The 54,409-nt window shown below is 42.2% G+C and overlaps 3 protein-coding genes across 3 annotated transcripts; 2 read left to right on the top strand and 1 right to left on the bottom strand.

The window, feature by feature from the left end:
• The first annotated feature begins 1,436 nt into the window (after positions 1-1,436).
• On the top strand, positions 1,437-14,663 carry LOC119654950 (chitinase domain-containing protein 1). The gene is made up of 5 exons (XM_038060610.1): positions 1,437-1,809; positions 13,079-13,256; positions 13,651-13,854; positions 13,917-14,316; positions 14,375-14,663. The coding sequence occupies exons 1-5, from the start codon at positions 1,543-1,545 to the stop codon at positions 14,514-14,516; spliced, it is 1,191 nt and encodes a 396-aa protein (XP_037916538.1). The 5' UTR covers positions 1,437-1,542; the 3' UTR covers positions 14,517-14,663.
• A 3,727-nt stretch (positions 14,664-18,390) lies between these two features.
• On the top strand, positions 18,391-19,033 carry LOC119646738 (U6 snRNA-associated Sm-like protein LSm7). Its single transcript, XM_038047316.1, has 2 exons — positions 18,391-18,525; positions 18,591-19,033. Exons 1-2 carry the CDS (start codon positions 18,508-18,510, stop codon positions 18,921-18,923), a joined length of 351 nt encoding a protein of 116 aa, XP_037903244.1. The 5' UTR covers positions 18,391-18,507; the 3' UTR covers positions 18,924-19,033.
• Positions 18,935-53,999, bottom strand: LOC119646737 (chitin deacetylase 1). The gene is made up of 6 exons (XM_038047315.1): positions 53,710-53,999; positions 38,249-38,497; positions 37,779-37,915; positions 27,184-27,518; positions 26,603-27,125; positions 18,935-19,357 (listed from the first exon to the last, which is right to left on the bottom strand). Exons 1-6 carry the CDS (start codon positions 53,885-53,887, stop codon positions 19,079-19,081), a joined length of 1,701 nt encoding a protein of 566 aa, XP_037903243.1. The 5' UTR covers positions 53,888-53,999; the 3' UTR covers positions 18,935-19,078.
• Positions 54,000-54,409: the final 410 nt, after the last annotated feature.

Genomic DNA, 54,409 nt, shown 5'->3' with positions numbered 1-54,409 from the left:
AATCCTGTAAAAAAACTTTGAAAGTAGACTCTTTGTTCGCGATAATGAATAGCTGAATATATGGAAGGAGCACTTCACCATGGTTCTCAATCTCAAACAAGACGAGGCCCCTCGGCTTGGTGGTCACTCTGCGGAATTTTTCATAGCCGCTTCGACCATGCGACCAGCTGCGTCTTCCATTCATCCATAAATTCTGGGAATCTGAGATCTTTTCCAATAAGGGGAAGAAGAGAATGATCGTCAAAATTCCGAAAAGGAAGCCGGACAATTGTATTTCCGACACCGCAAGCATATTAGCTAAGATTATTCTGGAATGCAATAAAGAACATCTGGAAAACTTGAGTCCAGATATCCGCTTCATCCGCTTTTCATTGATTTCGAGAAGCCGTTGGACAGCGTGAACAGGTAGTATATCTGAAGTGCCGTATCCAGGGGACATCGCGAAGACCCTCGCAACTTTGTTGAGTGTTAACTATGCCTTGCAATGAAACCCATTTTCCCAGAGCGGTTGGCGCATAAGTCGCCCTAGAATCACATGGCACAGAACAGTAGTAGAGAAGACAATGTCTAAGGAAAAACTTGGTCGGCGTACGGACCAGATACCCATGGACGTGTTGATGAGAAGTTTGAAGTGGCAGCAGATAGATCACAAGTTAAGGAAGGAGTCTATTCTATTGCGAGTTATGCCATATAATGAAACCTTCTATCTCAGAATGGCCGACGAATGGGTCGTCCTAGAACTATGTGGCGTGTGTGGGAGAGGAGAGAACCCTAAGACAGCAGTATTTCTCGTAGGAAATACTTCCGAACTTTAAATTATGAAAAATCTCGTAAATAGTATCAGAACCTGCATTTTCGAAATTGATAAGCTGCTCTGAAAAGTCTGTCTGCTCTGTGTGTCCGGATAGCTGAGTGGTTAGAGTACAAGGCTGTCGTACGGAAGGTCGCGGTTCAAATCTCACTGGCGGGATTTGTCTCGTGATTTCACGTCAGATACCAATCGACTCAGCTGTGAATGAGTACTAAAAGGTTAAAACAGGCAAACTAAAGGCGGTCCTATAATTATGAAACGCACTATATAATCAACAAAGTTATATTAGGTTAAAACTGCACTCTTGTGTGAATTTACTGCACCCGAAAATATAAAACATATCATGTATACATCCATTAAACTCTACCATTTATAGCAGAATTTCCAAGTTCGCTCGTTTTTAGTATCCATTGACCTCGCGATTGGAATTGAATTATTGGACTGTATCATGGTGTCCATAGGAAATAATAGACAATGCTCATCGATAAAAGGTGAAATTGCAGCTAATACCAGTATTCAGCGGCTTCACAACTTAACTGATATCCACCGGAAGTCCGTCACTGCAATTGTAATATCCCGCACCAGATGTCTACTAAATCGATAAAAAGAAAACTGAATTTCTCCGTACTTTCAGCTGTTTTTGACATCAACTTGTAAATATTTACGTGTCTTTTGTGAAATTTTTGTAATTTTTGCCGGCTTTTTCACTGATTTCATTTTTTACTTCTGAAATGCACAAGAAGGTCATCTCCATATTTCTTACTGTGCTGATTCTCAGCATCCTAGTCAGTGGCACTCTTTCCCCAAGTGACAAACATAAAAATAAAAAGAAAAAAGAATTGAATGAACGGAAAGGACCAGTTGATAAAAGTGTTTTCGATCGTGGCCTTGTAGAAGATGAACCGTCCCCAACAGATATCTTAGTTGAAAATGGAGCTTATTTTAAGGATACAAGTAAACGAGTCTTTCAAGGAACCAGTTTGGGGTATATTACACCAGTAAGTAATGGTACAAAAGTTCAAAAAGATGCACAATATGTCCAGTAAACATTAAAAACTCTAGCTAATGTATAGAACGATCGTAACAACAATTTCCTAGAACTCCTTGCTAAGCTCTTTCTGACCGTATCCTAAATACTATAAGTTTGCTTGTTATGAAGTCTATGCACTATGCCTATGATTCAGAACCGTTGCCTATGACAAGTAGCGGATTGTAAGCAGAGGGTGGAGCTCCTCAATTTACCATTGGTGCAATAGGTCTTATTTCTACAATGTATTCCATGGACGGCGTCAGGACGTAAGCAAGTTAGTCCGCACACAACGAACAAAACAAATACGTGTCTGCACGCTAAATGTTGGTACCTTAACTGGAAAGACCGAGGAACTCGCAAGAGCCCTTCGGAAAAGGTGCATTGACATCTGCGCTCTGCAAGAAACCCGATGGTCTGGTTCCAAAAGCTGCGACATTGAACGCGAACGCGGTAAAAATGGCTACAAACTTCTCTATTTTGGTAACCCACACACTCAATATGGTGTTGGCATTGCCATCTCAGAGGGTTTCCGTGATGCCATTAAAGAAGTCGAACGATTTGATGATCGGCTGATGAAGCTCACCATTATATCAGCTGATCGCACTATTCACTTCTTCACCGCGTATGCACCACAGACAGGCCGACCTGATGCCGAGAAAGATGCCTTCTGGCAACTTCTCGATGAAAAGACTTGTCACGTGCCTGCTGACGATTACATAATCATTGCCGGCGACCTTAATGGTCATGTGGGTGAAAAGGCAGACGGTAACAGGTGCCATGGGGGAAAGGGGTTCGGAGCGCGCAACGAACGTGGTGAGCGTATAATCGATTTTGCGGACACCCATGACCTTGTACTTATGAATACATGGTTCATCAAACGATTGTCTCATCTTCCCACATTTTATAGTGGGAACAATAAAACGCAAATCGACTATATTCTCATAAGACGCCAACATTTTACCACTGTCACTGATTGCAAAGTCGTTCCCTATGAGACCATCGCACCTCAACATCGGCCGTTGATTGCTGTCCTGCGAATTAAGCCACCGATAAAACGGCGTGAGGAACGCAATGGCCCGCCGCGCATTAAATGGTGGCGATTTGGTGAGAAGAACGAAGAAACGGTCTCACTCATACGATTGCCAACCATTACGAATGTGGAAGAATCATGGAACCAAATGAAAGACACGATCCACAAAGCGGCCTCTGCAACCCTCGGGGTCACCAAGCCGGGTAAGCGGTACATCAACCGAGATACTTGGCTTTGGAATGATGATGTTGAAATGAAGGTCCGTGAAAAGAAACGCCTCTACCACAAATTTCTCGACGATAAAACGCCTGCTAATTGGCAAATTTATAAGAATGCCAACCGGGAAGCAAAGAAAGCGGTCGCTGTCACCCGAGCGAACCATTTCAAAAATCTTTACGATAAACTGGACACTCGGGATGGCGAGAGAGATCTGTACCGACTTGCTAAAAGCCGTGATGAACGCACACAGGATATCGAACACTTCTGTTGTGTTAATGACAAGAACGGTACTTTGCTTACTGATCGTCGAGCCGCGACGGATAGATGGCGAGAATACTTCGAGCAAATTTCAACTGAAGAATTTGCTCATCCTCCACTTCCACAATCATTGCTGACATTTGGAGCAGTTCCACCAGTCAGCGCAACTGAAGTCGAGGAGGCAATAAAACAAATGAAATCGGGGAAAGCAACAGGACCTGACGACATCGCAGCTGAGCTCTGGAAAGCAAAGAGCTGGGACCCAACACCGTGGCTGAGTGAATTCTTTAACCGGGTTATTCAGGAAGGAAGAACACCATCTGACTGGCAAGAAAGTACCACTGTTCCAATATGGAAAAAGAAAGGTAGTCCAGCAGAATGTTCAAATTACCGTCCGATCCGGTTACTTTCCCATACCATGAAGATTTTTGAACGCATTCTTGACAACCGTATTCGCGAAATCGTTGAAATAACCGTGAATCAAGCCGGATTTGTCAAGAACTGCGGAACTACTGACGCAATACACGCTGCGCGGTTACTCATGGAGAAACACCGTGAGAAGCATCGCCCTCTTTACATTGCCTTTCTGGATCTAGAGAAAGCGTTTGACCGTGTACCACACGAACTCATCTGGTATGCTTTACGACAACACTTCGTGCCAGAAGAACTCGTGCGCTGGGTTCAATTGCTCTACCACGATCCGAAAAGTAAAGTTCGAAGTATGGCGGGTGTATCAAAACCGCTTCGTGTCTCTGTTGGAGTTCATCAAGGAAGTGCCCTCTCACCACTCCTCTTTGTCCTTGTTATGGACACCGTCACACGGGATATCCAACGTCCAGCGCCCTACACACTGCTTTATGCAGATGATGTTTTCCTAGCATCTGATAGCAAAAATGATCTCGAGCAACTTGTTCAAAAATGGAATGATCGCCTCATGCAACACGGTCTCAGATTGAATTTAAACAAAACTGAATTTTTGACGACCGATCCCCATGAAACAGGCACAATCACTGTCAGCGGCAGTGATCTGCCCAGATCTGAGCGATTTAAATACCTCGGGTCAACGCTATCAGCCAATGGAGAACTGCGTTATGAAATTGCTTCACGCATTAACGCAACCTGGATGAAGTGGCGTTCCACAACTGGTGTCCTTTGTGATCGACGTATCAACGAACGTCTCAAATCTAAAATTTACCGCAATGTTGTCCGTCCAGTCGCTCTCTATGGTTCTGAGTGTTGGCCGACCATAAAAGACAATGAACGGCGTCTCGCGGTAATGGAGACGAAGATGCTACGTTGGACTAGTGGCGTCACACGTTTAGATCACATCCGAAATGAGGATATCCGCGATCGTTATGGGGTTGCACCGATCGTGGAAAAGTTGCGAGAGAGGCGTCTTCGATGGTATGGTCACGCAATTCGTGCAAACGAGAATTCACTTGCAAAGATTGGTCTGAACATCGAAGTCGATGGTAAACGACCAAAAGGCAGACCTAAGCAACGGTGGCTTGATACGCTGGATGGGGATTTGAAAGCCTCGAGATTGCACCCAGATCAGGCATTCGGTAGAGCCAAATGGCGAAGCCGATCACGACGAGCCGACCCCGCTTGTGAACGGGACAAAGGCTGAAGAAAAAGAAGAAAGAAGAAGATTCCGAAAATACATTTTAGTAATATTCGAGAATGTTTAACGCTCGATTTCCTTGCGAAGACAAAGGCCCGCCAACCATATAGTTTTAAAAATATTCCTTTTCACATATCGTCTTTGAACACAAACACACTCTCATTAATATCATCATCATTAACGGCGCAACAACCGGTATCCAGTCTAGGCCTGCCTTAATAAGGCGCTCCAGACATCGCGGTTTTGCGCCGAGGTCCACCAATTCGATATCCCTAAAATCTGTCCTGACCTACGCCATCGCTCCATCTTAGGCAGGGTCTGCCTCGTCTTCTTTTTCTACCATAGATATTGCCCTTATAGACTTTCCGGGTGGGATCATCCTCATCCATACGGATTAAGTGACCCGCCCACCGTAACCTATTTAGCCGGATTTTATCCACAACCGGACGGTTATGGTATCACTCATAGATTTCGTCATTGTGTAGGCTACGGAATCGTCCATCCTCATGTAGGGGGCCAAAAATTCTTCGGGGGATTCTTCTCTCGAACGCGGCCAAGAGTTCGCAATTCTTCTTGCTAAGAACCCAAGTCTCCAAGGAATACATGAGGACTGACAAGATCATAGTCTTGCACAGTAAGAGCTTTGACCCTATGGTGAGTCGTTTCGAGCGGAACAGTTTTTGTAAGCTGTAGGCTCTTGTCGTAGCCCTTTTTTGATGTCGAAGGGTCTTGAGAGTGATCCTGCTGCTTTTATCTGGCCTCACACATTGGTCAGGGTCAGCCTAGTCAGTCTTATCAATTTCGTCGGGATACCGAATTCTCTCATGACCGTATACAGTTTTACCCTGGCTATGCTATCATAGGCGGCTTTAAAGTGGATGAATAGATGGTGCAACTGATGTCCATATTCCAACAGTTTTCCATCGCTTTCCGCAGAGAGAAAATCTGATCCGTTGCTGATTTGCCTGGAGTGAAGCCTCTTTGTTATGGGTCAATGAATTGTCTGGGCGTATGGGGCTATCCGGGCTAGCAAGATAGCGGAGAGTATCTTATAGATAGTACTCAGCAACGTGATACCTCTATAATTGCTGCACTGTGTAATATCTCCCTTTTTATGTATGAAACAGATAATGCCTCGTTGCCAATCGTCAGGCATTGATTCGCCGTCCCATACCTTGAGCACAAGCATCGGCTCCTGGCGACTTGTAATTTTTAAGCCGATGAATTGCACGGACTGTTTCGCCTATACTTGATGGTGGCAGTATTTGTCCATCGTCTTCAGTTGGCGGGGCCTCCAACTCGCCGATGTTCTGGTTGTTCAGTAGCTCATCAAAGTGCTCAACCCATCGCTCCAATATGCCTATTCTGCCGGAAATCAGATTTCCCCCTTTGTCTCGGCAGGATGAGCATCGAGGTGTATAAGGCTTCATCCCGCTGACTTGTTGGTGCGGCTGGTCCCTGTACTTTTCCAGTTCACAGACTTGTTGGTTCTCCCCGGCTTCCTTTTTCCGTCTGTAAAGTCGCTTCTCTGCTCGACGTAGTTCGTGATAAATCTCTGCGCGTGTCCGCGTTCTTTGAGAATACAACATTACTCGGTATGCAGCATTCTTCCGTTCCGTTGCTAGCTTACATTCATCAAGCCGTTCCGACTTTTTTGCGGCTGGGGTCAAGTATAATATCTTTGTGGCCGTATCAATGATAACGTTCTTCAGGTGGTTGTGAAGATCATTTGTTGATGCTTCATCTCCAGAACCTCTGTTGACTGCGGTTATTGCGGCATCCATTTCCCTCTTTAAGTTGTCGCGGAGGGCTGTGTTGTGGATGGCTTCAGTATTCACTCTCACCTGATTGTCAGAGGGGATTGTAGGTGGTGTCGTAATTCGAGCTCGGAGCACCATGCTAACGAGATAGTGGTCCGAGTCTATATTGGCCCCCCTATATGTTCTGACATTCATCAAGGCTAAGAGGTGGCGGCGTTCAATCAGCACGTGATCAATTTAATTGAAAGTGGTCCCGTCTGGAAAGGCCCACTTATGTTTGTAAACCGCTTTCCGCGCAAACCAGGTACTTCCAACAACAATTTCGTGTAATACTGCTAACTGAATAATGCGCAATCCGTTATCATTGGTATCCCTATGTAAGCTATGGAAGCCGACGTATCGCCTGAATACGGGCTCCGCCCCTATTTGACTGTTGAAATCTCCAAGTATGATTTTGATATTATACTTGGGACAGACTTCGAAGGTCCGCTCAACTGCCTCGTAGAAGGTATCCTTCTCCGACTCTGCAGTCTCCTCTGTAGGGGCGTGAACGTTTATGAGGCTTATATTCATTTCATTTTCATTTATCTATACTACACAAATTGATAGGGAATTGACTATCATTGCCCTGAAAACAGCGTGCCCATAACAGATAGCCAAGGGTTAATTGTTCCCTTTTATTCAAACCCATACATGGGGATTTAAAAGCCTCAAGATTGCATCCTGATCAGGCATTTGGCAGAGCAAAATGGTGAAACCGAGCACGACGAGCCGACCCCGCTTGTGAACGGGGCAAAGGCTGAAGATAAAGAAAATACATAACTTGACAAGAAATTATGAAAGAAAACCTCAACTGGCCTAATCAGAACCATTCGTTTTTGTTGGTTGAATAAGTCGTGCATCAGCATCTACTTCAAGATGGCGAATTGAGAGAAAAAGTGTTTCCCGTATTTTGCAGCACTTGATTTTATCCAATCAAAGACAACGAAATCATAGCCCGAAATAAAAATAAGTCGGAATACCGGAAGCTGGGCTGACATATATGATCAACTTATTTAAGGAACCATCCTCTACTCCCATCCCAAATTTTATGTCAATCGGTCTTGACTGAAACAATTCGGAGGTTGACAGCTTCAATGACTGGACTATGGCCATTGATGTTTATAAAAAGAGAGAAGAAAAAAATGTTGGGTACTTTTTTTGTGTTTGTCGAGGTGCAGTTTCTTCGCTTTCCACGAGCTTTCGGTCAAATTTCTTTCTCTTGGAATTGTTCAATCTTATATTCGCTCCGGTCAAGTAGTTGGAATATTACTTAACTTTACTTCTTCCCCTTCTTCCTTCCATTCAGTTTCTCACGCAGTGTCTACCAACATATATTTGTGTAAAAAGTGTTATTATTTTGGTACAAAATTTGATACTGTACAGTGCTGCTGTAGTTTCGAAGAGTACTAATCAAGCCCTTTCATTCAGTACCCCACATGGCCAAGAAAACAATGTACACCCCACTTCCACATGTATGGGGAGCCGTCCTTAAACTCAACATAAAATGGCGCCACTTGCTACATGTAAAAGGATTCACAGGCCACATGTTCTCACTAAATTTTGTGACAATAGCTTCAACTGTTTCGAATAAATCGGGTGTGACATACGAAGAGACAGACATTGAATGGATTCTAACAAGGTTTTGTTTCACACAAAACCTTATAAAGTGGATTAACGCAATGCAAGTAATACCGGTACATCATTCCAAGGGAATTTGTGAAGTCTTTCAGTGTCGAATAGGTAGCTATCTAACGGATTCCTACCATGCTTTTTTATGCTAAAGGCATAAATAAATAGGGGAGTAAATTTGCGGTGTTTTCGGTAAAACGTAAATCATCGTTTCGAAAGCTACTCATGGGTACTTATTAAATTTTGTGCTAAACATATACCCTGGCCTAGAAGATGACGCCAAGAACGTACTCATAATTTGCGCATAATTATCAACATCTACTTCTAACTTATACATAAGCGGGACATCCAACATCCATGGCATTATACTGCTCTATGCATCTTTTCCTAGCGTCTCACAACAAAGCTGATCTCAGGTAACTTTTTCAAAAGTGAGATGATGGTTCATGCGACACGCCCTGTGGCTGAATCTGAATAAATTGCATGAGGAGAAACAATAGACCGTACCATTGTGGCGGGGGTATTTCGAATTTTGTTAATTCGATTGACAGTGGCCACCATCGGTGTTCTCCACCGCAGCGCAGACCATTGGCTGCAAGTTCGATCGCCCAACGACAAACCTGCCAGCAAGTGATCCAGCTTAGCTGACTCACTTACCGACAGGTGTTTGATTAACTAGGTCTTCAACAGTGTATAAGAGGTCGATTTCACAATGTCGGCTACCAGGAGGATGGACTCCTCATCCAGACCTACAATCGCGTGGTTAAATTTGGTTGCGTCCGTCGTTATTCCAGACATGTGGAACTGCGCCTCCAAATGGACGAACCACAGTTCCGGATTCCGTCGCCAAAATGGAGGGACGCGGACAGCGAGGGCGGTCACATGATTGTCAAAGGCCATAACTAAAGCTAAGTTAACGACGCGAGTCTTGTCGAAGACGCGGCTGTACCGGATTCTAATAAGGCCCTGCACTAACTACGGCAGACTGTACCCACAAATGCCCGCACGAGCGAATTGCAGATACCAACAACGCACTCCGAAGCGGATGCGTAGACTAAAGTGAAAAGAACTCGCCACAAAAGCGAAACTCCAACCGAAACAAATTTCGAATGATGTTAACCCCGCTGCGCCACATCGTCATGGACTCGCCTCAATGTTTGATCAACGGCACTTGGTATTTGACGTCCTAACGTTTTCCAAAAGAAGATCGAAAAGAGTATAAATTTTGGTTAGTCGAATAATAAGATACGGCAGTCCAACCTTTGACAAGCCATTCAACGTACTCTTTCGATGATCATAATCTCGCGTAACAGTTTTTTCCGATGTTAATGGCTTTTGAGTGAGATGAAAAGCAATCGGTTTTGCATGCCTAGACATCCAAAAACATAATGTATGATAAATAAGACATTAAAAAAGTTAATTTCATTGGCCATTGCAAAATATTTCTAACTGTACCCATCGTGACTCCCAACTTCTAAGACTTGTTAGCAGAATCTACGACGTGAGGACGCCATTTTGAACAAATATTTTTAAACAATACGGACAAACAGACGGTCCTGTAGCTCGGTTGAGTTCCTCGGTGATTCGGTGGCTTTTGAAACTTGATCATAACAGAATAATAGTGCTAGAGGGATATCGTCGGTTTCATCAAATTCTGGGCTGTTCAGTAAATTGTTTCAGTAGTTTTTAATTGTAGTCGAAGACAAACTGTTTCAAGCATTTGCTATAAGGCAGACGGCTTCATAAATAGTAAACTCTAGTTTGACAACTTTTTTAACAAGCTGTTGCGATTGTTCAATTTAACCAACCGGATGGCATTTTGATCCATTAGTTGAACTAAAAGTGTAACATTCCCAGGCACAAAAATGGCCATATTTTCCCGTCGCTAGTCTTTTTGACAAATTCATTAGCTGACGAATAACTAGGTGCCAACACTGCCTTTCCAGGCAGATTTCGAGTTACCAAAAGCACTTCAACCTTTAATTCAAAGAGTTCTGAGGAAAGGTACATAAAAATTTCTCATTTTACAATACCAACCTGTGGCACAAGATCATTATGAAACCAATTTTTAAAAATGTTGCTACTCATCCAGACACTCTTGGCTGAAGAATAGCATACAGGCGGCCAAACTTTGTTAGCGAAGGAACGCAGTTTTGCGGCTTTTCCAATAATGAGAGGTTTTATTTTTTTCATTCCGGAGGCATTCACACACAACAAAACAGTCAATTCCTCCTTAAATAATCTGCGGCCTCGTGCACTAATTTCTGCACAATGTACATATATTTTGTTAGGCAGCATCTTTGAGAGGAAGCCAGTTTCGTCTACGTTAAAAATAGCGTCGAGAGAAAGTTGGTAGGTACAAATGACCTAACCGAGACGATCTTTAAACGGTTCGACTAATCCCACTTTTGCAGAAAGTTTTTCCCCGGATATTTGTAAAAGTCGTACTCCATATTTTTTTTTTTTTAATTTTGAAAACCAACCGTTGCTAATAAGTAGCATTTTTCCCGTTTAGAAGCGGGGTCGGCTCGTCGTGATCGATTTCGCCATTTGGCTCTATCAAATACTTGATCTGGATGCAATCTCGAGGCTTTTAAATCCCCATCCAGCGTATCAAGCCACCGTTGTTTCAGCCTGCCTTTTGTTCGTTTACCATCGACTTCGATGTTCAGTCCAATCTTCTCGTTAGCGCGAATTGCGTGACAATACCATCGAAGATGCCTCTCTCGCAATTTTTATCACGATCGGTATAACGATCGCGGACATCCTCATTTCGGATATGATCAAAACGTGCCACGCCACTATTCCAACGCAACATCTTCGTCTCCATTACCGCAGATCGCCCATAAAGCTTCTTGGCATCTCTTGCGCTTTAGCTTTCAGAACCATAGAGTTCACTGTTGCGCCGCGCTCATGTGCTCCAATTTCCATTCATTTTTGGAAACTCTCCGCTCTTTAAGGTGAATTTGTTCTTCACGCTGGCTTTTACCGTTTCAGCCAAAACGTTATCCCTCTGGGATTTGATAGTACATTTTGTTGACTTAGATAACCCGTATTTGTCAGAAAAAATTTTTACAGGTGCTCCATTCTTACACTCATCTAAAATTTTTACTTTATTTTCTAACGAAATTCGTTTCCGTTTAGCACTCATTTTGACACATGATATAAAACATCAAAGAACCACAACCAACTACCTTGCGGAATTAAACACGCGAAACTTTGTATTACAAGGAAAAAGTCCATGCACTAAAACTCAAAAAAAAAGAGTAAGTGACCAAACACGATTTTACGATGTTCGCTAAATTGAATGCCAAAAAAGGCATTCATTACATAGAAGTGTCAATGAACATAATTTGCCATTCGTTACATTGGAAATAAGTTAGCAGTTCGTTACATTGAATGTCTACTGTATATCGGACCAATGCTAACAACCAATGGTGAACGGTGCTATCAAATCGCTTCACCCATCAGCGCACCTTTCTCCCGTTCTACCATCGGCCTTTTTGGTGATCGACGCATCAACGAACGTCTCAGATCCGAAATCCACCGCAGTGCCGTGCGCCCTATTATCCTTTATAGTTCTGAGTACTGACCAACTACCAAGGTCAATGAACAACATCTTCATGTAGCGGACATGAAGATGCTTCATTGGATCACTGGGGTAGCACGCCATGATCCGAAAGGAGGACAATAATCGTAATTCATTGTCAAGCTCCAGAGAACCCGCATTCCTGAAGTCTCTTTTATCTGAAATGTAATATCTCTCAAAAGACCAGGAAAAGCTTTGCTATTAAATTCTTCTATCTTTCCATTCTCTTGCATCTTTTTATATTTTTTTTAATTGGAAAAATAACTGTAAGAGAGATTCCCTTTAGCTTGAACATCACCCCAACTATCTTTTCCGACTTGTTCAGCCTCGAATCTAGGACAATGGAAAATCACTTGTTCTGACTCTACTCACTACATTAAAGAACATCTCGAAAGCTTAATCGACAGAGAGCAGGCTGGTTTTTGCTCCGAATCGTCCTACATTGGCCCCATCAACACCCAACGGATCAGTTTGGAATAGTTGGTGGGCTTTAGATCCTTGCTGCACCTGCTCTGCATCGATTTCGATGAAGCTTTCGATAGCATGAACGAGCTGTGGAGTGCTCTACGCGGCAGGGGCATTCCGGAGAAAGTGGCAAATATTATCAGAGCGACATATGATGTCACATGCTGCACCGAGATAAAATCTGAAAGGATTTTGAGGTTCAAAGCGAAGTCCGCCAAGGTTGCATTTTGTCACCGATATCATTTCTTCTTGTTATCGGTGGCGTTCTTCATATTATCTTGTCCGGAGGACGTGGAGTAGTTCAATGGACGATGACATCTTTCCTCAAACACCTCCACTATGTTGATGACATCTATTTGTTCTCCCACTCAGTCATGGACCTTGGCCAAATAGTTCTGGATTGTTGCATTCGAATGTACAAACAGTTCTCTTTACTCACACTGCCTAACTACTGTGATTCCCCTTCAAGCCTCGTCCATATTTTTTGCGCATATACATATGACTATAATTAAATGGTTTGTAATGGCTACCTTTAACCAGCGGTTCGAAAACTCTTTATTGCAAACTTTATAATTTTTTAAACCATTTAACAGTTGATTGTATTTTTCATCTATATTTCAGTGGAACAACCACGGATACGACATTGCGAAAATGTTTGCCAAAAAATTCGATCTAATTTCACCCGTCTGGCTACAGATTCTTCGAAAAGGTGACAATAAGTACGAACTGGCGGGAACGCATGATATTGACTCAGGCTGGATTAAAGATGTCCGGAAAGCTGGTCATAAAAATATACAAAGTAAGTTGAAATTAACCGAAAATCCATGTGACGCGCTATACTCACATGGGGACCACATCTGCATAGAAGGAACCACAGAGCAAACTAAATGTCAGGAAGAGAATTATCACAATTTTCTTCAGCCTTTGTCCCGTTCACAAGCGGGGTCGACTAATTATCACAGCTCGGCATGACGTAGAATTATGTTTAGAATAGGACTCTGAACTGGATAAGCAAAAAAAAGAGTCGTCGACGGGTGGATTGTTGGTTGTGCATATGCCCGTAATTAGCGACCATGAATTTCATTTATATCATTTTCACTTCCACCACTTTTCGAATCGTGATTTCTTTTACGTTGACCAATCAATGAAACAGTTATGATTATTCATTATTCCTTCTTATTTTATATTTACAGTTGTTCCTCGAATTATATTCGACAAGTTCACAGATCAGGACTACACTAAACTTCTATCCCACGATAGCGAACAACGGGCAGTTCAGTCTTTAATCGTGAAATCCTGTAAAAAGTTCAAATTCGATGGTATTGTCTTAGAAATTTGGCCACAACTTGCACTTCGGGTTGATGACAACATCTTGTATAATCTTGTGATTGGAATAGGTGAGTATCACTTTCACTATCCTCATGAAATCAAAAACTGAGTCAATTTCCACCTTCAACAGCCACTGCCTTAAAAGAGAAGGATTTAAAATTAATCCTGGTTGTACCGCCACTTCGCAAAGAAACCCACGACCTGTTCAGCCCGAAGCATTTCGAAGCTCTTCAAGAGCACGTCTATGCATTCTCCTTAATGACCTACGACTTTTCGAGTGTACAGCGCCCAGGCGCAAATGCACCCCTTCACTGGATGAAGAGAACTGTTGAACACATTGTTCCGATAACTGCCAGCAATTTTGAAGTCAAACGCAAGAAGATCTTATTGGGATTGAACATGTATGGAAATGATTACACACCAGACGGTGGTGGCCCAATAATTGGTCATCAGTTCTTAGAACTTTTGAAACATGCGAAGCAGAGATTGCGTCACGATGAACTCGATGCAGAAAATTTCTTTGAAGTCAAGTAAGTTTATTTGAAAAGGGTTACTTTCTTCTTATTTAGTAATTGTCCATTTTGTCAGAACTCCATCTGGTCGTCACTATGTTTTCTATCCCACACTATATTCAATTAATGAACGGTTGAATCTGGCACGGCAGCTTGGAGTTGGTGTCTCACTGTGGGAACTAGGGCAAGGCTTAGATTACTTCTACGATTTGTTTTAGAATTCTTGTAGTGTTTACAAATATAAATTAAACGTTTTGAATGCGTGTAAATTGATTTAGGAAATTACATGTTGACTTTTCATTAACGCTGTGAGCAATTTGTAGTAAAATATAATAGAAAATAAAGAAAATACAATATTTGTACAACATGGCTTTTTCCAGTTGAGTTGTTTTGAAGGGGGGTGCAAAATGTACAAGTGAATCACGCTTCTACGACTGCCATCACAAACTTCTATAGGTTTGCGTCCACACCGTACACAGTATACTAAAATCCTCTGATAAACCCAGATCGGTCTTAAACAGACAACTTATTTCCAAAGTAAAACAAGAAAGTTCCCTTAAGCATAAAAGCACAACACAACTACTGCGCTGTTGGGCTTCTTGCTAATAATGCGAGAAATATTGATAAAGACTCCACCCTTCAATAAAAAAAACAATCGCATTGTGGCAAAAAATCTAGAAAGTAAGAAAATAGACGCTTAAACGATTACAATGATAAAAAGAACGATTCTTCACCTGCCGACCAGTCGACTCAGCTGTGAATGAGTACCTAAGTGAAATCAGGGTAATAATTTCGGGCGAGCGCAATGTTGACCACATTGCCTCCTACAGTGTATTGTCTTGAGTGAAGTGCTCTAACACACTTCAAGGCCCTGGTCCAATTGGATTGTTGTGCCAACGATTATGATTATTATTATTCACACATCTAAGGAATATGTCATCAAAGCACTGATATATACGAGTATATATGGTTGCCTCTATGTAAACCATACCTCGGTTCCTGGCAATATGCTGCGGCTCCCCCACAATTTTCCGAAAAGTTTGCAGTTTGCCTGCTCCGTTCTGCATCGCGTATTTCTTAGTTGAACCACTCCCCGCCCATCCTAGGATAGCTTTTCCATTGTATGGCATGCCCCGCGGTGGGGTTGTCGTCCTTTCTCAATGTATGGCCTATCGACTGCCATTTCCCCATTCTGATTCACATATCCACGAGTATTTGGCCCATATGCCGCTGAAATTCCCCATTTGCTATTTTCTTAGGCGCATCATCCTGATGACACGGGCAGACAAGAATTTATGAAAGCTTAATGTTTACGAGTAGCAAAGAGAAGAGAGGGCGAAATTAATGAGTAACATCAAATTTAGTGCCGCCGTCTGCAAAAATAATGTCTTAAAGGACTCGGCCCTCGACTTAGAGGGCAGAGCTATTTCAAAAACCTAAGAAATTGGCGAAATTAACTGAAGTTGTGTGACCTTTTGGGCCATCATGTATCACTCTGATAATAGCTACTAGTTTTTCCGGAATGCCAGAATAGTTCGAAAAGGGTATATGTCATATCATCCAGAGGAAGTGGAACTACACCAGGTGTTATTCGATTAAACTGCTCAACATTCTGGATTAGAAACTTACCTTTCACAGTACTTACAGAACCATCAAATTTTTGTGCTGTGGTATATGGTAAAAATCATCACTTTTGCTGCAGCTTCTGCTTTCCTCACCGTTGCAATGATGGAATTTCTTTTGTGACAGCATACGGTCCGTGGTATTTCTCGTATTTTTTTCAGTAAGTCGCGCAGTGATAAATAAAGCTCTTAACTCATCATGTTCATCGATATATCTCTACGTTCAGTCATGTATGTCTTTTGATGTCCTTACGGGTCGTGGCCAACAGCTACACTTACCCATCACCATCATCATCAACGGCGCAATAACCGGTATCCGATCTAGGCCTGCCTTAATAAGGAACTCCAGACATCCCGGTTTTGCGCCGAGGTCCACCAATTCGATATCCCTAAAAGCTCTCTGGCGTCCTGACCTACCCCATCGCTCCATCTTAGGCAGGGTCTGCCTCGTCTTCTTTTTCTATCATAGATATAGCCCTTATAGACTTTCCGGGTGGGATCATCCTCAATCATACGGATTAAGTGACCCGCTCACCGTAACCTATTGAGCCTGATTTTATCCACAACCGGACGGTCATGGTATCGCTCATAGATTTCGTCATTGTGTAGGCTACGGAATCGTCCATCCTCATGTAGGGGGCCAAAAATTCTTCGGAGGATTCTTCTCTCGAACGCGGCCAAGAGTTCGCAATTTTTCTTGCTAAGGACCCAAGTTTCCGAGGAATACATGAGGACTGACAAGATCATAGTCTTGTACAGTAAGAGCTTTGACCCTATGGTGAGACGTTTCGAGCGGAACAGTTTCTGTAAGCTGAAATAGGCTCTGTTGGCTGACAACAACCGTGCGCGGATTTCATCATCGTAGCTGTTATCGGTTGTGATTTTCGACCCTAGATAGAACAAATTATCAACGGTGTCAAAGTTGTATTCTCCTAGCCTTACTCTTCTTCGTGTTTGACCAGTGCGGTTTGATGTTGTTGGTTGATTCGTCTTTGGTGCTGACGTTGCCACCATATATTTTGTCTTGCCTTCATTGATGTGCAGCCCAAGATTTCGCGCCAATCGCCGCCTGCTCGATCTGGATGAAGGCAGTTTGTACGTCTCGGGTGGTTCTTCCCATGATGTCGATATAGTCAGCATAGGCATGTAGTTGGGTGGACGACCAAGAATATGCTTTAGGGTCGTGCTAGTTAACAAGCTTCGAAATACTAGAGCATTCACCTTAGTCGACGCGGCAGGGCGAGCCACGTTGAAGCATCAGGGCGTAAACAAACTACTCCGAACCACACAAATCCCTGTCTGTGCATTAAATTTAGGTACGCTCACTGATAACACAGAGGAACTCGCAAGAGCTGGAAGACTTTTGATTTCTTTACCGAAGACGCACCATAGTTAAATAGACGTCGGATCGATACCGAAAAATTCCCATTCAGTGCTATCGCATACGCAATCAGAGTAACGAGCGTATCGTCGATTTTCCTCCTCTTCACTTTATATTTTATAAAAGAAAACATTAAGTCACAATTTGATTATATCCTCATAAATTGCCGCCATCTTCGCACCGCCATTGACAGTAAAATCATTCGCTAAGAGAGCAAGCTACCTCAAAATCGGGCGTTGATTGCTGGCCTGCGAATCAAGCCACCGTTGAAACAACGCAAACGCCAGACGCGACATGAATTAAATTGAAGCGATTTCACGAAAAGAGAGAGGAAATTGTCTTATTCAAGCGACTGCTGCCCTAATGGGCGTCGAAACGTCAAAAAAAAACGAAAAAAAATCAGACCAAAAGTACCACCCTCAAAGTGACCTATGCAATCCTCGGGATCATCAAGCCTCTTAAATGATTGGAATGACAAAGTCCAAATTAAGGTCCGTCAGAATAAACGCCTCTATCATAAGTTTTTTATCTTAACAGGAAAGCAAAACAAGTCGGGAAAAAAGACGCTTCCGGTATGAAAGGTTTTGTGTATTTCTTCTCTTTGATATTTGGCGGATACTGGCGCAACAATCCATATTGGATCAGGGCCTTGAAGTGTGTTAGAGCATTTCATTCAAGACCACAACGGTACACTGTAGTACGCAATGTGGCCGTCAGCGTGCTCGCCCGAGATTATTACCCTGATTCAGGCACTCATTCATAGCTGAGTCAATTGATATCCGACATCCAGCCACGATAGCAAATCCTTCTGGCACCAGTGATATTTGCACCGCGACCTTCCGCTACGATATTTCAGCGCTCTAACCATTTGAGGCACCCGGACACTTCTAGAAAATGTACATCTCCTAAAACTACATATACTGCAGAGTAGCATAGCTACATTGAAGCTAAGGGCGTTCATAATTCGCTGCCACTGCACTGTACATACATAAGCAATCAAATGATCGAAATTAAGATGTTTCGAATTTGTTTTGCCGCCAATCGACTTTCCTGCGCATCAAATGTAATCCACTGTACGAAACCCATTCATGACTTTGACATTTTGGAATCTCACCACCCTGTGCCAAACATAACCTAAAAGCAATAACACGATTGCTGTCGATTTGTTTACCGCCTAATTTTCGTAAATATTCACTACTTTTCGGAATGTCAGAGAAACCAAAGGTGAGTTGCACAAAAACGACATCGACTGTCAGATCAATTCAATATAAAATTTGTTCCATCAACAGGGGTCAGGTGGTGGCGGAGGAGGTGGCGACAACAAGGAGAAGCGTCGCAAAGAATCCATCCTCGATCTCTCAAAGTACCTCGAAAAGACAATCCGCGTGAAATTCGCTGGCGGTCGAGAAGCGGCTGGTGTCCTTAAAGGATATGATCCTTTGTTAAACTTGGTTTTGGATAACACAGTCGAATATCTACGCGACCCAGACGAACCTTTTAAACTGGCGGAGGAAACTCGCAGCTTGGGGCTGGTTGTGTGTCGCGGCACCTCCGTCGTTCTGATCTGCCCCCAAGACGGTATGGAATCCATACAGAACCCTTTCATTGCCCAGGACAATTGAAACACGGAATAGTTTGTCAATGAACACTTGTAAAAATGTTTTATTATTTTTCTAAAATAACATTAACGCTTAGGAAATAAGGCAATAAATAGTAAGAATTTCCGAAGGAAGCATTTCTTAATTAATAAGTCTCGTATGGAAGCTGGTCCTGGCTCCTAGTCCAGACCAAACTCATTTCGAATCCACGGATATTGCGCTGGGCACTCGTTGCAAGTAAAGAAGTAGCGATCCTGCTGGAGAACGCGACTGTGGAGTCTGCAACTGTTTGGCAGGCTGCATGCCACCTCTCGTGGCTCTAAGGGCCTGGGTTTGCATAACCAAGGCTCGAATTGTCCTATTTGATTGGATGGAACTGGGTGGCGCATCCACTGGATCGCTTGCCAATTAGTTACGAGGTACACGTCCGGAAGCCTTTGTAGGTCATCGAGGAATTTCTGAAATTATAAAATGGAAAGCAAATATTAATCGACGACTTTCGACGAATTTTCGGATCCCTTTTTTATCAAGCCTTGATATCTAGTGGCGGCGTTTAGGAGTTGATTCTGCTACCCCTCTGGAGGAAAAGGGTAAAATCCCATTCTACCTAAAAGCAGGATACGCCTGACAGCAATAATACTATTGATGGGAATGTGGACTTCGTAAGTGGCGTCAATATCGGGTATGAGAAAGACAGTCCATAGCATACAAATGTGTAATACACCGAACCCGGGATTTAGTAAATAGATTAACTTTGAAATTATCTTTCAACCATATCATTTCGGCGGCGTTTAGCGCTCAGTGGCATACCCTCCCTACTTTTCCCCAGTTACTGCCCTATACTGAGGATCCAGATTATACAAGTTATATCATCATCAACAGCGCAATAACCGGTATCCGGTCTAGGCCACCCTTAATAAAGAACTCCAGACATCCCGGTTTTGCGCCGAGGTCCGCCAATTCGGTATCCTTAAAAGCTGTCTGGCGTCCTGACCTACGCCATCGCTCCATTTTAGGCAGGGTCTGCCTCGTCTTCTTTTCCTACCATAGATATTGCCCTTATAGACTTTTCGGGCTGGATCATCTTCATCCATGCGGATTAAATGATCCGCCCACTGTAACCTACCGCCATGGTATCGCTCATAGATTTCGTCGTTATGTAGGCTACGGAATCGTCCATCCTCATGTAGAGGGCCAAAAATTCTTAGGAGAATTCTTCTCTCGAACGCGGCCAAGAGATCGCAATTTTTCTTGCTAAGAACCCAAGTCTCCGAGGAATACATGAGGACTGGCAAGACCATTATCTTGTACAGTAAGAGCTTTTACCCTATGGTGAGACGTTTGGAGCGGAACAGTTTTTGTAAGCTGAAATAGGCTCTGTTGGCTGCCAACAATTGTGCGCGGATTTCATCATCGTAGCTGTTATTGGTTGTGATTCTCGATCCTAGATAGGAGAAATTATGAACGGTCTCAAAGATGTATTCTCCTATCTTTATTCTTCCCGTTTGACCAGTGCGGTTTGATGTTGTTAGTTGGTTGGTTTTTGGTGCTGACATTGCCACCATATACTTTGTCTTGCCTTCATTGATGTGCAGCCCAAGATCTCGCGCCGCCTGCTCGATCTGGGTAGATACTTCAAAAACGGAAAATGAAATTTTTTTTAACGTCATGAACTTCAGAAAGATTTCTAAAGAGGCTAAGACAACTTGATATTAATGGTAGCTGGTAAATGACTCTTGTCTAGGTTCTAATAAGAAAAGAATCCACTTTCGCTGTTTTCTGGCAACTTTCCGCGAAGAGTTTTCAGGGTTTAGAAGATTAAAGAGCTGGTTCGGAAAAATTGCTCTGTTCTATGGTCCAATAATTGATTTTTCGTGATTAATACATAAACTTATCAAAAATAGAATAGTGTAAGTTCGGTCAAAAATTATTTTCGCCCTTATTTGCTTATTTGAACCCTAAATAAGAAAATTGTTAGACATCTTGAAGGTCCCTTCATCAGTGCATATGAGAAGATAGCTATGACTCGACAAACTTAGGATATGAATTTGATATTCATTTTCGCCCTTCTTACTCCTTCCCCAGACTCGTAGCGGTCGGGACGACAATTTTCCTTTGCATAGTAGAAGTTGTAGTGGCCGCGGCTCACCGCGAGATTCTTTTTTAATTTTTTTAAAATAGGTCCATGGTAAACTTTCCTTTATTTCACTAAAAATGAAGGGTTTGAATTGTGTTTTTTTTTGCAGGAATTTCGCGCCTCACTGAATGTCTCAGGTAGAAGGAACAATGATCAAGGATGTTATCCGTCGTGGATCCAGATTGAGCTCGCGTGTGCATGCATCGGCAAAAACACATGAATTTTGGTTTAATGGCACGCGAGTGATCGAAGCGCTCAATAGTCATTACAAAATTTTGCAGGGAACTGATTGCATTAAAACTTGCCGTCAACTCATTTAAAATGTTTTTCTCGTGCATAGCGCTGTGGATACTATTTCCTTCTATTAACATTCTTTGCGCACATTCTATGTCTTCGTGGGCTCTAGAGAAAACTAAACACTTAGTCTTTCCGAACACCGTCATTCCTTGCATGAAAGTATCTGCCATTTTTGTGAGCTTAACAGGGCCATGGAGAGAAAATCCAGGATCGTGATAAAAATGCCAGGGCCAGGGATGAAAATTGTACAGTGCTCCTAATATCTTTTTTTCATTGACATTTTTACTCCGAACCAAGGGTTTCAAACTCATATACCCGCTCGACGATAGTGAACGATAACCGTAGCCTTGTCGTAGTAAATGCGTATACTGTGTCGGAATAATGCTGATAACTACCGCAAGACACGCTCTTCTGGTGTGTGGCTTTCTGATAATATTGCACTGCGGGACTCTAGTTCAGGCTATATATCGCAAACAATGTCCCTTAAATATGCCATGGTACATCAACCACATCATCGCCAGTTTGTCGGAAAAGTTTACACTCCTCTGCTATTGTTCTGCTTCATGGGTTTTTAGAGCTACTTTGCCCGTAAACCGTTGGAGATTGAATCTGGCCAGAGTAGACAGACAAGATGGCGAAACAAGTGTTAACAAAGGCTTGGAGCCTTCGAATGACATTGGCAGTAACTATCCATGTGCTGCTCCAATATAACAGCACAGAGAGAAAATTGGCACGGAGCAACCTCAACTTAATATTGATGTTGAGGTATCTGCATATCCAGATTCTAGGCAAAACAGCGAAGGCGAATTAGAGCAGTTAATGCGTCGGGCACCATCAATATCCTTGTCAGTAGCTGTTAAGATAGGCAAATTAAGCAACGCCCGCAATGTTCTGCCTGTTAATGCACATAAAAAGACTCTAATCCAGGTTTAAGAGCATCACAATCGTGTAGTATTACAATAATAATAATCGTTGGCACAACAATCCATATTGGATCAGGGCCTTGAAGTGTGTTAGAGCACTTCATTCAAGACCGTAACGGTACACTACAGTATACATAGGAGGCAATGTGGTCAGCATTGCGCTCGCCCGAGATTATTACCCTGATTTGACTCAGGTACTCATTCACAGCTGAGTCGACTGGTATCCGACGTCAAATCACGATACAAATCCCTCTGCCACCAGCGAGATTTGAACCGCGACCTCCGTACGACAGCCTTGTGCTCTAACCACTCAGCTATCCGGACACAGTATTACAAAACACTCAAATTTATGAGGAGACTTCCTAAGAGCAACTATTCACAGTTCAGGAGAAGCTTTCTGAAGGTAACATTGATGTATAGGTGATCTGAATCCTGTATGTAACAAAATTGATGCTGACATCGGCCTCAAAGGGGACCATAATCTAATGGTAATTTACTTTTGCTTGTGTGTCCCTACTGTGTCTACCAATAGAGGAGGGAATCAAGTGTCAAGCTTTCTTCCTGGGCCAGCGATACAAACTGAACAACCCACCCGAAAATATTGATGCGCACTGAACTGCCATCAAAAGTTCCAAAAAGGCGCTACAAGACCTGACTAACTGGGAAAACGTAAAGCTAAGAGTCTCTCTCTGACTACGAGCAAAGGTAGGTGCAGCGTAACGTACGCCGTGACAAAACAAATTCTACCTTAGTCAAGAAAATAGAAACTGCCTTAAATAGTAGTAAATTTGCCACCATATACGCCATCACGAAATAGCTCACTCTTGACCGTCAGCCTTTCAATGTTCCTGTGAGGGACATTAACAGCAGATTTCTGATCCACGATGATCTGCAACTGGAAGTTGCACCCCTTATGGATAATATGGCAAGCCACGTAATGCGCGGATAAGGTTTGCTCCTTCACATAGCAGCGAAATCATCTCGACGATCAACGCGTTCAAGCGGAGCAAAACCGCCAGCTTTAACAGTCTCCTTGCGGAAATATTCCTTACAGCCCCTGCTCTTCCTGTAGAGTTGCTACTTTCACTTATACGTAAATTCCGCGATGCTGAGATCTTTCTCAATGAGTGGGAGAAGTGGGTGATCGTTAAAAAAGGCAAAAAAGAAGAAAGGCAACCATTTCGAGTGCAACAATTGGAAGGGTGTTTGCGTACTCTCTGCCTCTACAGAGATAATATTTAAAATATTCCTGGAATGTGTCAAAGAACACCTCGAAAGCTTAATCGGGTCATCCCGTGTGAAGGACGTTTTTTTCGCTTTTCTTAGAAATTTTTTTGTGAAGAACTGGATAAAGATACAAATACGAATTTTTCACTATGGATTTATTAATATCTTGAGCGTGCGTAGTAATTATAGTAAAATTTCCAGCCCGATCGCATACTTCGTTATTAAAATATAGAGCAATTTATACACCCATCTCCAAAAGAAAGTGTTTTTCTGCTGCCAAGTAAACGGCATTTGTATGTACAAACTTAACTACAGTGCGCAAACTAGGATTATTAAAACATATTAAAAGTTAAATTTTTGGTGCCGTGTCAAACTTTTTTTTTCGTGAATTTTGGTGTTTTTTCACGGCTTCTTCAATGAATAAAAAAAACTACTCAATGAATCGCAATTATCCTAATTTGCGGACCGTAGAAGTATGTTCTGAATAAGTCTTGAAAATTTCAAAGAATTTCGTTGGATAGACTTTGGGCTATGGTGGCAGCCAATTTTCAACATGCGGTTCCGAGAAAAACGCATTTAAAAAGTAAAATGCGATTTTTAGCGATAAAACCTAAACTGACCGTTAATTTGCTATACCTAATCCATAAACCTTAGGTTTCTTCAAGAAACACATATAGACGGTCATGGTATCATTTATAGATTTCGTCGTTATGTAGGTTACGGAATCGTCCATCCTCATGTAGGGGGCCAAAAATTCTTCGGAGGATTCTTCTCTCGAACGCGGCCAAGAGTTCACAATTCTTCTTGCTAAGAACCCAAGTTTCCGAGGAATACATAAGGACTGGCAAGATCATAGTCTTGTACAGTAAGAGCTTTGACCCTATGGTGAGACGTTTCTAGTGGAACAGTTTTTGTAACCTGAAATCGGCTCTGTTGGATGCCAACAACCGTGCACAGATTTCATCATCGTAGCTGTTATCGGTTATGATAAAAAAAAGCTCCGTAAAAAATCAGAAATTGAGCGGAAGTTGGTAGAAATAAGCAAATTACCGGGCCAAATTGCAAAAACAATGCGGAAAATCATCCTAGGGGATGTTATTTACGTACCTGAGTACATTTAAAGAAACACGTCGGAAGCCGGAAGCCCGGCGCTCCAGGTATGAAACGTATTGTCGATCTTTTATCTAATGGTATTTGGGTACATGATGGTCCCATAGCTCGTAGTGTATATACGTTGAATATGCCCAATATTCAGTTCGATGTGACACTGACATTTTATCTCTTAGGGAGTACCAATTTGACACAAAAGAGACAACTTTGACCTGTTATGACTTTGAACTGCTATAAGCAGTATGCTCCCTCATAATAACGCCTATATTAATGCACGGGTCTAGGATAAATTGAGGAAGGGTGCGCCGGAAATTTTAAAAATATATTAATATAATATTATTAGCTTTATTTGAGCAAATATCGGTATAAAGAGTATTTCGGGGTCTAAGTGTCATACAGGGACATCGTCATGATTTTTTTAAAATGTTTCTAGTGGATAGTTTCTGAGAATGGCCCCTTAATTTAAGTGACCCTTTTATGACCACCTAACTCTCCTCGCAATCGGCCCCAAAACTGTAAAGTACTAAATAAGACCTTTCATTTGGTACTCCACGTGACTATATTTGGCGAAAAAAAATTACACTCTCCATAATTGTGTAACTTACTGCATGCGCGGGCATTCACAGTTGCTACCTTTCCACCAAATTTCATGCCAATAGGTGTAACGGTTCCTGAGAAAAAGCGTCTGATAGACAGATAGAATTTAATAAGGTTTTGTTTTCGGCAACCTTAGAAACGGTGTAAATTTCACTTCGAACAATTTTATTGTAAGGATTCTGACGCGGGGTTAACCCCAGTTGTGACTGAAAAAAATCGATTGTCGCTTTTTTTCAATATAACTGTCCATGAAATAAAATTGACTGAGATATAATCGTTGAAGTAGAAGAATCCATATCGTAAACGACCTGAAGATGAAACCTTAAGCGCGTTTTTCTACAAATGACATGTTTGAAACCGGTGACCAAAATCACTCTTAAACTACTAATATGTAGTGTTTAATAGTTCGAATTTTTGTTTCGATGAAAAAAATAGCTCAAAAACGACCAAGTTCGGAAAGCCCACATATCATGTAAAAGATAATTCAAGAATGACAAAACTGTTGTGAAACACCTCTCTCAAATCAATTTTTTTTAAAAAGGCGCATATATAGCCTTCTCTCCCCATCTCACGAACTATGGCCAATTTAGCGGCATTTCCAACCCCTCCGACTTTATCTTTCATCAAACGGCTCCACAAATTCACAGGGAAATACTGTCAAGATTAATATGGAACGATGAAAATAATGTCAAATGCCACGAAATATCGAAATCTCAATACACTATCGCTGACTACAGCTCCCGATAGAACCACATCTTCCATATATACCTATCTCAACAATTTTTTTCTGCTGATATGCTGGACCTGCTCTCTCCTAACATTGATGACGTTATCTACGTTCTACGAAATGCTCCTTAAACTCTTTATGTATGTAGAAATCAGTCCCCCTGGATTGGTTCTCAAAAGGAAAAAGTATCTCGCTGACTGCAGCAACTCGAACCCAATATCACTGATAAACATATTGGCGAAATCCCCATGGTCAAGGATCGGTTCTACAGATGCATAGAAGTTTTGGATTTCTGCTAAGCTGAACCTATTGACATAAGAAGTACGATTAAACGAGCTTCTGCCCAGGGGGTTGAGGGGGTTGTACATATCACCAGAAACGCAGAAAAAGTTACATGTATCAGCCATGTCCTTCGATATCCAGAACGTCTTAGTTTCTGACCTGGAAATTCTGATAAATGTTTTCCGACAATCTGCAACAAAAGGTCAATGCCTGAATATTGTTAAATTCCACACTATAAGATTTACCAAAAGCAAAAACCTGACTGACAAGAAAAATCGAATAGTTACCTAAATTTTAAATCTAAATATAAAATTTATGAGATTGAAGAGAATTTTCATTGGAAATCAGTATCAAAAAGTAGTTCATTGGAAATCAGTATCAAAAAGTAGTAGTTGGGACTTACCAAAAACACATTCAGATACTCTGTTTTCTTGAACCATGTCGAATGGAAATACAGTCCAAATGGCGCCCTGTTACTGGAATAATGCCTTTTAAAATTATGAGTCAGCATTTTGTAAACATCATCAGGACTCAGATGAGGTGGACAACTATCTACCATTCCGCAATGGAAATCCCCGGCTTCTAATTGATTCATAACCATCTCCCACACTCCTGGGTAGCTTCGCGATGGGCATAGTTGCTTCGTTCCAGTGCAGGTGTGAGGCATTTTGTAATCCATGGTATATGGCCAAAGTGGTGGGTTAGAGAACGGTGCTACCATGGATGAATCATAGACGAATCCAAACTCTTTCATCATCAAGAATTGCCGATTCCACCCTACACGCAGAAAAGGTACTCGCATGCCTCGAATCTCTTCCATTCGGACGTTACCAAATTTGTTGATGATATTCGCTTGTCCAACCATTTCATCGAACCAATCCTCGATGGTTGCGTTCCTTGACCACCAGTCTTCAGGGCCACGGTGCCTGTAATGTCAAATTTATTCGTAAATGGTTACTGAAGAAAATTCGAAACAAATCTTACGTAACTGAATGAACTGCAATTTCATGACCATCATTCCAAAGCTTCTGAACGTACTGATAATTCGTGTATTGATGAGAAATGAAGAATGTTGCTCTGATCGGGCATCCATTTGGATTCTTTCGGTTTGGAGTGAAGAGCACGTTACTGAAAAGCTCCCAATTATCGAAATTAATGGCATCGTCGAATGTTAGTATAACCATTTGAGGGACCTGACTGGGTTCCATTCGCCCAGGGATTTGAGTGCCATCCTTCGAACAGAAACAATCGGGAAGAGAGCATGATGATGGGTCGCAAGCGTCTGCAGCATTTGGGTCATTATCCACGTCGCACCAACCCTTAAATATAAACATAAAATTAATATTTGGTTTAGCCAACGTTTATACCGGTTTATGGTATGTTGTTCCTAAATACAAATCGCTACATGATTTAACAGTTTTCTCTCCTGAACATTCATTTAGGCGATATGATTTCTTTAATAGTTTCAGAGGTTATGAGTAAATCTGTTGGCTTGATATCTGGCGCACACATAGTACATCTATATTTTTCTTATTATTAATTATAGTCCAGTCGAATTTATACCAAGATGCAGATCACAACCAACAGTCTAATCACGAAAGTGGTAGCAAAATTGTTTTGCAGCAGATAGGTTGGGGACTTGCATCAGCAGAATATAAGCGTGAAGGACCTAGTCTTGTAGACTATTCTTTAGGAAAGTGAAAGTAAAGTGACAATAATCTGTGAACCTATTACAACCACCGCAGATTGGAGGAGTGGTCTGGGTTGGAAATGAAACTAGCATACATAAGGAGTTTATATATCTGCAGCCGTTGTGTCCATTCTGATCAACTATTAATAAGGGATGTTGGGTAAGCTGGTTTCCCTTGTTAGAAGTTAAATTCAACAAAGTTATGTTACGAGGCAACCCTAACTAGGTTATACTGACAATCCGTTTTCCACAATATTATCTAAGTGAGTCTACATTAGTAAATCAAATTCAATAAGTCATTCCGGTCAAGAAACAACACCAAGGTCTTTTTCGAAAATTCATTAATAAGCCAAGAGCAAAGTAGCCATCGGACCAATTAAGTCCTGCCCACGTAACGGCCCAATGGGGAGAGGCGCAAGTACTCCAGCCCCAAGTAAAGACCGCCTTTTGTCCTGAAGATCAATTTTTTGCCATATAATTTCAACAAATCCAAAATTATCATCACATTAACGAAAACCACCTTTAGCTTCATATTTCTTCTACCCCAGGTATATAACCAGCATATGATGCTTTTGTGGGGGCTGATACCACCCAGGTAGCAGATCTTTATCCATAATGATAATGAGCGTATAGTCCCCCGTCTTCGATATACTTCGTGACTTCAACTGCTGGCAAATCAATAAGCCTTCAACGATTAAAGATTACGCTCCAGAAAAGAGGTTCCAATACGAACCTTTAAAGAACTCCAACCGTAACAGTGTACTTATTCGGTCCTTCATCAGTCTCGCACTATAGGAGTCTCTCCGATAAGCTCCGTTCCGATATCCAACAACATCAGTCTCCTCGACGAAGTAATCCAACTCAGCCCGCCCTTCTCCAGCATTTCTGCTTTGGTATTTACAACACAGGTCGAATAGGATATGCTGAGATGCTTTTGAGATTTCAGTAGTAAAATCAGTTTCTGTATTCCCATTGGTCATGAGCACTCCTTTCACAATGTGCCTTTATAGACTTTCCGGGTGGAATCATCCGCATCCATACGGATTGGATGACCCGCCCACCGCAGCCTGTTGAGCCGGATTTTACCCACAACCAGACAGTCGTAGTATCGCTCATAGATTTCGTCGTTATGTAGGCTGCGGAATCGTCCATCTTCATGTTGGGGGCCAAAAATTCTTCGGAGGACTCTTTTCTCGAACTTCACCAAGAGTTCACAGATTTTTGTAGTCTCCTATTTTTATTCTTCCCGTTTGACCAGTGCGATTCGATGTTGTTCAATGTTTTGGTTTTGGCGCTCACGTTGCCACCATGTACTTCGCCTTACCTTCATTAATGTGTAGCTCAAGATCTCGATCCGCCTGCTCGATCTGAATGAAGATAGACTGTACGTTCTTCCCATGATGGCAACATCGTCAGCGTAGGCCAGTTAGTGGTGGGTCGACTTGAAAAGGATGGTGCCTGTCGCATTTACATCTGCATCGCGAATCCCTCCATCCTGCTGACTTGTTAATAAAACTTCAGCGCCTGGTGCGGTTGCTCCCTATACTTTTCGAGTTCACAGACTTGTTGGTTCTCCCAGGCTTCCTTTTTCCGTCTGTGAAGTCGCTTCTCCGCTCGGCAGAGTGGTAAGTCCTTGCGCGTGCCTGTGTTCTTTGAGAATGCAACATTACTCGGTATGTAGCATTCCGTTCCGTTGCTAGCGTATATTCAGCGTTGAACAGGCCGTTCCGACTTTTCTTGCGGCTGGCGCCAAGTATCCTTGTGGCCATATCAATGATAATGTTCTTCAGGTGATTGTAAAGATCATTTGTTGATGCTTCATCTCCAGAACATCTGTTAGCTGCAGTTATTGCGGCATCCATTTCCCCCTTATAAGTGTTATGGGGGGCTGTATTGTGAATGGCTTCAGTATTCACTCTCACCTGATTGTCAGAGCGGATGGTAGGTGGTGTCGTAATTCGAGCTCGGAGCACTATGCCAACGAGATGGTGATCCGAGTCTATATTGGCCCCTATATGTTCTTACATTCATCAAGGCTGAAAGGTGGTGGCGACGTTCGATTCGATTGAAAGTGGTTCCATCTGGAGAGGCCCCCATAAGTTTGTGGACCGCTTTCCGCGAAAACCAATTGCTTCCAGCTCCGGGCTCCGCCTGTACTTCAATATTGAAATCTCGAAGTATGATTTTGATATTATACTTGGGACAAGCTTCGAAGGTCCGCTCAACTGCCTCGTAGAAGGTGTCCTTCTCCTTCATTTAAGATAATATCGGGTGAAGCAGTGTACATCATTGCAGTAATAATCCCTCTAAATCTTCCAGCGATTAAGGGCCACTATTTTACAAGAAATAGAAAACAAATCCATCTGATATAAGAGCGGACTTCGAATTTAAAAAAGGTATCCCATGTATTGATTAGTGGGTTAAACGAAGCACGGAGAAGTAAACAAGAATTCCTTATGGGATTGTAATATTGTAATTTTGCCAGGTATTTGCATCACTTTGATTTGAATGTGCATTTTGACTGTTCTAAATTCTCTGTTGGGCAGGATTCATGGAAGAAAGGTGGAGAGTGATGAATGCCATAAACAGTGACACAGAACTCTGCAGTTTAATCAAAGAGACATTTGAGTCAAATCAGAAATAAACCGCGGTAAAAGTTACCGTCCCGACGATACGAATGGGACTTCAATAATGGGAGCTGCACGCTGGTTTAAACCACAATCCTCTTCACGAAATAAAACTTCACACTGGTGTTGCGGAGATAAAGCTAGGTGAACAGTGTGGGTGGTGGCAACAGTCAATGCCAAAGGATTTCCATTTCCCCGGAGTCAGTTATTTATTGAATAGTATATGCACCCTTCCCCTTCTTCTTTTTCTTTAGCCTTTGTTCCGTTCACAAGTGGGGTCGGCTCATCGTGATCGGTTTCGCAATTTGACCCTATCAAATGCCTGTTCTGGAGGCAATCGCAAGGCTTTTAAATCCCCATCCAGCCTATCAAGTCACTGTTGTTTCAGCCGGCCTTTTGGTCGCTTACCACGTGTTTCTACGATCGGTGCAACCTCATATCGATCGCGGATATTCTCATTTCGGATGTGATCAAAACGTGCCACGCCACTAGTCCACTACTTCACCGCTAGTCGGCCAACACTCAGAACCATAGAGAGCGACAGGACGGACGACGTTGCGGTAAATTTTAGATTTGAGACGTTCATTGATAGTTCCATCAAAAAGAACACTAATTGATCCAGGTTGCGTTATTGCGTGAAGCAATTTCATAAAGCAGTACTCCATTGGCTGATAGCATTCATCCGAGATATTTAAATCGCTCAGTTCTGGGCAGATCACTACCGCTCTCAGTGTTATTCAAATTCAATCTAAGACCATGTTGCATGAGGCGATCATTCTATTTTTGAACAAGTCGCTCGAGATCATTTTTGCTATTAGACGCTAGGAAAACATTATCTGCATAAAACAGTGTATAAGGCGCTGGACGTTAGATCTTCCATGTAACAGTGTTCATAACAAGAACAAAGAGAGGTGGTGAGAGGGCGCTTCGCTGGTGAATACCAACAGAGACACGAAGCGGTTCTGATACACCCGCCACACTTCGAACTTTTCGGATCGTAGTAGAGCAATTGAAACCAGTTCTTCTGATATTATCTTGTAGAGCATACCAGATGAGTTCGTGTGGCACACGGTCAAACGCTTTCTCTAGATCCAGAAATGCAATGTAAAGAGGGCGATGCTTCTCACGATGTTTCTCCATGAGTAACCGTGTGTCAGTAGTTCCGTAGATCTTGGCAAAATCGGCTTGATTCACGGTTATTTCAACGAGCACATGGAAAAACCATTTGCAAACTAATACGATTTTTACATTATAGACTCTCCTTTATTACCCATATTACCATCTTAGGAAGTTTTTACACAACGATCTGTTTTCCATTGATATCGAGGGAGAAATAAAGTTGGCGATTCAGTATGATAAAGTCCATTTTCCTAGCAACATCGAAAAAGGGGTCATATTAGCTAAGTTGTAGCTAGCACCAAAAAGAGATGCGCCGCCAGTATTATTTCAACTCGTTATATATGGTTGTCATTATCCCTAAATGGGACGATGCACGTTAACCATACCGCCATTCGCCGAAATGCGTTTCAGGTCCCTTCTGGTCTTCTCTTTTTCTAGGACATTTGCCGATCACCCTGGCATAGCCAACAATGGAATTGTCACCCTTTCTTAAAATGTAACCTATTCACTGCCACTTCCGCTTATCAACACATTTGGCGCGGAACAATATCTGCATTTTTAGATTTTATACAGAAGAGCGAAGGGGAATCTGGTGCTATTGATGCGTCGAGCAAAATCGAATTCAATGGCCCTACCAACCGAGCGATGTTACTAAGGTAGGCACCATCAATACTCTGCCCATTAATTTAAATGGAAAGAGGGTCAGTCAGAGTGAGAATCTTGGTTTTGTTCGTAATTATCTTTATTCCGGCTCTGTTTACCTCCTTGTCCAAATACAAAGTCATTTGGCGAAGGTGCATGGGTCGGGGTGATAGCTCTCCTTCGAGCAAGCTTTCGAGATGTTCCTTGATGCGTACCTTGAAGCGTGTTAACCACTTTATTCAAGACCGTAGCAGTACATTACAGTAGGTACACTGTAGAGTTGACTCAAATGCTTATTCACAACTGAATCATACCTGATATGATATACCACGATACAAATCCCTCTACCACCAGTGAGATTTGAACTCCGACCTTTCACTATGAAATCCAAGCGAACAAATGATCTTTGCGGACACACCCAGGATAATTTTAGCTATTATTCTTCCGACAGTAGACAGGGTGCTCTTTTTCGAAATATTAATTATCCCTTTCTTCATTGGGAAAAACATATTTACGAATATGTAGAAGCAGCAACTCTGCAGGAATTTAAGAAACAACAATGCAGAGTCCTGCATTGAGACCGGCAAGTAGTCTGTATCCACATGCTATGTTGTCTAGCCATTTCATTCATAAAAAGTGAAACTTCATCAATTTATATGAGCTCCTTCCGCCTCTTGAACAGCTAATCGCCGTGAATGAGGAGCATACCGTTAGCATCACTCACAAGCACACCGAAAAAATTGCGACCACCTACAAGTTCTTTCATAATGCGGTGCCAGAGCGCAATCCACTGCAAGAGAGAAAGGAGTATTCCTCGGAATCCCAACACTTTACTTCCTTTAAGCCCAAAATACCCTACACCCCTCAAATTCTCGCAGAAGTCGGAGCAAGGGAGCATTATGCGCCTCTGTTGTCAAGAAGTGTCGCGCATTCCAGAACTCAATCGTAGACCGGAAGCAAAAAGTGGCAGCTGAAAAATGAATCCATTTCTGCGACGGAGTATTCGCTTCTGAAGCATAATAAGATGGATAAATTCTTCTTCTTCTTTTTTAGTCGCCCCTTGCGAAGTAGGGAATACTTCAAGCATATTCTCAAGCCCCAGCTCAAAAGGGGGAGGGGCATGAACTTTTCAACTTAATAGTAGATACGTTAGTTCAAGAGACCCTACGACGCCTGGGTATCACACAGCCATTCAGGCACCGTCTCCTTTTTCAAACAAGCTTGGACCTCGTTCTCTTTCAAACAAGCTTGGAACTATCAATAGCGGATTTGTTAGGGAGGTTCCTTTAGTGGAATTACAACATCGCATCTGACGTGTTTTAGTATACGATAAAACATATTTGGCTCAAAACATTACTAACCCCAACGAAAGGAGACTGAAGAATTAACGCCCCCGATAAATTTTCGTCAGATTTCAGTCTAGGAGTTTGGGGTTTCAATTCAACATGATCAACATATTCATTCTCAAAGCCTAAAAATAAAAGATTTAATCAAAGCTCTAGTTCTACCCGTCGCAATTCTAAGACAAAGTTGCCCATACCATTAATTAATTCTATTTTTCAATGTTCGGTAAAAAGGATGAGCTTATTGTAGATAAAGTGATTGCGAAAGGGAGCTTTTGATATTGTTTTCAAAATCTCGGATAACATGGTGACTTGATTGCGAACGCAGTCTCCTGACAGCGACTGTGATTACTTTGCGTTTGGGAGATAAATCACGATCGCAGTCACGGTCGAGGTGTGCTCTCCCGCAAATGGCGTTCGGGTTGTCGCACCCCGGGGCTCTCAGAGGCTCCGACATTTTGCTGGTACTACCGTAAATTCGGAGCTCAACGGACTAAATGTATCGCCAAATGCAATTGCAAAACGCGCCAGTACAGTAATTACAAATTATAGTTTCGAATGATGCACGCTCTGTGGATAAAATAAATTGCAAAAGAAGTACAAGTGCGAATGCAATTTTTCTCATTCTATTGGGCAGTCTTAAAAGTTTTGCAACCAAATGTATGGGTGGATCAACCATTCGATGGTCTACTCACTTAATGATTATGTGCTTGGATAATTGACATTAACGGCAGCAGCGATACGACACATGAAAGGAGAACGTGCTTGGATATACAAATAACTACGTATCAACGAGCATCAGTCTCATATGCTTCACACGAGTGTTATCCACATTGGATGCAATTTCAACGCAAAAAACTAAGCTCGCTGAGTGTCTCGGCGGCGACTACCCGAAGCGCAGGTTGTCTTACAATTTTCGACTCTTTGAGCAGATGTTGCTTTCAGGTCGACACAGGCGCGGAGGTGTCGGTTCTCCCCGTACCTCGCCCAGATACTTTAATACCGCAAAACTTGTGACTGGCTGCCGCGAACTCCTCTCCCATCCGCACTTACGGCCACAGACAGATGGAAGTGAGTCCTGGTTTGTGCCGAACGTTTTCGTGGCGATTCCTTTTGGCAGACATTACCAACCCCATATTGGGTGCATATTCCTTGTGTCACTATGGGCTGTTGGTAGATTTACAGAATAAAGTTTTGATAGATCCCGCAGCCTCTTTAAAGTCATCAGGAAAACTTCCTGATGTGCAAGCAACATTTTTTCCATTGTTTTCGAGGATATTGCCGACCATCGCATTCGCGCACTCCTTCGAAAATATCGCAACATCACTACTGAAAGAAGTTTCTCCCAACCGGTTAAGCACAATGTGCAGCACCACATCAACACCGCCGGCTTCCCAATCTTCTCAAAGGTGCGCTGTTGGTCATCTCCACTCTATTTGGTTCCTAAGTCAATGCTGACAATTCCCTACTGGGACCCAATTCCACTCATCCATGGCTTTGCGCAAACTGTCGTGTTTTCACGACTAGGGATCTGGCAAGGCTGTGCAACGCTGCGCAGACATTTCTGTGATTCATCCACTGTGTCCTACGAAATTTGAATTACTGTTTCGTTTACATGCATAATGTTTTGATCGACTCTTCTTCCGAATCTGAGCATATGGAGCATCTTGAGTGCATTTTTCAACGTCGCCTTGAGGCGAGGCTCGTTCTAAACATTGAAAAATGCAAATTCTAACAAAAGCATGTGAGATTTCTCGGCCACATGATCACCCCTGATGGAATTCAACCAGACCCAGACAAGGTTGAAGCGGTCAGAAACTTTTCCCTTCTAACCACGGTGAAGGATCTGCGAAGGTTCTTGAGCATGCTAAACTGCCATCCTCGTTTCCTGACTAAGGCCGCTCACCACCAAACGACCTTCAACGCTTACTTGTCTGGGCCCAAAACCAAAGAGTCCCGCGAGGTTGCGTGGTGTACTGAGGCCGCCTTGGTGTTTGAAACGGTCAAACAACAGCTTGCTGATGCTACACTACTGACATTTCCTCGGCCAGATGCACCCCTAGCTGTGTTCGTCGCGTACCTCTCTATTAAATACTTCTGTTTCCCCTTGAGGGTAAGCCATTCACTCTGTTCACAGATCATAAGGTCCTTATGCTCGCGCTTAAATAAAAGCCCAACAAAGCGTCTCCTCGCCTACTGCACTAACTGAGCTTCATCAACCAATTTACTTCCGACACCCAACACGTATCTGGAAAATACAACATCGTTACGGACGCTTTGTCACGAATCTTGGAGGTTACAGTCCCCAGGGTGGCTGATTATAAGGTAATCTACGAGGCGCAGAAAGATGACGCCGAGCTTCAGACCCTGAGGACAAACACCAAATCCGAAATTGATACACCAGTAGCTTACTCCAAACTACAATTTTATTTTATTATGTATCATATATATATTTCGGGAGCAACTTACTCCCTTTATCAGTACAAAGCTACCTACCTACCTAGCTTTGTACTGATGAAGGGAGTAAGTTGCTCCCGAAATATATATACATAATAAAATAAAATTGTAGTTTGGAATTAGCTACTGGTCTATCAATTTTAGACTTAACTACAAACAGAAGGCAATATCTAACATTTTACCAAATCCGAGTTCATGGAGTTTGCTATTTTCGACTCAAACTTCTATTTAAGCCTCAGACGAGGGACCTAGTCCATTTATTCCGGCCGATTTCCGCAAGGAAGTATGCCACCAATCTTACTCATCCAGGTATCAGAAATACTTCAGGCCTTCCATGAGCAAAGACGTAAACTTTGGGCCAGACAGTGCATCGCGTGCACGAACAAGCACGAAAAAAAGAAAGTGGGTGTATTCCCTCGATCGACCAAGCATTTTCACACCATCCACCTCGACATCATTGGCCCTTTGCGAGATTCACACGGTTACAAGTAGTGCCTCACAATCATCGGCAGGTTTACACGATGGCCTGAAGTAATACCGGGGACGCTCCGAAAAAGCGTCCTCGAAGCACTGGATTCGCCCGTTAACGCCATCGTTGACATCACGTCCCCGGTTCCTCCGCTGAATTCGCGCAGTTTCAGCTAGGATCGGAGTGATGTGGCGGCACAGTGGACACGTGGACCACCGACGGCATCGTCGACAGTATGAACGCCTTCGCCGATGCACGGAACTACCGCTGGCACATCTGACGGCTTGGCACCAGACCGGTGCGTTGCGGTTCCTTCCTTCTTGCCTTGACCGCCGCAGTGAATAGTCGATCCAGTACAGGGACGCGCCAATACAGTACAAAATAGTATAATTTATCTAAAAATAATGATTAGCACCAAATTCTGCATCCAGGGACCCCTAAGGAATTCCTAAAAAAAAGTAAATATTACGCCCGTGAGAATGGTTAAATTGTAGGACACAGCTACATAATACCGGTGGTTGAAGCAATCCCAGTTTAAAATAAACCATTATGTAATCTTCAAACTAACAGAAAAGGCAGGAGGTGAACTGTATCCTTATAATGGGACTTCCCCTGTAATTTTTCGTAACTGAGGCACGCTTTATACGGACGTTGAAAAAAGGGAGAAAAAATATTAAAGATGGAAATCAACCGCGGAAAGTTACTGAAAAAACAATAGGACAAAGGAATCCATAACCGCACATGCTGTGATACACCTCGTCAAATAAACTATGTACATTAATCGATTTTTATTGGATGATCCTCACTACCCTGAATGTAGTGTCAATAAATACCTGACGCTACTCCTTCCGAAACTGTAAGCCAATAGGTCATAATCAAGGAGATAACGACACCAACGAGATATTGGAGGGCAGTAAATTGTAAAGTACTGGTGACTTAGATATCAGACACCTTCCTGATACTGTGCATCTATTGCTCTTTGTTTTTTAAATAAGCCCTTCACGGTTCCACGATCTGGAAGCCTTACTGAGTTTTCCTGCATTCGATTTCAAGAACAATTTGTGGGCAACTTCGACCCTCAAAAACCAACTCGCGGAAAACCTAAAGTCATTGTTGTTATTTCGAACCAGGAAGTCTCTGGTAGACATGGTGCGCTACTAACTCGAAATGTGACACCCTGTTATTGACTTAGTATTAATTACATTCATTACATATTAAAGCGTGCAATTTACCTCATCGGAACCATCTGGGCAATCCACAGATCCATCGCAGAAGTACTCGTTCGGCAAACAGGTTCCATCAGCGCAACCCAGCTGATTCGATTCAGGGCACTGGGCAGCCTCCAGCAGTGGTTTTGGAGCTCGAACCTCTAGAAAAATATAAGTCATAGTATGAACATGTGTTTCTAAACGCAAAGACGAGATAGGAAGGCAACAAAGATACCAAAAACCAGGAAATAGTTTGCTCGTATATCGACAACAGTGCCATGCTCTCGATAACTTCATCAGAATCAACGATGCGTCCGAACTATTGCTGACATAATTACAGCTTCCAGTGGCCAACCTCAGCATGCCTGGCGAGTAACTTCCTCTATTGGTCAGCCTTCAGATAGTTGTATGGCAAGCGTTTAGCCTCCTAGCCCAGGTTGCAATTACGACGAGCTATGGTAGTAACAATGTTATCGCTGGAGGAGAAAGCTCACCTGCTGTTATATCGCAGTTGTCCACGTTCTGTTTAAAATCGCAAATTTGCCGCACGACATCAAATAACAGACCCACGGAGCATTTGAACTCGAAGACTTCTTTATCCAGGCAGAGATAGTATTTGGTGCATTCCGCATTGGACCACATCTTGTGGACAGCACGATCTGGATTCCGATAAAAGCGACCATCTTCAATGCAACGGACGGTGTTCTTGAAGCTGCGCTTGGTTACGTTGTGCTCGGCGGACGCTGGAAGTAAATAATTGATAGTGTATTAAATATTATGTTGTTGGGCTGATGATATAATTGTAGCGTTCCATTTTTTTGCTTCTAAGAAATGTTGGAATAAGACATTCCAGTAAAGTAGGCCTGCAAACTCAAGAGATTCTTTGTTAAAGCAAGTCCATTGAAAATGTCGAAATGAAATCTTCAGTCAATTCTACAATGTTGGGTGAAAGTAGCTAACACTATCAACTTGCTTAAATACGTACTCCACCAAATGGAGTTTTCTCTGGTCTGCAAAGCAACCGAGTCAATTGCAGTTAAATAATTGTCTTTTCTTCAACCTTTCAAACTACTATCACCTCCACAAGGCGATAGCGGCTGCCGACAAATCCTTGCGAAAGTATCGACGAGCAAGCCTAATTGTAATAAACCGTTAATTACCGAACTAATATTTGTAATTAAATTTAAATATCAACCATAATGCGATCGGTTAAGTGCTCTTTCATTGCATGTTATGAATGAATCCAATCAAGTATCTGGACCAGCGAATATTACCTTGAAGTTGCTCCTCAGATCACTTGTACTGAAATCTCAACCTCTCCATCGTAACCGCCCAGGAAAGTCCACTTGTGAACTTGAAAGGTTGTCTTACGCTATCATATCCCAACATCATAACCATATACAAGACTTTTACTTTCCTCCATTGTTGAGCAGGTCAGAAGATAAGTTGCTCGGTTTCTCGTAATACCCATTGAAGCGTTGCGGTTAAAGGTTTTTACGGAAGAGAGTGCGATTTGGGATGTGGTAAACATGACTGCAGATTTGTGACTTAAATTGTCTGGTGCATAATTTGACTCATGAAATACGAGTATGGACGTTCGACTTTAAGATTAAGATAATTAGCTCAGATTTCGTCGACTGCAACATGTAATAAGTTTATTCATAAAATCGATGTTACTTTCGCTGGTTTGCAACATTGTAATCCACAGCACAAGTTATGCATTTTGTATTCTTCGAGGCAAATCTGAATCAGATACGAATATACATATGTTTGTATCAGAAGTAAATCCTGAATCTTAAAGGTATAATAGGGAGCCCACATAATTTTCACTCCAGACCCATATCATTTTCACCCTAGGACTCATCTTTCAGCATAATTTTTACCGCAGGCCTGAATTTTCTCTCTATGGCAAAGTCATAGTTTAGACAGATTTCTAACCACCAGTACAAAGTCCTTCTAACTTTAATATCTTGAATATATGAACTACCCGACGAGGTTCAAATCGGTCATCAGAACCGCGAAGAGGCGGTCTTAGTTGGACAATTGTCAGAACATTCAAAGCACCAGGGAATCCGAGAGGCTCAGTAAGATACTGTCCAAGGAACATAAGAGCCCATCCTTCCTTAAAAAGTCGGAAGGCTCCTGGACGGAATCTTCTAGCAATCAGCCTAATCTCTTTCGTGCTGAAGACCCTATAGCGCGTCCTGGACATTCACTTAAGGACGATTATGGAGAGAACGCCTTTCTCTAAGTCCCAGCATGCCTACCTCAAAGGAAAATCCACAGGAACCGCCTTTCACGAGGGTGCACGGTTGAACGATCGCTGCAGTACAAGCAGTATACCCTAGCTGCCCTCTTGGATATAGAGGGAGCTTTTAACAACGTTAGTATCAACGCCATCAAGGAAGCCTTGACCAGTATTGGATTGGACGAGTATCTCACACATTGGATTATATCCATGCTAAGTACCAGGATAATCCAGTCTTATCTGGGAGGCAACCACTTAACCAGAGCTATGGACAGAGGCACGCCCCAGGGTGGCCGGTGCTCTGGTTAATAGTAATGGACAAAATTTTACGTACATTCGACAACAGCGGGGTGAAGCTGGTGGCGTATGCCTACGAGTGGGTGATGTTAGTATTATAATATCAGGAATATTTCTGTCCATTATGAGCGAAATCATGGAAGGAGCGTTGCGAAAAGTGTGCCTGTGGGCCGCAAAATGCGGAATCAGCATAAACCCAACCAAAACGCAACTGATGCTATTCACCACCAAGCCAACGATACCTGAATTCCATCTACCACGGCTGAATGAGCAAAGATTGGTTCTTTCCTCTAATGTAAAGTATCTTGGTGTAATCCTGAATCCAAAGCTAAACTGGAGATTGAACATAGAACTGAGGGTTAAGCAGGCCTGTATAGCCTTCTATGTCTGCCAAAGAACCTTTGCAAAGAAATGGAGTCTCCGGCCGAGGGTGGTTCTCTGGATGTACGGCTCCATTGTATGGTGACAGGCTTTGAGGAAAAAATACAATAAGATGAAGCTCAATAGGATTCAAAGAACCGCGTGTGCAGGTGTTACTGGGGCTTTGCAGTCCTGCCCGGCTGCTGCTCTCAATGTACTCCTACATCTCCTCCCCCTATACCTCCACTTTAAATACGTTGCAGTGTGCAGTGCCGTCAGACTACGTGAGTTCAGATATTGGGCAGCAAAGTCCTATGACCACAGCAACATCCTAGACAAAGTACCTCGGGAAATCTGGGCACTCCCCACGGACTATGCCACACGTAAGCTGAACTTCACGAGAAACTTTGCTGTGGACTTTCCAACCACGGCTAAGTGGAAGACCGGCGGCGTGTTGCAAAGTTATGACTCAGTATTCTCTACCGATGGATCAAAGATGGCCTGTGGAGTCAGCGTGGGGTTCTCTCGAATACACACAGTGTATCCAAGTCGTATCTTCTCCCAGGTTTCGCCAGTGTATTCCAGGCGAAAATTCTGGCGATATTGGAAATGTGTCGATTGCTGGAGCGAGACTCGAGCCCCAAGCGTAACATAGCCATTCTGACCAACAACCAAACGGCCATCAAGGCCTTGTACTTAGCGACGACATCTGGGCGGCACGCTCAAGGTCACCCTCCTCTGGGTTCCCGGGCATAAGAACACAGAGGGGAATGGGCGGACTGACGGATTGGCCAGTCGAAGCTCTGCTCTTGGCAGTCCTTCAGGGAATACAGTCGGTGTTCCGCTGGCGGCTGTCGGGGGCCGGGTCTAGATGGCGAAGGCTTACGAGCTGTGCCAAGTCAAGGAGAATTTGGCCCGCTTATAACATAGCCCGATCAGGAGAGCTCCTGGGCCAGACGCGTGCAAATGCATTCAAGATTATGGCGGTCTGCACGGGACACTGGCCCATAGGGGACCATGCCACTAGTCTTGGCATACCCTACAATTGCTGCGGAGAAGGAAGGAAACCCTCATGCACTTTCAGAGTCAGACTGCGGACACTAGGTAAACCATTCTTTGCGACCTCAGAGAGATTTCCAGTTGCAGGGTGGGAGAGCTGCTTTCTTTCGTGAATGCTACGGGCTGACTCTGAAGATCCGAGCCGGATAGACTCTGTCTCCCTGCTCCCATAACAGCAGTCTCAGTCTTAGCAGTTTGTGGCACCAAACCGCGCACCTTGGCGCAAATTGGGCTCCTTGGAGCGGCCACTGATACCTACCTACCTAACAATATGAAAACAATATTGCTCTCTAAGCTTCTCCCTCATCATCAGTTGTGTTCTCATTCCGATCACTAGTGCTAAACGTTGGTGGTCATGGTGGTATTATCCTTGAAATATCTAAATAATCGAGCTTCATAGAATCGTTCATTACATACCACCTTCTACTTAACGCTTCGTGAATATCAATTAAAAACTCATCAACCGAATCACTAAATTTAAGGCCCAAACTCCAATCCAACCAGAAGGTTCCAATCGAGAACTCGACGATAGAGTTGGTCTAAAGCAATCCAATGTGCTCAGTATTTTCAACAAATATGCCGAGTAAACCCATAATGTTCTCTTTGTTACGTTGTTGCGGATAGGCAGACGGCAGTTGGGGTTGAATGTAAGGACCTACATGACTCTACCACTAGGGAGGAAATCTGCACAACTCTGAAGAAAGAATTGTAGGAGTCAGATGTGAGCCTAAGAAAGGCATTTAGTGGAACCCGAAGAGCAATAATTACTATGTCTTCAGCAGCGGCAAACAAGGCACCCTCAGCGCGTAAGGTGAGCAACGGATAGATAACAATTAAATGCTTTAAGTAGATCGACTTCAGGCACATAGTGGGAGATTGCACCAACTTTTATGATGGACCGAAGTTGCATCGAAGATGTGAAAAAGAAACTCACCCTGACAAGGGATTACAACAAAGACGTTTACTATTTACTTTGCAGGGAAGTCAAGAACCGCGCCTGTAAGCACATAATGGATAGAACCAGACGTTCAGCTTCCAAATCCTAAGTATACTGCGCCAATTAAATTGCTACATCTACAGCATTGCCAAGCTGGACTTGCTATCACATACCGTTTATGAAAAGGGTTGAACAATATGAAAGCCTTTATTACCTTATTTGGTATTTAGCCACAAATAAAAAGGCTGAAGTGTGGATTTGCAGAAACCGACCTATCCAGCAAGTAATGAAACATCGCGAACTAAACATTTTAAGAGTTAATATCGATGATGTCTACATTTACAGCTGCTACTTTGCACCAACCTTGCCAACACCTAGAATTTGCGAATTTGATGAATAGACTAACTGCAAACACAAAGCATCAGATTCCGAAAACGATTGTTGGCGACTTCAACTCCTGAATACTACAATGAGGAGGCTGGGCATCAAACAAAAGCAGAAGGATTTTACTCTAGGTCTTCTCCAACTTGAACATCACTCTAGCCAATGTTGGAAAGGTAAACACATTTGGATGTGAAGAAGTAGGCCTTATCATCATCATCAACGGCGCAACAACCGGTATCCGGTCTAGGCCTAGTAGGCCTTATAGTTGATATTTATGAATGATTCATCTGTGTATGAAGTTCGTTACATGCCAGAAAAATTACTTGCCACTAAGGAGGAGCTAACATCGAAGAAATAGCCTAATTAATGAGCACGAGACACACGATCCACAAAGCGGTCTCTGCAACCCTTGGTGTTACGAAACCAGGTAAATGGTACATCAATCGAGATACTTGGCTTTGGAATGATGATGTTGAAATGAAGGTCCGTGAAAAGAAACGCCTCTACCACAAATTTCTCGACGATAAAACGCTGGCCAATTGGCAAATTTATAGGAATGCCAACCGGGAAGTAAAGCAAGCAGTCCCTATTACCCGAGCGGACCATTACAAAAATCTTTACGACAAACTGGACACTCGGGGTGGCGAGAGAGACCTGTATCGACTTGCTAAAAGCCGGAACGAACGTACATAGGATATCGAACACTTCTGTTGCGTTAATGACAAGAACGGTGTTTTGCTTACCAACTGTCGAGCCGCGAGGATACTTCGAACAGATTTCAACCAAGGAATTTGCTTATCCTCCACTTGCACAATCATTGCTGACATTTGGATCAGTTCCACCAGCCAGCGCAACTGAAGTCGAGGCGGCAATAAAACGAATGGAATCGGGGAAAGCCACAGGAACTGACGACATTGCATCTAAACTCTGGAAAGCGAAGAGCTGGGGCCCAACACTGTGGCTTAGTGAATTCTTTAACCGGGTTATTCAGGAAGGAAGAACACCATCTGACTGGCAAGAAAGTACCACTGTTCCAATATGGAAAAAGAAAGGTAGCCCAGCAGAATGTTTAAATTACCGTCCGACCCGATTACTTTCCCATACCATGAAGATTTTTAAACGCATTCTTCACAACCATATTCGCGAAATCGCGGCGTGAATCAAGCCGGATTTGTCAAAAACTGCGGAACTACTGACGCAATATACGCTACGCGGTTACTCATGGAGAAACACTGTGAGAAGCATCTCCCTATTTACGTTGTATTTCTGGATCTAGAGAAATCGTTTGACCGTGTGCCACACTAACTCATTTGGTGTGCGTTACGACGACACTTAGCGCAAGGAGAACTCGTGCGCTGGGTTCAATTGTTCTACCACGATCCGCTTCGTGTCTCTGTTGGTGTTCTTCAAGGAAGCGCCCTCTCACCACTCACCCTCATCAGGAGGCTGCCACTATATGGTACCTGGGCTCCAAAATACCTTCCATACCGATATCTGTTCATATAAAGTTAATAATAGTATATTACTGTAATTTTTAGTAGTTGGCTGCAAAACCTCTCTTAAGTTCATCCTAGCACCACGAAAATATGCAGTGATGTAGTCTATAATATAGAGCATGATTTTACCTGCTGCTTTTGTTTTGAAAACAAAACCTTATTAAAATCGGTTCAATGTCTGGCTGTCTGTCACACGCACTTTTCTCGGAACCGGCTATACCGATTGTCACGAGATTTGGTGAGAAAGTGGGAACTGTGAACGCGCAGAGATGCAATGAATTAGATCTTTCTACGTTGAGATTAAGTGAGGGTCCTTGTCCATGCAAAAGAGTGGTGTAACATTTTTTTATTACCTAATATAAGTCATGTTGGGTATCAAATGGGAGGTCTCGATTAGTACTTTGTTGGTCTCAGTTTTGACATTTATTGAAAAGGCGGGGAGTGGGAGGAGTCGAAAATGATGGTTTCTTTAACAAACCCATTCTCAGAAACTACCTAACCGAAAAATCTGAAAAAAAATCGCGAAGCTGCCTCTATACGGGGAACAGGGCTGAAAATACTCTATATATCGATATCTACTCAAATCAAGTTAATAATAGTATATTACTAAATTTTTGGGGAAATTGAGTAAAAACCACTCTTAAGTTTATCCTAGATTTATAATTATAGTAATATAGATTATAGTATGAAGCATGTTATCCTCAAGTTTGATCAAAATCGTACTATTACTAACAAAGTTACAGTAGCTTAAAGTTGAGTTTACCGTGCAAATTTACTGCAACCCAAAGTACTAAATATCAATATCACACTAAAGTGAGTAGTCTGACAAGCTAAATGCACACACATAACAGGCTACGTACAAATGGGATAATTCTGCACTCAAATAGACTCACAGACGAAACAAACAAAACCGTTCATACCTGAAGGGTGGACACATGGAGACAGTACCCCTAAAACCTTGACAAAATTGTTTTACTATATGTCTGTCGATCACTACAGCAAATATCTGACGACATTTGGCTAGAGTACGCAAAGTAGAAGGACGTGAAGTTTTAGCAGGATCGATTCCTGATTTCCATTTTCCATTTTTCCCAACTCTATTACAAGGCAGTCCTTGAATTAATTGGATTTAAAGCAGGCAGTTTCAATGGTAATGAATAGCACTAACATTCTCGCAATACTCATTTTTACCCTCCTTATATTGAAAAGGGAATAGCATAATACTACTCCATTTTCTAAAGCAATTTGCAACCTTAAAGAGTTCCAATTAAATATATACTCGTGATGTTTCTGGTGATTCAATCAAATTGAAGCAATTAGACAATTTTTTCTTCTATTTCTATTTCTAATAAATAGCAACATTCGTTTTATGGATTCAACTTTAAGAGTTCATAAGCTCTCAAAAGTGACACAGTAATATTCAGGTGAATGCAATGCGACCTCTGACACATGAATTGCATATACACAATCCCGGTAACAACCTTTGAACATGGAAAAATGGGAACTTTTTTACGAAAACAATGGTGCGTCTGATGAGATATTATTAAGAAATCACTGTCAAATATTAACGCAATTCGAATTATGACACATTTGTGGAAAACAAAAATTAAACCTAATGAAGATATTATGTTGTGTGAATACAAAGGTACACGAGAATACTCAATTTAATTAGGCAAGAGTGGAACAATAAGATTTGAAGATTTCACAGAATCTAAGATGCAAGTATTTATGTAATGACAGCGACTGGAGAGATTGGTCAAATTTTATTCTATCTGCTGAGTATTGAGCATCAACGCAGTAATAGCATATTTTCAAATACGTTTACTAGAGAATAATCCCAATTGAAAAAGTTAAATAGGAATACAGAGTTTTGGTAAAGTCGATATGCGACATAAGAGGCGTAGCGATCGGAACCAAATGATTGTTGAAAACTAACGCAAACACTCCCCAATGCAATGAAAAAAGATGGTAAAATCTGTAAAGGTGAGAATATCGACCAAATTTTATAGAAGCGCTGTAGAGCAGTCACACTCTCTAGTTCGAATTGTTATTTGAATCTCAATTTATCACAGCGTCCTACAAATTGGCGGTACTCACACTTCCAAACCATCTTCTTAGGTAGTCAGAAGTAATCTGCAGATAGTGCTAATATAGTATTTAGACCCTTTCTTCCATGAACTTTCAAGCAGTCCATGTCACTTCCCATCTAAGAAGCACTTCTATGTGTTATATAATACATCAATTCAATAACATCAACGACGCTTAATAACTAATAAGGGGTAACTGAAAATATAATGTAACTATCTAAGTAAGCCGTTCCAACTAGTTTAATTATGTCAATATAAAAAAATAAGGAACTTCAATAAGCCGGCTCTTGTCAGCGACCTATTAATGTTTTAGCGATACTCCAGCAACCAAGTTGTACGATGTTAGTATCAACTTCCTTAAGCCACTTCTGAATATGAAATGTCAACTACTTCACATTTTGGGATTTCCAACCATTCTTATATAGCAAAAAACTCCTTAATCGGTTGACACTGTAGTAAGTCGACGTTTTTGTTGACCACGAACTTCAGTTTCGCCTGAGCATAATAAGAGGAACACACTTTGCAGTCAAATATCTCGGAAGTCAGTTGATATTTTTAAATAACATATTGGAGAAAGTGAATACTTTTGTATGTACATTTTCTACCGTTATTGTTGTTTGATTAATTTTAGTTTAAACAGAAAAGGATCGATAAAACAAAAAATTAGCTTTTTGCGAAGCCAAAAGAACTTGGACACTTCAAATTTAATACAAACAGAACAAATTTATGATGACAATTGAGTAAATTATTATTTTGTATGGTGACCATTAGGTTTTCAAATTGCGCGAAGTCCTGTTAACTTCTGCAGGAATAAACCTCCAGATATCCTTTATGTGATTCTTCAAGTCCTTTTTGCCTTTTACCTCTCCTTTGTGTAACTCCTATTGGACGTATGCCCCCAAGAGTTTTATCAGATTTAAATCCGGGTTCTGAGGTGGCTGAGCAAGAGTCCTTTTGACATTAAAGGGGATCCATTCCTTAAATACTCTGGCTGTGTGTTTTGGATCATTGTAGTGATCTAACATTATATCAGATGGCAAGCAAAATATATCAACCGTAGCTGATTTGGCATATCAACTTAACATGTTTTAGTGACGTTTTCTTGGATTATATGCAATAATCCTGATCCTGGACGCCATAACACTCTAGATCATGATGCTGCTGTTGGCTCGATGCTACGATCCTCTAAGGCAATGACCACCCTTCTCCACATCAATTGCAGGTCCTCGGAACCAAAAATGTGAATTTAGACTTGCCGCAAAAAATAACGATTTCCCAAAGCTCTTCTGTCTAATTAACAAACTTTCGAGCATATTCAACACGTTCTTAAGGTTTTGTGTAAACACATTAGAAACATATTAGAATCGAGTCGCCTATCACACCCGAATTATTCGAAAACGGCTAGACCGATTGTCACGAAAATTGGTAAGAGCATCTGATCTGTTGTTCTCTTTACATGCAGAATATGGCGCCATTTTGTGAGTGGCTCCCCATACATGTGAAGGAGGGTGCAACATTTTTTTTCATAAAATATACCCATGTGGCTCGATCAGAACTTTCCGGAACTGACCTTATTTCTGATATTAGATGAAAGATAGGGGAGTGAGGGGTCAAAATGTGACCATCAAAAAGTGTAACAGGGTCTCGTTCTCAGAACCAATCCAACCGAAAAATCTGAAAAAAAATCACAGTATCGCATCGCAGACCCTGCTTGAGATGAAGCGATGGCGTAGGTCAGAACGCCAGACAGTTTTTAGGGATATCGAATTGATGTACCTCGGCGCAAAACCGGGATGTCTGGAGTTCCTTGTTAAGATAGGCCTAGGCCGGATACCGGTTGTTGCGCCGTTGATGATGATGATGGATATGTACAGTATTCAGTAATAGGCAGTTTGTTTAGGGTAAGAATAATGTCTATGTCTGAAATATGTACTCATATCTTGTAGTTTGCAAAAATATGAAGGAATATGTTGGATTTGTAGCTACATATGTAGCTATATAAAAAAAACCTTTATACCCAAAGCGCGAGCTGCCGGTATTCTGACTTGTTTCAATATTTCTTTGGGAAAGCAATGGCTTCTTTGAACCCCTAAATTCCTCTCTGTAAAGAACATTGCGAACGATTTTAGAACGATCTGTTACTATACCTTTGTGCTTTAAAGTCGATGAATAGATGGTGCAACTGTTGTCCATATTCCAACAGTTTTTCCATCGCTTGCCGCAGAGAGAAAATCGGATCTTTTTGCTGATTTGCCTGGAGTGAAACCTCTTTGGTATGGGCCAATGATGTTCTGGGCGTATGGGGCTATCCGGCCTAGCAAGATAACGGAGAATATCTTATAGATGGCACTCAGCAACGTGATACCTCTATAATTGCTGCACTGTGTGATATCTCCCTTTTTATGTATGACATAGGTACTGCCTCTTTGCCAGTCGCCAGGCATTGATTCCCTATCCCACACCTTGAGCACAAGTTGATGAACCACTTGGTGTAACTGGTCGCCTCCATATTTAATCTATTCGGCTCCTAGCGACTTATGATTTTTTGAGCCGATCAATTGCACGGACTGTTTCTCCTAAACTTGGTGGTGGCAGTATTTGTCCGTCGTCTTCAGTTGGCGGGACCTCCAACTCGCCGATGTTCTGGTTGTTCAGTAACTCATCAAAGTACTCAATCCATCGCTCTAATATGCCCATTCTGTCGAAAATCAGATTTCCCTCTTTGTCTCGGCAGGATGAGCATCGAGGTGTATAAGGCTTCATCCTGCTGACTTGTTGGTGCGGCTGCCCCCTGTACTTTTCTAGTTCACAGACTTGTTGGTTCTCCCAGGATTCCTTTTTCCGTCTGTGAAGTCCTTCTCCTCTCGACGGAGTTTTGTGATAAGTCTCTGCCCGTGCCCGCGTTCTTAGAGAATGCCTCATTACACGGTATGCAGCATTCTTCCGTTCCGTTGCTAGCTTACATTCATCGTCAAACCAGCCGTTTCGACTGCTTTTGCGGCTGGGGCCAAGTATGTTTCTGGTCGAATCAATGATAACGTTCTTCAAGTGGCTGTGAAGATTATTTGTTGATGGTTCATCTCCAGGTCCTCTGTTGACTGCGGTTATTGCGGCATCCATTTCCCTCTTATAGGTGTCGCGGAGGGCTGCGTTGTGGATGGGGATTCTAAGTAGTGTTGTTATTCGAGCTCGGAGCACCATGCCAATGAGATAGTAATCCGAGTCTATATTGGCCCCCCTTTATGTTCTGACATTCATCAAGGCTGAGAGGTGGCAGCGTTCAATCAACACGTGGTCAATCTGGTTGAGAGTGGTCCCGTCTGGAGAGGCCCACGTATGTTTGTGGACCGCTTTCCGCGCAAACCAGGTACTTCCAACAACCATTTCGTGTGACCCTGCTCCCAACCTGGAGGATCAGTTGGACAATTTGTCCCGTTTTTAGGCGCGGGAGACTCGCCTTCATCCTTCTCCGTCTGCAGTTTTTCATTAAGAAAGAGCTCAGAGCGGTCACCACGTTGAGGTGGAGATAGGGTTTGGTAGTAGAGCTGTTGGTGTTGGTTCAGCAGAACCGTCCTTAAGTTCATCCTAGCACCATGAAATTTTTCAGCAATATAGTCTATGATATAGAGCATAAGATTTTGGTGAAAATTGCACTATTAGGTCAAAATTGTCACTTCTTTGCAAATTCAAGACTTTGAGTGTCAATATCACTTGAAAGTGGATATTCTCACAAATGTCGTTATAAAAGAAATACACAAAACCTTTCATACCTGAAGCGTCCAGCTTCCAGGTTCCCCACTTGTTTTTTCTTGCTGTGCCAATACTTTTGTTGCACTTCATTATCTTTACTTTCTTTGTCTTCCTTGTGCTTTTTGGTCTTTTCCTTGTATCGTCTCATACGTGTTTAGATGCATTCATATAGAAGTACCGCGAGTTGGAGGTCCGAACAACGGAAGACGACATGCAAATGCTGCGACTCCCAAGCATGGAAGAAACACTCCGTGCAATTCATTGTATTAAAAATCATAAATCGCCAAGAACCGAAATGATTAAATATAGAGGTGACCAATTACACTAAGCAGTTCATCAACCTATTCTTAATGTATAAGACAGCGAATCAACGCCTAACAACAGACAACGAAGCATTATCTGTCGCATACATAGAACGGAAGATATCACGCAGTGCAACAATTATACGACCATACGGCCAGAAGATTATTGGTCCATACCAAAGAGGCTTCACTCTAGGCAAATCAGCGGCAGATCACTGTTGGAATGTAACGATCAGTTGAACCATCTTTTCATCGACTTTAAGACCGTCTATGGTAGCATAACTGGGGTAAAACTATACACGGCCATGAGAGAATTCGGTATGCCGACGAAATTGATAAGGTTGACTCGGGTGATTCTGACCAAAATTCGAGGTCAGATAAAAGCAGCAGGATCACTTTCGAGGCCATTCGACATCAACAACGGTCTAAGACAAGGAGATGACCTATCATGCATCCTTTTTAACCTGGCTCTGGAAAAAGTGATCTTCGATGCTGATGTAAATGCAAGAGGCATCATCCTCTTCAACTTCACATAACTACTGACCTATGCCGACGATATTGATATTATGGAAAGAACTACTTTCATCCAGACCATCCAGACCGAGCAGGAGGCACAAGGCTGAAGTTCGTTATTTAAATGCATATACCATACTGATAAAAAAAATCAACCGGTATTTCAAGAACCATCATAAGATTGGACTGAAGAAAGGATCAAATGGTTCCCGAAATATGGAACCATCAGAAAATTGCACTAAAAAAGGGATCAAATAGTTCCCAAAATTTGGTATATGGATTCAAATTAAAAACTTTAAGGAAAATTTTTGAATTTCTATAGTTACGAATACAATAAGGTTCAAGCAGGCGGAAAGCCTGCACACGTTGCCCCTCATACATATATATACGATACCCATCAGCTCCTATGTGGGACATAGCATGCCGTCTACATTTACCAGTCATAAGTGGTACAAACACTTCAAAGAAGGCAGCGAGCGTGTTGAGGACTTGGATCATCCCGGACAACCATCAATGCCGACTGATCATGAAGAAAATCAAGGTATTAGTATTCGAAAATTATCAATTATCGATATGGTGAAACAATTCTTAAGAACCATTTACGCCTCGGTAGAGACAAATCTCACTTGACGACAAAAGCACTCATTTTTTTCGAAAAAGATGGAATGACCAAAAATTCAGCTCATATTGCCCGTATAACTTCTGGCTATATCCTAAAATCAAAAGAACGCTCCAAGAACACCACTTCGAGTCTATTCGAGAAATTCAGTGTGAATTACTACGCCCGATTATACTGGAAAAAACTTGTTGGAATTCTTCAAAGAATGGAAAAAACTTTGGTATAAGCGTCCATAAGCATAAGCGTTTGGTTATCGCGTCCAAAATTGTTCAATAAAGCTAATTTCAAGACCGGAAGGAATTATCATCTTGGATTCCTCTTGTCGACAACAGGCCCGAACAGTTACCAGTGTAGGTTATCTTTTCTGTTCCTTAATAGTTTGTCACGCGACTTACCCTTTGTGTGATGTCATTAAGAATTATTTTTTAATGGCATGCTAGTCACGATTAGTAGTTTCCCGATCATATATAGTAAGGCAATAACTAAAGAAGGGTTAGAGTTTGCGTCAGACATTTTTATAAGGATTTATATGCAGTGATAATGGCGGCTGCTTTTAACGTACTGGCCTCATCTACCAGCTCCGTGGAAACATTGATGCGCTTCAGCATAATGTTGCAGTACCTGCGTCAGTGCCTTAAAATTTTTGACAGAGCAACAAAGACAGAGTTTATGCTAAGAACGACGCTAAGTTCGATGACACCTCCAACGGAAGCAGCACTACCCAGTAAACAAGCTGTTGGCTTTTAACACTCAATCCGTCAAGGCAAAAAGAATACAAAGGAAAGCATTGTTATTTTTATTACTAATCTTCAGGCCCACGGACGTTTTACTAAGGTCCATAATTAGGTGAAAGAGTAGGTATTACGTGCGTAACTATAATTCACGCCTGTGTCTTTCGATGGTATGAAAAATACAATATTATCAGTGCAGTAGCACGTGCCATTTTGGAGCGTCATAAACCGCTTTGCCAATCAAAGGGTAGTATAAGCCACGGCACGAAATGAATGGATTGGTACTCACGATGGAGCATAAAACCTGGGAAACGCCTGCTAAACGACAACAGCTCTACTACCAAACCTTACTTCCACCTCCACGTGGTGACCGCTGGGAGTTCTTAATGAAAAGCTTTAGAAGGATGTAGGCGAATCTTCCGCGCGTAAAAACGGGACAAATTGGACCAATTGGCCCTCAAGGTTGAGGATTGGATAGGGCTGACAACCCTATACGGAAAATAACTTGTTATGAAGCCACAAAAGGGACTTCCTTATTAGGGCAGACCTAGACCGTATACCGGTTGCTGCGCCGATGATGATGATATGCCGCCTTAATAAGGCACCAATTACTCCAAATATGTCTAACATTTTTAGTGAAAAGAGAATGGAAAGGAAATTGAATTTTCAAATTTTCAGCTATTGTGTCTTAATGAACCGTAGTGTGCTGATGTGGTCGTAGTTAGGTATATAGGAAGTTATTTTCAACTGTCATTCCACAGGGAAGTTACTAGGGAGCTAGTTCATAAATGTTTATCTCTCGTATATGCCTTTTACGATAAGCGGAGAGTACTCTGAATGGAACTTTAATCCTCATTCCACAAAAGAGTTACTACTTCAATGAACATTTGGTTCCTCGGAGTTAGGAAATCTACCATTGATTACACTTAGTTTCTCCTTCCTATGCCAATTCATAAACTGCCCAAATTTTCTCAGTTTTAGAGCTCTTCACTCCTTCACGTTCTTTATTCCTTCTTCCTTTTTATCGCCATCTGTTCAAAATATGTATTTTAAATTGCGTTTTCTAAATTACTTTTGTGCAGGATTTGCTCATTTTCTACAAGATTTGGCAATTTTCCATGAAGTTCATTATTTTCCGATACGAAAATCAAATTTCATCAAAATCCAATTACCATTTTCCACAAGTCCCACTAAACTGAAAACACAGAAAATAACCACCGCCAGGCCGGCTTTCGGATAATTGATCAATTTAAATCGCACTGCACTTCGCCGGTAAATGCACTTTTCACTCATGTCTAAAAAATCTTTTCTTCTAGCGCAATCTATTCCGTAGTCGGCACAAATGTGCATGCAATGTTGGTGCGATCACAGTACCCACAGTCTTGTAACTTTTTGCATTAACACTGGGATCGCGATCGGCACTGAGACTGGCTTTATCGTCCGATATCTAACGTATGGAAATCTTTACTGGAGCTTAGCCAGCTAATCTTAAAGACTTTATATAAACTTTACGCGACATTTTCTGGTTTTCTTTCAGATGTTCGACTGTGAAGAAAGTCTAAAAGGAAATTTTATTAGATGGAGGGGGAGGTGCGTGGTTTTGGTGCAGGGTTTGGTATAGTCAGTATTGTGGGGGATAAATAGATGGAATTCGCATCAATCTTCGAGTGGCGGGTAATTTTTTTTAAAAGCTACGAATGGTAACTCAGTATACTTTCAATTGCATTGAATCTAAACTAGCATTCTTTTCTATCGTGAAACTACGGCTCAGGAAATACCCTTTGGTGCTAGTTCAAGGCTTTGATAAGACGGGGAATGGTAGGAAATTAGAATTATTTTGTTGAGTTTAGAAGATAAGATCCATGTTACTAC

This window comes from Hermetia illucens, chromosome 1 (assembly GCF_905115235.1).
Source record: "Hermetia illucens chromosome 1, iHerIll2.2.curated.20191125, whole genome shotgun sequence".
In the NCBI taxonomy this organism is placed as follows: Eukaryota; Metazoa; Arthropoda; class Insecta; order Diptera; family Stratiomyidae; genus Hermetia; species Hermetia illucens.
The sequence above is the reverse complement of the archived record's forward strand: the minus strand, read 5'-3'. Positions and strand labels throughout refer to the sequence as shown.

Excerpts from the sequence above, each read along its gene's own strand:
- LOC119646737 (XM_038047315.1), bottom strand. The coding sequence starts at position 53,887 with ATGCACATTTGTGCCGACTACGGAATAGATTGCGCTAGAAGAAAAGAT. Across the intron at positions 38,498-53,709 it reads AGTGGGACTTGTGGAAAATG|CGTCCGCCGAGCACAACGTA; the intron begins GTAATTGGATTT and ends ATTTACTTCCAG. Across the intron at positions 37,916-38,248 it reads CAACTGCGATATAACAGCAG|AGGTTCGAGCTCCAAAACCA; the intron begins GTGAGCTTTCTC and ends ATATTTTTCTAG.
- LOC119654950 (XM_038060610.1), top strand. The coding sequence starts at position 1,543 with ATGCACAAGAAGGTCATCTCCATATTTCTTACTGTGCTGATTCTCAGC. Across the intron at positions 13,855-13,916 it reads TAATCTTGTGATTGGAATAG|CCACTGCCTTAAAAGAGAAG; the intron begins GTGAGTATCACT and ends CACCTTCAACAG. Across the intron at positions 14,317-14,374 it reads GAAAATTTCTTTGAAGTCAA|AACTCCATCTGGTCGTCACT; the intron begins GTAAGTTTATTT and ends CCATTTTGTCAG.